We start from the raw sequence: 70,717 nt of genomic DNA, 5'->3' as shown, positions 1-70,717 counted from the left end.
GTTAGAGGTTAAACGGCAGCGTCTTGTAGGTAATGGGGTCCGTGGATATTTGGCCAGACAGAGAACACATCTGTGTGTGGCAGAGATGATGCTGACCAGATACCGAGGACTGTCTTACATCATCCTGTCTCCTGCACAGCTCGATGGGATTCCCTTGATTAGTTTTGGCCAATGGACGCGGAAGAAAAATGTCAGGCCGGGTGGTTCAGAGCCAGCGTGCCTCTTTCAAACTTCCTTCCCCCACTGATCTTAGATGCTACTTATTCAGATGACGTATCACAGGAAGAAGCAGGAGTCTTGGGTCCTGGAGTCATAGCTGGGAGTCGAGCCCTCATGGACCCCGACTGGCCCAGGAGTGAATGAGAAATGATCTTTGTTGGGTAAAGCCACTAAGATCGGAGTCCCTTCTGTCTTCATCAATACACGAGGCAGGGGTGAGCCGCTGTTCAGCTGGAAATGACCATCCTGGCTGGTGTGCCCAAGCGTCCCAGTTTTCCAAGGGAAGCCAGACAGAAATGGAGGTTTCCGCATGACTCCAGCTTGGAAACGCTGGCAGTGAGTTCGGGTTGAAAACATCGTGGCCCCATGGGGTGAAGACGTGTATGCTCCACGTCCTGTGGAGGGCAGCTTGCTCCTAACTCTGTAGGGAGCACTGGAGGGTAAGTCGCACCTCGGAAATGCCCCAACTCAAAGCAAGGGCCGTGCGCTTTCGTTGTCCTTAGCCTGGCAGTCTGGTTGATGGCCAAGATGGGGGTGGGAGGCCGGTGCGGCAGCTCCCGGGCATCTCCTACTCTCCATACCTGCAGGTAGAGTGGTCCAGAAGCCCAAGGACAGCCCTTCACAAGAAGAGCGTGCAGGCACTGGCCCTTGGAAACACGATGACGAGGCAGGTTGCGCCGCAAACGCCCAGAAATGGTAAAATAGGATTTGACTGTATTTCAGCGGGGGCACCGACACGATCCACGTTAGGCACAAAAGAGGTCGAAGGGGAAAACGTTTTGAAAGCGGCGTCACCGATCGGTGGAAAAGAGAGTCATTTTGTTGGCGGCTCGTGTAGAAGTCGTAATTGTTGTTCTTTATAAGCGGACGGTAACCGTGCGCCGTTGGGCATCTCGTTGAATTTCTCCAAGCCTCGGTTAGCTTGGGAGCGTCTGGTTGCCGCAAAGACCACAGGAATAGTACGTTAGGCACTTAGGGCCTGGCGCATCTTGGTGCTCACTAAAGGTCCTTTTGGGACATCCCAGCATCTCCCTAGCATCTTCGGGGGCACCTGGGTGGCTCCGTGGGCTAAGCATCTGACGCTTGCTTGGTTTTGGCTCAGGTCATGATCGCGTGGTCGTGGGATCGAGCCCTGCGTCGGGGCTCGGCACTGAGCGCTGCTTGAGATTCTCTCTCTCCCTCTCCCCCTGCCCCTCTCCCCTACTCATCCTCTCTCTCTCTCAAATAAAAAAATAAATACATGTCCTCAGCATCTGCCTTCTGCACGTTCCCGGTACCCCTTTCCGATGTTGCAAGCCCCTCCCCCAGGAAGAGGCTGCAGGGGACGCTCCCTAATGCCCTCTAGATTTTTTTTCTGGGATTTACTGATGCTCCTGCCGTCCGCAGATTAAGGAAGCGGTGGTTCCATCGAGGAGAATGGTTGCTGGGAGCCGAGGGGGGTCATCTCGCTGGCTGGAGCGCCCTTCCTGCTGGCTCTGCCCTGGCGAATCAGGGCAAGGCTGGCACGCAGACGGGCATCCCGTCAAGACGGTGACTCACGGGCGGTTGCGGAACAAAGGGCTCAGTACAACTGCTTCTTCTGGCCAATGAGGTGCTACACGTCGAGAGTTATTATTTTGTTATTCAGCACCTGGCCCAAGGGAGGGTTCTGCTCTTCACAAAAGTTGTCCTGTTATTTGATTTTCCATAGGCCTTGCCCCGGGGGGGGGGGGGTGGAAGAGATGCCATTCGGCTTAGTGTCCAAAGCAAAGCTTTAATAGTCAGGCTCCCGCCACCGAGGAGAGTTCACGGTCCCGGGCCAGGGGCTCTACGTACGTAAGGGCCGGCCTCAGCTGTCTATGCAGAACTTCTACTCCGAGTGTGGTCCGCCCAGGGGACCTCTGCCAGCTCACGAACTGGTATACGGCTGCTGTGGGATAAGTCCAGAAACTGGGAGTACGAATTTAGAAGCTTTCACGGTAGTTTCACGTTGCACGGCGTCCAAGTCCACCATCAATGGACGCATCCATCTGGTATGTCCAGTGGGGTCAGGCAGCTTACTGAGATAAAGAAAAAACCAAACACGGTGCTTCGCCTCAGTTAGGGTGAGCGGTCCTGCTCGACTCTGCATCTCAGCACACCCCCACAAATCCGCGGGACTCTTTACAGACCCGTAGCCTCTCCACGGAATCACAAGACTCTCAGAAAATGCCGGAGAGTTTCCAGCGGGTCAAGTGATTCCCACAGAGCCCGGGGAATCTGCTCCATCTCACTGACCTTACCACTCTCCTCCCTCAGGGAATCCACTGAGCCAAGAATTAAAGTCAGTTTTCCGGGGCCCCGGAGCGCCAAAGGGGAGTGCAAGTCAATTTGCTACAGCAGGAAATTGACTGCCTCTGCCCCGTGGGCGTAAAGTCCCGCTGCTAAAGAATGTATTTGGCACCTAATCCCAACTCTAGGATCCTTAATGTATCAGCTAGCTCTTTCTGTGTAACAAAGTGCCCCAAATCTTAGCGTCTTGGAACAACAAGTTACTAGGTTTCACATTCCGACCGCTGGCTGGGCTTTGTGTGGCTTGAAGGTCTGGGCCACGCGCAGCTGTTCTCCCTTGGGGTGGCTCACGTTTCCGGGGCCTCAGCTGGCATGGCTGGTCTGTCAATATCCGGCAAGGTTCCCTGGGCTTGTTCGGATGATGGGGCAAGCCCCAATGAGCAAGCACTCTCTAAGCTTCTGCTTCTGCCAAGAAATTTCCACCGGCCCAAACGGCTCACACGGCCAGGTCCAGACTCAAAGAGTGGGAGAAGAGATCATGCCTTTGGATGGAGAAAATAGAAAAGCTATCTAGCACAGAGGCAGGTCTGTAGGGATGGGAATCTTTGTGGATATTGGCTTTGGGTGCCAAGAACACTTAGTCATTTTCTGTTGACTCTCTCATCAGGGAAGAAGCCAGCAAAGTCCGGTGACCTTAGTGAGAGGAACTATATGGCTTTTGTTTCCTTTCTAGAAGCAACCACCAGTGTCGACTGGGAACTGATGCTTCAGTTGTGCAGCTGCTGATGCCACCAGCCGATTTCAACCTTACCAGGCATTCACACGTAGCCATGTGGGTAAGGATCTGCCCTTGAAATTGCTGGATACACAATGGGTCCATCGGTCCCCTGAGCTGGAGACCACCTTAATGGGGTAGGGCTCTCTGGACTGTCAGGAGACTATGTACAGGTCTATGTACTACGTTGTTATTTGTCAGAGCTCCATGGCTGAATAGTTCATGCCTTCAGCCTCATAACAGGTGCTCTCCCTCAGCCCGAGAGCGAGAAGATCTTTCTTAGGGTCTTCCAGTTGGCAGTCTACCCCGGCAATCCACGTCAACAGCTTTCACTCCGGCCTCTCTGGAAATGGGAGCCACGAAGCTGGGTTATCTTAGGAAGCTGGGAACGGCCTGTGCAATGCTACCGCTGGGATTCTTCGGTTTCTCTGGAGGATGTTTTGCCCTTCTCTGTGTGCGTGGATCCTGGGGTCATCGCTGAGTTTCCGTGTGTCTGCTCTAGTATCTTCTGTGACTCACGTCTCTCTCTGTATAGGTGGGGGTTCATGTGAGGGACTTTGGGATGGATCTAGGAAAAAAAAGACAGGGTCAACAGAGGGAGTAACATGTAACACACTTTATTAGGTGGTGCTCGGGTAGGTCCCTCTTAGCATGAGACTGTCCAGAGGCTGTCGTGGGCCCAGAGGCTGCCATCCAAAAGGAAGAGGGAGAAGAAAGTCCTGGAAGACAGGATTCCAAAAGGGGGCGTACGTGTCTCCGCGATGTTGCTCATCAACACAGTGGGGAGTCTCTGGGTCAGAACTCTGAAGGGCCATAGCAGCTTGGGGTCTTAGAACTCTAAGCCTCCATGTCATTGATGGCCTCCAGATGGTCGCATGGGGTATGCAAAGCAGACAGGTTCTAGATGGATAAGAATCTGCTCTTTGGGGTTGTTTTTAAAAATAATCTGATGTGCAAAAGTTTGAATTAGACACAGCAGTCTTTTGGTCAAACAGGTCTCAGTCTGCAGTGAGAAAGCCACCTTTGGGAGGCTCATATAACACCATAACTGGGTTCCGTGGTGTTCTTCCAAAGACCATGATGAGGCCACCGCCCGGAGTTGAAACAACATGGTCTTCTCCAATAGAAGAATAAACAAGTGACAAGGGAGGTCCTGAATGGCCACTGGGAGTGACGTGGCACGGCATGACCTCAGAGGACATCCACCCAATTCCTTACTCGGGATCACACTGATGAATCTCTTGGTCGGCCTCCGTGGATGTTTTCTCTTCCCTGCTGGGGGAAAGTTAGCTGGCCTGGAGTCCTTTGCTGAAGGCTCCTGTCTTCAAATCGGTCTCTTCCTTTCCTGAAATGTCTATAGTCAGTTTGAAGGAATGCCATTTCTTCCATTTTTCCCTCATTGGTAAAGACCAGAAAGAATGTCAGAGCTGGAGAAGTCACATGGCCCAGTGTTCCAAGAAAAGGTTCCAGGGAACCTACCTCTTGGAGAGAATCTGGGCACAAAAATTGTGTGGTCTAGTAAATTTAAAAAATGCTTCGTAATCCGGTCCCTGCCTAAAGGGTCCCAAGACAGAGTTGTGTGTTCAGGGATCCAAGATCATATAGGAGTGAGGCACAAGACTGTGTCAAGTAGGCCCCCCCCCCCCCCGGAAGTCTCTTGCAAATACCTTGCTGGGAAGGACATTTCAAAAGGGTCCTGAGGTCTCCCAAAGGTTGAGGAATTCACGAGGTGGTGAAATTCAGATAGTAATTGTATCTTGATTTCATTATGGTTGCACACCATGATGGATGAATGAGGCATGAAAAGAGAGAGAGAGAGCGAGAGAGGAAGAGAAGACAACTTGGTGGGTGACAGACCATTGACAACCGTGTAAGACTCTCCCCCCCCTTGGTCAAATGGACCATAACTGGTCAGTGCACTTTTACTCATCTGATCTACATCTGACCATGTTTGTGCTGTGAGTTGTACAAATTCTCAGATTCAAAGTCTCATAACTAGACCAATGGACTGTTGGCTCATTCATGGTTCCAGGACACTTCCTTTTTTTTTTTTTTTTTTTTTGTTTTGTTTTGAATTCTTGAGTCTCCTGATGTATTTACATAAGTACCAAAAAAGGTTGCCAAACTCACGGTCCGTATAAATGCTTACATTCCACCGTCGACATTGTAAGATGTACAATCGATTTCACCGTAAGATGCACCACTTAATTCAACACTGACCTGCTACCCCTGTTTCTGGGTGTGTGACTCCATTTGGGGACAGTCAAGAGATGAAGCCAGACTTTGCCCGTGGCTCTGGGCCACGTGACCCCTCCCTGGGGTAGGCCCAGTGCCCACCTCCTCCGTCTAAGCCAGAATGTCACAGATTCGTCTGATGGAGGCACAAGACTGAGACATGTGATAATCAACCACGACTCGCCCGGCGGTACGTTCCATTCCACGCAAATGTGTTTTTCCCATTTTATGTTGAACTTGGAAACGTCGTGTTGCACTCCACTCTCCAAACTCTGCAGTCTTGCAGATATAGCTTTTGTTTTTGTCGCCGTGCAACTGGGGATATGTCTGAAGGTATACATCTGTTGGCCTCTAGAGGTTGAGAAGACAGGGCCTTGTCTTCGGAATGGCCAAGTTGACACATTGGCTCTACCTTTTGCCAGCTGTGTGCCCTTGGCACTACATTAACCTCTCGGTGCCCCAGGGATTGTTGTAGGAATTAAATGACAGGGTTAGCACAGCGCCCCGGGAAGCAAGCTCCCCCCAAAATTATAGGTATAGCACTTTGTAACTTTTCCCTCCACTAAGCATGCATTGTTGACTTTTCCCTCATTTCATTAAATACCCTTCCTCAGCATTATTTTTTTAAATGTTTATTTGTTTATTTTGAGAGAGAGAGAGAGCGAGAGTGCACTAGCAGGGGAGGGGCAGAGGGGCAGAGAGAGACCATCCCAAGCAGGTGCCACGCCCCCAGTGCGGAGCCCGATGCGGGGCTCGATCCCACGAACCGTGCGATCATGACCTGAGCTGAAATCAAGAGTCAGATGCTTAACTGACTGAGCCACCCAGGCGGCCCCTCCCCATTAGTTTTAGTATCTACATAATATTTCGTCTAATGACCGCACCCAAATTTCTCCCCATTGCTTAAGATTCGGGATGTTCACATTTTCCTTCATCGTAAAAAAGAGCTGTCACAGCCACATTTTTGCATACCCGTCCCTGTTGTAAGATACGGTTCTAGGATTTTAATTTCTGGAACAGAATTCTAAGGTAATTGCCGCATGAAACCCAGGCTTACCACTGAAATCCCCTGGATAGATATTCGCTGGCCTTTAACAACCAAGAGCAGACATACTTGAACTGCCTTGAACTTCACAAAGGGATTTGACCTTTGCCCGTGAACTTCTCTGGCTTGAGCTGAGGTTTCACACTTGATATGTGGTTCAGGGACTCCGAGATGAAGAAAACGTCTGTGCCCGAGTTCATTTTTAGTGCAAGTGCCTGCAGCTCAGAGATGCCATACCTCGATGCACCCTGGGACTTGTTCACTCGGGTTGCCTTCCAGGACGGCTTGTGCACACCTCGCTCTTCTTGCGGGAGATTGATGCCCCTCACCCCCCACCCCCCGGCTCGGTGTGGCCTCCTCTACCTGAATCACCCATTGCCTTGGCTTATCACAGACCTTTCTGTCCACCTTCTTCCAAAAGGACAACCTCTGACATGAAGCCCAGGCTGCCGTCGTTGGCATTGTCCTGCCTGGACTGAGGGGCCCAGAAGATCCGTCCATTCCCGCCTGTTCTAGCCATTGCTGGGCGGCTAGATCCATCACCCTCCCCACCTTCCGGGGGCCTCTCTCCCTCCTGGAGCAGGAAAAACATCCCCGAGGAGGGAGAGCCTTGGAAAAGCTTCAGAGTTTTTCATCTCCAGCCCAAATCACTTTCGGACCCTCTCCTGCTTCAGTGGCTCCCGGATCCTTTCTCTGCTGGCTCTCGACGTGTCAGAAAAGCCCACTTCCTCGCCTTCCTTTGGCATCAGTGGAATCTGGCTTTCCTAAGCAACAAGCCTCCGGGGACAAAGAACCCCTTGTACTTTGCATCGTTGCAACGGCACAACACGATCGCTCTGTGCTTTGGCGCTCCCCCAGGTGAAGGTGCTGGAGACGATACATTTGTAACTTTTAAAGAGGTAATTTAGGGAACAGCCCTGTGCCAGCTTGAGTGTGTGTGTGTGTGTGTGTGTGTGTGAGATGTGTGTTCAAGCTGCTTCTACCTGTTCCCGCTGTTCGGAGAGAACGTCTTCTGGGGGCTTGGATTTGCCACAAATTCCGAACATGTCTGTTTACAAAGAAGTCAAACAGGGTCCTTCCATTTCTTTTCTCCGTTCTCCTCCTCCTCCCTCTCTTTCTCCTTTTTCCTCCCTCCCTCCTTCCCTCCTTGCCTTCCTTCCTTCCCCTCTGCCTCCCCCCCATCCCCCCGCCACCGCCGTGTTTGAGCTTTTGACACTGAGCTGCTCAAAAGAGTCAGTTGAGTCTTGATGAGGCAGTAACCTCACTTTGGAGGACCTTTTCCGACCAGATGTGTCCAGGCCTGGCCAAGAACGCCCACACAGGCTGCTGGCTGCACCGAAACAGGAAAGGCTTCATCTGTCATGTAAACACTCCCCAGATATCGACCCAGTCAGTGCCTGGCGAGACAGACACTCTGACGACAGCTTCATCAACAGGACCAGTGACCGATTAAGACTCACCTCTGGTTTTCGCTTGTGGGGGAGGGGCGTCCACATAATGGAAAAATCACAGGTCTGGAAAGCGGAGGAACTCTGTACTCGCCCGTGGCCGGGAGACACGCTGCAAATGCCCCGAGCCCTGACCGCTCTGCGAGGAAGACGGTCCTGGTCCCTCCCTGTTGAACGAGACGCTATATGCAACGGCAGGGCAGCGGCTCTAAATGCAGGAAAAGGAAGGACGGGCTGTGTTCCGCCTCTAGGGGCTGCCGAGATCCCACTCCCCTTGGACAATACCGATGGTCTTAGGAAATCAACCTGTCACACCCGCGAGATCCACCCGGCACAGGGCTGGATGGGTGTGCGACCCGGAGGCCTGGTTGGCACAAGGCAGGACCTTCAAAGGGGAGCTCACAGGACTAGCGGAAACAGTGGAGGCTTTGGGATATTTTCTCGCCTTTTTAAAAAATAAGTTTTTGGGGCGCCTGGGTGGCACAGTCGGTTAAGCACCCGACTTCAGCCAGGTCACGATCTCGCGGTCCGTGAGTTCGAGCCCCGCGTCGGGCTCTGGGCTGACGGCTCAGAGCCTGGAGCCTGTTTCCGATTCTGTGTCTCCCTCTCTCTCTGCGCCTCCCCCGTTCATGCTCTGTCTCTCTCTGTCCCAAAAATAAATAAACGTTGAAAAAAAAAATTTAAAAAAAAAAAAAAATAAAAAATAAAAATAAGTTTTTAATGTTTATTTATTTTTGAGAGAGAGAGAGAGAGTGAGAGAGAGAGAGAAGGAGGCTCCAGGCTCCGAGCTGTCGGCACGGAGCCTGACACGGGGCTCGATCTCACGAACCGCGAGATCATGACCTGAGCTCAAGTCAGACACTCAGCTGACTCAGCCACCCAGGTGCCCCCTTTCTTGCCTTTTTAACGGGAAAAAGAAAGGTGGCTGTAACGATGGGTATATTGTATCAGGATCCACGCCTGGTTCGTACGTGGCCTTTGTCATGTTCTCGTGGGGTATCTGGAGAAAGCCACTCAGTGTCTTGCCGGGCCTCAGTTTCCCCTCCTATGAAAACAGGGTGATGGGGCGCCTATTTCATAAGGTTGTTGTAAAGACTAATAATCACATGGAATGTTCAGAACGGTGCCCGGCAGTTCGAGGGACCCCGGGGGATAGTCTCCATGTCTCTGAGGACACACAGCTCCAAACAGAGAGGCTGGGGTTTCTTTTGGCTGAGGGGGCCCACCAGAGCGAGGAGAGAGGGGGCCCAGGAGGAGGCAGAGGGCCTGGCCCAGGTGGGTAGACACAGGGGTGTGGGGGCCTGATGGATGGGCCGCTGGAACACAGCAGGGACCAGCTCTGGGGGCTGGAAGCTTCGAGGAGCTCATCAAAGAGGGCTCAGCCAAAGCCCGCTGGTTTTCAGGGCTTGGTTGCAGGAGATGGGGGGCGGGGATCGAAGGACACACGGGGCCAAGACAGCAGGTCCTGGGACAAGGAGCTCCTGGAAGGATGGAGGGCTGATCAGATTGGCACTATTCAGCCAGAAGCAAACTCCCTGCTTCCCACCTGCACCCTGCCCCACCCCACCCTTTCTTCCTCTGAATCCGTAGCCCTTGGGCACAAAGGCTCTCAGACGTCTTCAGGCTTAGTCCGGCCTGAGGGCCAGCCGCAGCCTTCAAGCAGGATCTTGGGGACATCAAGGCAGGGGGTTGTCTGGGGAAGCTGAAAACCTTGCTCGCTGGGCCCTCCCTCACCCCCTAAGTCAGGGGAGGATTGAGGGAGCTCCTCTCTCTTTCTCTTCTCTCTGTCTCTCTCTCTCTCACGCACACCAAATATACACCTACGCCCCTCTTTTACCTGGCAAGGCTCTGAAGCATAACCTGTCTGATGCTACAGCCCTCCCTGGGCATAACTTCCATTTTGGGCACCGTGACCGAAGGCAGCGAGGCAGAAACAAGTGACCGTCCGATGCCTTCTGACTGTCTGTTACCCACACCCGAGCCCCAGCCCGGACCACTGAGTCTGCTACTCTCGCACACGGGCCCAGGCCAGGCTGCGTGCAAAGCTGTCCGTAATTTTAATGAGCAGTCGGAGCTAAGGAGACCCGAGGCCAGGCCGGGTTACACTGTTTCACTGCGCCTGGAAAGATCCTGGCTGATAGCAGAACGGGCAGTGGGCCTCTGGGACCCCCCTCCGGACTGTGGAGCCCGACAGAACGTAAGGTGTTTGCGGCCAAGAGAGGCTTCCCCAGACTCTACAGGGCACTACGGATTGGCATCCCTGTCCTAAGAGGTGGGGAAACTGCCAGAATTCCAGGAGACTCCTTCAATAAAACTAAGTGCCCTTGTCTTGGGACTTCCACCCAGGAGACTGGAGGACACATATAGTGCAAAGAGCCTGAAGAAACTGGTGGCCTCCTTGGTCCAACGCTCTGTAACTTTGCAACTGTCCTCCCAGCCTATCCTTCCTATCTACTGACGGTTCGAATGCCTTCAATCGAGTCTTGTTGACTTGGACCGAATGATCTCACGGAGGTCAACGTCATCGCGTGATGCCCGCGCTCTTTCAAATGATGATACTGATTTAAAAAAGAAAAAATGAAACTTATCTGCAATTAACACGTAGGACACCCCACGCTGCGCGTTTCCTCCTCGGAGGAAAGGAGCAGAGCCTCTGGGGATCACTGTAGACCAAGCTGGGCGCTGTCTCTTTAAGCAGAAGAGGCTGAGAAGCTCTCAGGCCACCATGACATATCCCAGCATTGGACCAGCCCCTGAATAAACTGGAAAGACGCCTGGCCTGGCTTCAGTTACACGGAGCACCCCCGGGGGAAACATCTCGGGGAGCCTGGTTGGAAGCAGTGGGGCTTACAACCTGCCAGCTGCTGGTCTCTCGGCTGCCCTGTGGGGAGGGCCCCGCCTTGGCATCCCTCGTGTTTGGAGCAGAGAAATCCGCGTGGAGGAAGGGGTTACACCATTCGGCCCGGTGAGTTTTCTTGGCACACTGTCCCTCTGCAGAGTGGAAGCTTATGCTTCTCCGAGAACTGCCCAGTCCCCCACCCCCTGCAAATCACAAATGGGAAGGGCTGCAGGGAGACAGGGCTTTTGTGTTGCAGATGACCCACCGTCAGAGGGTTTTCAACTTCTCCTTTAGAAGCTGGGTATATACTCTGGCTGGGGAAGGGAGAGGCTCTATCTGAGAGCGTCTGGAAACCCCAGCACGTCCATATCTGAAGGGAGAAAGGGGACCCGATTCTTTTTTTTCCTGATAGGACGGAGTTCTGCACACACGGCTGGCTGGCAGGGGGCCTTGGGTTGGGAAGGAGGTTAGGGAGAAGCTTCCACGGGTAGTCAAGCCCTGGCCTGGCCCTGGGTGTGGCCAAGCCTGGTGGACACTGCCCGGGGCGGTGTTTCGTCTTCCACCCTGGGAGCCTAGCGGGCAGGAGACAGGCGAGAGGCAGTAAGGGAGGAGCAAAAAAGGGTTCAAGCTCATGGGTTCCAAAGCTCACAGCGTGGTGTCACCTGCTTAGGGACTAAAATCTTGGGAAAAGGAAGAGGCAGGCTGTTGCTTACGACGTGTATTCTTTCCTAGATGCATACGCTTCGGTAAAAAGGTTACTTGGGAAAAGAAAAAAAGAAAAGGAAGAGAAAGAAAATCCTGAGTTAAATACGCTAATTATCTGGAAAGTGCTTAGAACAGTACTGGGTACATAGTGTCCACATCAGTGTTGGTGGAATAAATAAAAGTCTGAATGGCATAAAGAGAGGCCATAGTTGCTGGGGCATACCTGACCTATGAAATGACCCAGGAGGAGAGAGCACACTGTCATTCCTGTGGTTGGTTATGCTATTGGCATAAGCTATTTTAGCTCACGGGGTGGGCTGGCGGGGGTGGGGTGGGGTGGGGGCTCAGCCTTGCTTGATGTGAGGGCAAAATGTGATATAACGGTAACCATGGTGACAGTTTACTGGGTCCTGGTCCCTATTACGTTCCAGACACTATGCAAACTGTCTCACACACCTTGTCCCCCCCTACTCGCCACCTCTAAAGTAGGCATTGCCAGTCCTGCTTGTAGATGCAAAAATGGAAGCTCGTGGAACTTCAGGTACTTGCCCCAATTCAGGACTCTGAGCAGTCAGCTTTGTCTGAGCCCAGAGCCAGCGTGCCTAAGCGTTGCCCCACACCGCCTCTCCCAGACCATGTGTGCATCTGTCATATAATGCGCATTGAGCCCAACTTTCATATGTCGTCTTTTTAATTGGCTAATATAAGAGTTTTTAAAAGACCGTGGTTTGAAGAGTATTTCAGATAATGTATTTTTTTTTTAATTTTTTAACGTTTATTTGTTTTTGGGACAGAGAGAGACAGAGCATGAACGGGGGAGGGGCAGAGAGAGAGGGAGACACAGAATCGGAAGCAGGCTCCAGGCTCTGAGCCATCAGCCCAGAGCCTGATGCGGGGCTCGAACTCACGGACCGTGAGATCGTGACCTGAGCTGAAGTCTGACGCTCAACCAACTGAGCCACCCAGGCGCCCCCAGATAATGTATTCTGACTTAAAGACAAGAATATGCAATCAGCTACCATAAGCAGGTACTTTTTTACAATTTATTTTTGTTTATTTTTTGAGAGAGAGAAGCAGAGAGAGACAGAGAGCATGAGCTGGGGAGGCGCAGACAGAGGGAGAGAGAGAATCCGACGTAGGCTCTGTGCTGTCAGCCCCAGGAGAGGCAAACTCGGAACCGAGAGATCGTGACCTCAACCCAAGTCAAGAGTCCGATGCTTAACCCTTCTGAGTCACCCAGGCGCCCCTCAACAGCTGGTTTCAGATAGTAAAGTGGTATGGAGTTGTCTGAATCAGTTGGAATGATGAGGTTTTATGACAGGACACTAGCAGTCGGGGTGTGTGTGAATTGCTGCATTAGTAAGTAAAGACATTTAAAATCCACATTAAGGCTCTGGGCTTGCGTGCCCACTCTCCCATCGAGAGTCGTATTTGGGCCCACCTGCGCCACGCCCAGAAGGGCTAGCCTCTCTGTCCCTGTGACGCTGGACGAACCACTTTCAGGCGACTATGAATCAGCGGATTTCCCTGGCTGATCTTCCCCCACCTCGATGGCCAGCTCCCCACCCAATGGCCTGGGGACGCCAGCGGAGGCTGGGAGCCGGGCCAGGCGAACTTCGCCTGGAGCATACCCGGCTGTGGTCCGGGCTAGCAGGAGCCAGACCCCCTTCCCCCGGTCGCGCTGTGCTGTAGTCGGCGGAACTCTCCCTCCTCCTGCTAATTGTCACCCAAGCGGGGCCCGCAAAGTGGGTCCCTTGAGTCCTAGGGAGCCGGCACGCGGCCTGGGCGCAGACCCGGACAGCGCGGGAGGGCGCGGTGCAGGTGTGGCCAGCACAAATGCCAGGGCAGGCCAGGCGCGCCAGGACCCGAGAGGTGAGGGCCGTCTTCCTGCGCTTAAGTGCCGGCTCCCCCCTCCCCGGAGGAGAGGAATCCGGCCTCGGTCCCCGCGTGGGCGCAGTGCACGTGCGTGCGCCCCGGCGGGGGCGACCTCGGGAGGGCTTTTCCCACGTGGCCGAGGGGGCGTAAGGGCCAGTTTATTGGCCGACCCTTGGTCTCCAGGAGCTCGGGGAGCCAGAGGAAGCGGAGGTGAGAAAGCTCAGCCGCCGGCTAGTAGCGAGTAAAAGTCCCAGCGGTTTTGCAGTGATCGACTTTCTCCCGAGGCGGATTGAAGGCCGAGTAACTGTCTCCCGCCCTCCCTCCCTCCTGCCCTCTCTCCTCCCCCGAGTCCCGCCCCCCTGCACACGCTGACCCAGGGACACACCCTACTGCAGCGACGCAGACAGGGCGTTGTTCCCGTTAAAGGGGAACGCCGGGAGCCTCCCTCTGGCCCCTCGCTTCGCGCGCGCAGCCCCGCAGCGCAGCTGTCTTCGGGGACGCCAGCCGCCGAGCCAGACGCGCCGAGTTTGTGCCGGAGGCCACTTGGAGGAACGGGGACAACTATCCCTTTGGGCCGTAAGTGCTTTGGTAGGGACAAGTGGAGGAGATGGAGGAGAAACGTGGGCATCTTCCGTCGATGGTGCCAGAAAGCGCGGAGCAGGCGCGGGCACTGGGCTGGCCAGGCCCGCGAGCTGCCTTTCCGAGCTCGGACAGGCGGACCACCGTCTGGCTCGTCTGGTTCTTGCGGGGCTTGTAGGGACACCGTGTGGCCTTGCCTTATGGTCCCTAAGTCGTAAGGGGCGCGGGTGGCGGTGTGGGGATATGCGGCAAGGGCTGAGCACTTTGGGTCTCGCTGGAGACGCGCTTACTTGGGGACTCATTGGCAAAGCAGTCCCTGCGGTGGACCCCGGAGATGGGGCTGCTGGCCCCCCGTGGTCCCCCCATTTCTAGCCATAGACCCGATTATCCTTCTCTTGTCCCTCCCGGCTCTAGGAGCCGTTGGATTTAATTTAAACCGTCTGGGAGACAATCCGAAGGCCGTGCTCATTTCTTCCCGTACATTCCAGGGGTTCCTTGGACTGTGCTGCTTAGGGAGAGCAGCGGAGGGGCCTGGTATTGGGTGCTTTTAAAACGGAGCTATTGAAACGTGGTCTCCCCTTGCTCAAGGCCCTGTGCTGAGACGGTGCCCCCAAATGCAGCTGGGCTCCCACAGCCATAGTACCCTCTAACGGGTCACCCCGGTCTCCATTTCCCCCCAAGAGGTGTAAAACGAGGGGCTAGGACCACATAGCTGCGTGGGGGAAGCTGTCCTGCCGGCTCTGGCGGGTTGCGGTTCTCCTGGGACTCAGCCCTCCACCCTCCGCCTCTCCTTCCCACCGGACATCTGCCGCCACCCCCCCTCCCCGCCACCCCCCCTCCGTGCAGGCTCCTGGGCGCGCGTCCCGGCGCGCCGAGGCCGAACCGGGTCGTGTCTCGGCTCCGCGTGCCGGGGGCGCAGCCGGGACCGGGGAGAACCGGCGAGAGGCCAGCCCGGGAGCGCAGGGCCCGGCCCGCAGGGGCTGCGGCGGGAGGGGATTGGGGGGGGGTGGGTGGTGAAGCGCGCGGTGGGCGGGAAGCGCAGGGGTCCGGCCACTCTCTGGGCCTTTCTTTCCTGCCCACACTCCCCCGGCTCTGCGCCTCCTCTCCGGAGCCGCCGGGGTGGACGCCAGGCTGAGCCGGGGCCAGGACGGCTTCCCGGCGCTGGCAGAACCCGGTGGAAACTTGGGAGACTAACGGAACGCGGAGCGCACCGGGCCTGGGAAACCAGCTCCCCGCCGCGCGCTCTCCCTCGCAGCGTGCCGCTGGCGTCCCCGGGCCTCCGGCAGAAGTCGGGGCGCCCACGCGCGGACCCCCGACCGCCACCCCGTAGGGAAAGGGGGCTCTCTCCTCCTCCTGCCTCCTTCCCCACGTGGGGCTGTGCTCCGGAGGCAACCCCGGGTGGGTGGAGGTGTGCCGTGGTCTCCGCTGGTCATTCTGGGAAGAGCTCTCCTCCCGGGGTGACTTAGACGTGCGTACCCCCTCGTTTCGTCCCCGAAGCAAGAGCTGTCGTGTGGCCGGCGGGCCCCCCGCGGGCTGCCGGGCGGGGATGCTGCGGCCGGCTGCTGCCCTCTCTCGGCCGGCCGCCGGGAGGCGTGCGGGCGCCGCGACCCGGGCCGGGCGCGCAGCCAGGCCCCTGCATTCCGCCGGCGCGGGGACCCTCCCTCCGCGCGCTCCTCCTCCCTCCCTCCCTCGCTCGCTCGCTCGCCAGCCCGGGCCAGTTGGTTGGGCCTCACGTCCAGCTTCGGCTCTCTTTCCCGGCAGGCAGGAACTCCGCCGAGCACAACCAGCCGCCAGAATGCTCCTCTTGTTGCTGGGCATCATCGTCCTCCACGTCGCAGTGCTCGTGCTGCTCTTCGTCTCCACGATCGTCAGCGTGAGTGCCCGGCGGGCAGCGGGGAGGTGGGCGCGGGCGGGGCACCCGGACCCCCTCCCCCCCCCCCCCCCCCCCCCCCCCCGCCCAGGGCTCGGGCCTCCCGGGCGGCGATTCCTCCAGGTCAGCGCCGCGTCGTGATTTGCAAACGACGTGAAAGTCTCGGGCGGCCCCCGGGGCGTTTTTGCAGTTTCTGGCAGGCTGCCCCCTTTCAGTTGTTTGGAGAAAACCCGAGCAGATTCAGGGGTAGGAGGGAGGCGATCGCCAGACTAGGTGAGCGGCGCAGGCCTCCATTTAAGCCAAATAATTTCAGTGCAGAGACCTCAGGGTTTCCCGACCTTCATTTGATAAAATTGCAGGGTTGGGTTTTTGGTTTTTTTTTTTTTTTTTTTTTTTTTTTTTTTGCGCCGTAGGTTCCTTGAGGAAGGAAGTGGAGTATTTATGAAGGTTTGTTTTTCTCCACATGTCATGGAACACCCTTTAGGGCTGGAAATGGGAAGGTTAAAATAGGCTCTTCCGGAAAAGAGTTCACAGCCCCCGGTCTGCTTTGTGATGTGGGCATAGCACCTTCCACTCTAAAGCCTCCTCTGTATCAACACAGAGCGTGCGTGGGGAAGGGGCAGAGAGAGAGAGAGAGAGAGAGGGAGACACAGAATCCCAAGCAGGCCCCAGGCTCTGAGCTGTCAGCACAGAACCCGACGCGGGGCTGGAAGTCAGGAACCTTGAGAGCCAAAGTCAGACGCTTAACCGGCTGAGCCACCCAGGCGCCCCTACTGTGGTTTTAACTTCTTAACTGAGGCGTATCCCAGACGTGATATTCTTGTCCGTTTCCAAGGTTGAGAAATATGTCAGAGTGAGAGATTGTGATGTTGGGGATCTGTGGATTGTTTCATCGTTTGTAAGCATTTTTACAACCTCTTAATCTTGTGGGATTGATAGGAATTAGGAGCCAGGAGACAGGCTCAGAGAGGCAGTAGCTTGGGGGAGCGACACCCAGGAGATCCGGGGTGAGGAGAGCCGGCTTGAATGCAGGCGTCCTGGCTTGAGTTCATGGCTCCTTCTGCTATAGGACATACTTCTGCACGTATTAGCTTGTGTGCGTGTGTGTGTGTGTGTGTGTGTGTGTGTGTGAGTGAACTTTTCTGTTCTCAAAGTGCTTTTCATTTGTGAAACGCTGGCCCTCCGCCCAACACCATGTCTGAGCCAGACCCCCACCTCTCTCCTTTCCCCAGTGTGACTGTGGCCTCTGGCCGGGCCACCCTGGGCAGGGCAGGGGCAGGCCAGGTAGACGGGCGGATGAGGCCGCTCTTGCCTTCCCTTCCCCTTTCTCTCCCCTTCCCTTCGCTCCTCACCACCCTGTCTGATCGAAGATGTCTGGTTCTTTCTAGCAATGGATCGTGGGCAATGGACATGCAACCGACCTCTGGCAGAATTGTAGCACCTCTTCTTCTGGAAACGTCCACCACTGCTACTCATCGTCAGCAAATGGTGAGACTGGGTCTTTGCTCCGTATTTCTCAGTCCAGACCTGGAAACCCTTGTTCTTGGAAGACGCAGCTCAAAAGTTGTTGCTGGGGTGGGGCAGAATGCAATAGGGGACCGGGAACCCGACACAGGAGAAGGGCAGAAGTTTCCCTGACTAACCTAAGACCCCGGCTCTCATTGCACATGATCTCTCCCCGGAAAGATGCCCTAGAAAGCACAGTGCTTCTTGTCAGCAAAGAAACGTGGGCACAGATAAGCCATAAATGTGGCACCGTGGCAAGACCTTAGGCAGACCCAGTTGGGTCTTCTGACCCCACTGGTACCCTTGCTTTGGTGGCTGTCTCTATCCAGAAAGGTCCTGCCACTTCCTGTTTCAGTGACGGTCCCAGGGGGTAGTTGGGCCAGCTTTTGGTCCCCCGTTGGCAAGACTGCTTTTCGAGGTCGTGGGCCTCAGTGGTGATGCCATTTGGCATTCCAAGCTTTGGGTGTTTCCTTGCGGCAAGATGGCGACTCGAAGCTATTTGCAAAAGGCTAAACGCAAGCCTAGGGGGACCAACTGTGTTTCTCCTTTGTCCTCGGTATCATTGCTTGTGAGATATTTGAAGCGGGGCTTACTTGGATTCCAGTTAAGGGATAATTGGCAGTGAGGGACCCTCTAGACACCTCCTGTACTCAGAGGAGTGCTCAGACGCAGGGGCCCCCCGCGTCTTTGGATGCGGAGAGGCAGCGGTAAATGGGGTGCCTTCTCTGGGGTGGCTGGGTGCTGTTGAGTGTCACTGTGGACCCTGAAAGGGGCCCTAGTGCTTGGTGTTGAGGACATCGTGGGCTGGGCTTGGCATGGGCCCGTGCTCCAAAGGATACGTCCCCAGCCTGGAGAGGGAAGTCGCTGTAGGATTTGACAAAGCTTTTTTGTTTTAAAAGACCGAGCAAGGACAGCCTCCGTTGTTGCTGAAGCTACTCATGGTCCAGCTCCATAAATCAGGCAGGGAAGGGGCCCTCCGCTCCGGCTTTTGCACGGTGCACAAGCTTTGTGCCCCTGCGGGCTCCGCACCTAGTAACCCCCAAGCTATCACTGAAGCCTTGCAAACCCACATCTCGAACCTCTGTATGAAGAGAAACTTCTAGAACACTTACGGGGCAGTGTCTGTGGGGGAAGGATCGGCGAGGAGTAGAAAACCCTGCTTTATGTTTTCGCTTTCCCCGGGGGTGGGGGGTGGGGCGAAAACAGAAAGGCCTCCGTCCCCATGGACGTGAGCAGCCCCGAATCTTTTCTCGGATGAAAAACATCCTAGACGGGGCGCAGCGCGTTTGCATGGTGAGTTGACAGCCGAGTAACTGAAATGAAATACTCGTGCATGCCTGAGAATGCGGTGATAGCCCTGTTTGCCCCCAAAGCCACAGCATCCGGTGCCCCCCGCCCCCCTCCCCCCCCCAGGATCTGGCTCACGTTCTCTGAAGACTCCAGATGGGTGGCGCCCCCGCTCACTACTGACACCTGGTGGTCACCAGTGGTGACGCGGCCCCAGAGAGTGGTTTTTCCCCAGGCCTCCCCAGGCGTCAAATGCCACTCGGGGTTGGCGTGAAATCCTGGACTGTGAGGTCCGGACGGGGGCAGAGGCTCAGCTGTCTAGACTGCGCTCCAGCCGTGCATGGGAAGGAGGGCAGCCTTCACCTCGAGGCCGGTTACTGACCCCTGGTGCTGCACTTGACCTGGTTGTGAATGGCTGTCATCTCCGGCCAGCAGCCCATCTCGTGTTATTTTCAGCAGGCCCCTTCTCGTCTCTCAATTGGCTCCTGATGTGCCAAGCTCGCCTCTTGGGTCCGTCGACGACAGCTTTGGGGTCTTTCGCGTGGGTTCCAAGTCCACGTGGTCGCTCTCCGAGGGTCACCCGGGAGCCTGCCTTCTCCCCTGCGCCTGCCTTCTCAGATGTTTTGAGGGATTTGGGCTTCTTCGAAGTTAGACGTTTCCATGGAAGCTTCCCCAGTAGTTATCTCCGCTGACGGCTCCCCAGCCGGTCAGCCTGTGTTACAACTTGAGCTCTGACCAGGGGCAGGGGGGATCCTCTGGGCCTCCTGTGCTTTGCCGATCGAGTTTAACAATTTCCGAGGCAAACCACAGACACAAAAATCTGCAGTTGCAAACATTAGACTGCCTTGACGAATGAACTGAGGTGTGCGTTTGTGCTCAGGCTGTTCCAAACATCCTCTGGGATGAGGTCCTCCAAAGTGATTTGTTACCGAGAGCGACAAATCGCGAAGTATGTTACGGGCGCGTTAGGTGAAAACGTGTCGGTTGACCTGACTGGCTGGCTTTTACCGAAGGGACTTGAGTTTGTACGTGCGGGGCCCGGGGCATGACATCTGCCCCTCGTTTTCTGTGTGAACGGTGCCCCCTGCCGCGTGAATCTCACGGAGGTCAACCAGCTGGGTTGTATAGTCTGAGGGAGAAGTCTTAGATCTTTCCCTCAAGCTGCCCCTTGTTATGAGAAGTGGTTTTAGCTGTCTTACCTGCCTTCTCATTTTCTGAATTCGTTTCCATACCTTCTGGGTTCATCCTTAACTTGGCTGCAGGTGGGGGGCGGGAAGAACCTTAGGGGGGGCCTGTTCATCATGACCTTGTATTGACGGCCTCCCCGGGCCCAGGGAATACGAGCGCTTGGAAATGGTGGACCTTGCCCTTGAGGGGCCTGAGCCTCTCTGAGGAGCCAGCAGATAAGTGTGTGTGTGTGTGGGGGGGGAGGGTGAATCACTGGGAAGGCAGCATAAGCCAGATGCCCAAGGAGTGGGGGCAGGCAGACAGCGCCAGAGTTCAAGGGAGGAAGTCTCGTGTGGGAGGTGGAATCTGATCCATCCTCCAGAGGATGGGCAGGATTTAAATAAATACAGGCAAGGAGGAGGATATCCCTACCAAGGCAATGACGTGACCCACAGCAAGGGGACAGCAGTGCAGGGGACGTGTTGGATCCGTCGGCTAGTATTCGGATGAGGATTAAAATTGACTGCAATGTAACAGCACCTCTTCAAGTGGCCGTGGCTTCCGTAAGACAGTTTCCTTTCTCTCGGGAAGTCGGCGGCCTGAGGAGAGAGAGCTACGGCGCTTTCGTGAAGTTGTCAGAGACCCAGGCACTTTCTAGCTCTTTCCTTTGCTCTCTCCTGAATGTGGTCCTCATCCTCATGGTCGCAAGGGCTGCCGATGCTCCAGCCATCTCATCCAGGCTTCAAGCGATAGGGCGGAGAAAGGAGGAGGAGAATGTGCGCCCTTCCCTTTCCATGAAATGTCTCCAGAGAGACCTCACTCACACTGCTGTGTGTGTTCTTTTACAGGAACTTAGTCACACAGCCACACCTAGTTACCAGGGAGGCTGAGGATGTAGTCACTTGGCCTCATGGGAAGCATGGCTTCTCGATTCCTAGAAATTTAACAGCAAGCACTCCCCGTAAGCCTGGCTTGAAACACTTCTCTCCGGGGCTGTGACCTTTCCCCCCTCTGTACCCCGTCATACTCTTTACTATAGCTCCGCTGGGTCCTAGGCAGTTTCTGGGCAGAGCCCCGTTATTTTAGGATTATTCAAATATTTCCTCCTTCCTGTATCCTGGGCTCTAAGAGCCGCACCGGCCGTTCTCAGAGAGATCCATATTGGAAAGCGTGCGACCTTTGGGCTTTCCTCTTGTTCTCCCCACCTCCAGTCCCTAAGTCTCCTCGTTTCATCATGTCTCTCGGATCTGTGTTTCCTTCCAGCCTGGACTCCTCTCCTGACCTTCCAGATCTGCATATGCAGCCTCCTTCTAGACGGTTCCACTGGGATGTCTCAGGGGCATCCCCGAACCAGTCAGTCTCCATTCTCCTCCACCAAATCTACCTCTTGGACAATTCCTAGTATTTTAGGGAATGCTGCTAATGTCTGCAGCCCGTGTGGATGTATTTCCTTCTGGTTCCTCAGCCTGGCCCCGCCCCCCCCCCCCCCCCCCCCCCCCAGGCGCTGGCTGTTTCCTTGCGGGTCACCACGCCTGCAGGACTTATCAGAGCCACTGAGGCTGCCCCCTAACCCGTCACCTTGCTTATTTCTTTATAACTCAGTTTTCACACCCAATCCAGGGTGATATTTTAAAAAAATACCAAGCCGGCCCTGTCACTCTCGATCTCAAGCCTTTCAGAGGGCCCCTCCTTGGCCTTAAACTTCAGATGGAAATCTTTACTAAATCCCATAGGAATCTACCTGAATGGACCCATTCCCTTGAAACCTCATGTCCTGGAATTTTCTGCCTTCTCTTAGTTCCTTGATCATGAACTTCCCACCTCCGGCCCCCCCCCCCCCCCCTTCTCCCTTCCCCTGTTTTTTCGTGTGCAGCTACTCCCTGGCTGCCTGCCACATACCAGATACTGTTGTAGACAGCAAGGATGTAAGAATGAACAAAAGCTTGCATTTTACTGGGCAAAACAGCCAATAAGCGTGAATAAATTTGGGGGCAGGGATGGGAACTACAACGAGAACGAAAACAGGGTAATGTGTAACGAGGGAAGGGAGGCGTCGTGCGGGCGTGACCCCTTGGGGGTGACCGGGAGTCCGCCACAGGAGCATCTGGGGCCGATTCGAGGCAGAGGGGACCATCTCGTGTAGGAAAGGGGCCTGGCAGCATTGAGGGACAGAGGGCAGGCCTATCTGGTCCTTCTAGAGCCTAATAAACAGTTTGGCGCCTATAAGTCCATTTCTAAATTTTTTTTTTTGATGTTTATTATTTTTTCTGAGAGAGAGAGACAGGCAGGGCATGAGCAGGGGAGGGGCAGAGAGAGAGAAAGGGAGACACAGAATCCGAAACAGGCTCCAGGCTCCGAGCTGTCAGCACAGAGCCCGACGCGGGGCTCGAACTCATGAGCCGTGAGACCGTGACCTGAGCCGAAACCGAGAGTCAGACACGTAACCGACTGAGCCACCCGGGTGCCCCGTGTGTGTGCAGTTTGAAAGAAGGGGCCCATGCTCGACACGAAAGCATGAAGGCAAAAAGTCAGGCCCTCCTGCAGTCTGTCCCCCGGAGCCTCCGTCGTCCCCTCCGGTGTATAAGGAAGGATGCCGCACACAGGTGCCCCCGTTTGCCAGTGACCCCGGGCTGGCCTTCTGCACCAGAGTGTGGGCTGGGGCCAGGATCGCAAGCTAAGAAAATGAGCCCTCGATGCTTTTCTTTTCCCTTCCAAGCAACGACGGCCACAATAAATTCGTGGCAGTCAAGCTCGTGGGCGGCATTCGATGGATGCTTTGCGTTGAGTAAGCCTCGCCAGTCTCCGAGGCCCCCCCAGCCTGAGCCTCTCGGGGGCACTCGTTCTCTGGGTCTTTTCGACGATTCCAGACCTATCCATCTGGTGGCATCGTCATTCCGGCGAGGGCATCGGAGCATTTCCTCGTCTGCCGCTCGGTGCTTGGGCAGATTTTAGAGGACACCGGAGGCCCTCTGCCCTTACGGGGTCGTGTTTTGCAATTTAAAATCTTTGTGGCTCCGTGGACCAACCCACAATCTCTGCCCAAGTAATGGCTCTTGCTTTTACAGGCCCGTGTGGGTTGTTGCCAAGGCCCTGGCGGGACAGGGAGGGGTCGGGGCGGGGGGGGAGGTGGGGAGGTGGTGCCGTAATGCTGATGTTTCAGCCCCCGGAGCTCCCCGTCGGCCACCAGCATCCAGGAGTTAATTCCGAATGCGTGTGCAAACCCGCGCCTGAGCCACGTGGCCCTTGACGCTCACAGTCTTCGCTTCTGGAAAAAAAATTTAAGTTGCGTTCCCAGGATTTCCGCAGGGTCGAGAAGGCGTCTCTCTTGCATCTGGGGAGCAGGGCCTGGCCGTACTGTGGCGCGAGGTTGTGGGCGTGGGTTTTCGGTGCCCCAGAGAAGGATGTCTGGCGAGAAGCCTCCGGAGTGTGTCATCCGTCGTGGGCACGCACGGGCACTCCCAGTGTTGGGCAGGACTTGGGAGATCAAGTCCGCCCCTCTCCCGCCGCACCTCACTTCAGGCCCCACTCGCATCCTGCCCGCGATGGGGAACTCACTACCTTTCAAGAGAACCTCTTGCATTTTCCAAGCGCTGACAGCAGCATCCTTTCATTTAGTTTTTGAACGTGCCGAGCACATCCTGTGTATCAGGCTCTGTTCCACAAACCAGCCCCACAGACCGAACCAGAAAGACCACGTCTCTGTTTTAGTGGGGCGCACGGGTCCTTGGGGGAGGCACAGAATAGACAATAAACGAGGGCGGGGAGTGGAAAGGACCCTGTAGGAGACGGGATGGTGGCCTCGAGAGTCACCCACGGTGGGGGAGGCTGGTTACGGAAAGGCCTCTTTCTTGCCCTCTCGTGGACAGACTTCAAGACCGGAGGGGCCTGTCACGTGAAGGACCACAGGGAGAATATTCCAGGAGGTCATGGCCAGGGGGCAAGACCCTGAGGCGGGGAGGAGTCCGGCGTGACTGAGCGTGCTGGTTGGACGAAGGGGAGTGAGGTGATGGGGGGAGAGGGGCTTGGGGGGCCCCAGAGGCCACAGACTGAGAAGGACAAGTGAGACACCATTGAAAGATCTTAAGCAGAAGAGGGGCGGGATTCGATTTGTGTTTCGAGGGCTCAGGCTGGCCATTAGGTTGACAGTAGGGATTGGCGGCCAGGCACTGGGATCCAGAAGTCTGTAGCTCATGGCAGAGGGCCGGGCTGGAAGGTTCTTCAAGTACCGCCTGTAGACGGCAGGCACCCAGCCTCTCCTTGTCCCTCTGGAGCTGGGGCGGTGCGCGGGCTTGCCAGGTGGGCGGGCAGAGAATCGGGGAAGCTCACACCGTGCTCCCTCTTCCCTGTCCGGCTTCCGTGAATTTAAACCTACAGAAAGGCCGTAGGGTCGTTTAAATCGCGCGAGAGAGTTCAAACACGCCATTGACCCTCTCCGCACCCCTCCCCGTGTGTGTCGAAGTTGAAAACCCAGTAGCCTGGGCATCTTGCCTTTTGTCTGCACCGGGCCTGCCTCTGACCAACTGGGAATCTGGGGCAGGCGCCCTGGGTGCCGAATGGAGTGAGCACGGAAAGGCAGCTACCACGTCGTGTCCCAGAGCGTCTTCACGTTCCGGGTATACTTGTGACATGGTGGGGGAGTGTCCAGAGTGGAGGTGACCTTTGAGCTGGGTCTGGGACGTTGGGGAGAATTTCAGTAGGCGTGCAGGGGAGAGAAGGACGTCGTGCTAGGTGACGGAGGGCCATTACCGCGATTGATGGGGTAGGGGCTCTGTTCTAGCTCTTGACCGCCACGATGCTTGGCCTTTTCGAAAAGGCTTTAGGAATCAAAAGGAGAGGGAGCTTCTGGCTATTATTTTGCAGAGAAAGCCTTTCAGACCCAAAGATGCTGCAAACAACCCGGGTATCCCCCTCACCCCTTACACACTCCTGGCTAATAGGAGACTACAGCTCGCGCACAATGCCTTTCTGTCCCCCTGCTGCCATTTTCTCTGGCCAAACCCAACATTTCCAAGTGGTCCGCTGTAAAAAAAAAAAAAAAAATTCTAATAAGTCCATTGGAAAAATCGGAGAAACACTAAAAGCTAAGGGCTGCTTCTTTGATGGCAAGAATTCTCTTAGCCTTTAACGTAGGTTGTAATTAACATCCGAGGGGGGAGATTAACGTACTTGACCGTGGAACCCGTCCCTTGTTTCTGTTTTTTTAGTCAACCGGTGGGTAAGTGGTCCCACAACAATTCTCTTTTTTTTTCCTTTTAATATTTATTTATTTATTTTGAGAGAGGGGGAGAGGCAGAAAGAGAGAGAGGGAGACAGAGCACAATAATTCCTCGAGGGACACAGCCTAGCCTCACCTGATCCCGCAGTTTCCAGACTTTTCCAGCCGGAGCATTTTCCAAAGGAAACCTAAGTTGCCTTAAGTGTTTGCAGGTATCCTCTGTGCCATATTACGTTCCCTTTTGGAGCCCAAGGTCTCGTTAGCAGAATGAAACTGTGGTCTCAGACCCCAGTTTGAGTGGTTCCTCTGTCCACCCCTGAGCCAGTTAATGAGGCTTAAGCAGGAACACCTTGACCCGAAGTTTCTTTCCACCTGCCTGACATGGGCGTGTTCGCTAGTTTGCTCTAATTAACAGGCCCCCACGATTCCGTATTGGGCGGTTCTGTATCCTCTTGTGTGGGTGTAGACCCCCTCCCCCTGCCCGCCAGGGTGTAGACCTACGTGGGGGGCCGTGCAGGTGCTCCAGCGGGTGGGTGAAGCCTTAAGGGCAAAGGCCACGTTGTTCAGGATAGAGGCCCCTCGGCGTCTCAGCTATTCCTGGAGTGGCATTCATAGTGACAAATGAGGAAAATGGCAATTTGTGTGGTGGCCGTGGGCGGGGCGGTCTGAGGGCGCAGAGCCCGGCCTTGTTGGTCACGTGCTGTTGCAAACAGCCCAGCCTTATGCCCAGGTGTGCACGTGCCTGTCGCATCTCTTGCATTTGGGATTTAGCCCCTCTGATGGCTTCTTTCTTGGAGGCTTTGTTTCTTTCACGGCCTCCCCGGGGTGTGCTCTGACTTTCCCTCAGCTGTCTGTCCTCTCCCTTCCAAGAAAACCTGTTCTCTCGATGGAAACAGAAAGCGTTTGTGCCTCGCTCAGAGAGGGACCCCGGGGGGGGGGGGGCAGGGGACGAGAGGGGCAGGGGACTGACTCTGTGCCGGTAATGAAAGCCGCAGAAGGGCCCAGATGATCTGGTGCTTTGAAAAGCGCCTCATCCTTTCTGAGCCCGTAACTCACTGCACTCCAGGCCCCGGCTAAGAATACAGCTGCGGGGGCAGATGTATTTCCTTCATTGCTTAGCTGCCCCGGCGGCAGGAATCTGACCTTGAAGCGAGCTTTGATCGCGGAGTAACTCAAGCTTGCCCTTCTCTGCCGGGGACGCTGGGTCGGCCTGCCTCCGCGGCCCACATCCGCAACCTGTCCAAAAGCTCTTGGACGCGGCACTCTCATTAGAACAAGGTCTCCAAAGAGTTTTTAGGGCTTTGAATCCCTGTGCTCTGCCCCAAACGCTGTCGCCGGAGTTCTGCCAGGATTTACCGGGTATCCACTTGGGGGCCAGCCACCGAGTGAGGAAGACCGTGGGTGCCCAACGTGGGCTCAACTTGCAGTTTGAGAGACAGCGTGTCCCCGCGCTGGGGCCGGGATGGGGGTGCGGATCTGTCACTTGGCCTGTTGGCCTGACGTTAGGCGTGCTCCGTATAAATCAGGCTTTCTGTCTGACATCGATCCGTCATCGATAGCTCTGTGCCTTATACCAGACGTCCCTCCACCCTAAGCATGATTTCCTGTACGTCTGATTGGCTTTGCGATAGCAGCGCTTGGCCACGTAGAGGCTGCGGGCCGGACCTGGCCCACCGCTCCCTGATTTTGTACGTAAGGCCTCGTCGGATGAAACGTACACATTGGCCAAGACCGATTTGGTGCTGAGATGGCTGAGCCCGATGGTTGCTGCCGAGACCGTACGTGTGACCTGCAAAGCCAACAATATCGACCGTCTGACTCTTTACAAATAGTCTGCGGAACTCTGAGCTGAAAGTGAGATATTCTGGAGTGATGTCAACGTCGTTCCAGGATACTTTGGAGTTCTGGTTGGTCCCCTAATAAAATGGCTGGTGTGAGCCCTGTGGTCCCCCCCTTATCGTGACTGGAGTCACCCGGATGGAGGTACCCCCAGAACCCTGGAACAGTCTGTAAATGCTTACTTACCCTGATCTTCAACATCAGCTTTTTTTTTTTTTTAAGTTTATATATTTATTTTGCGAGACAGCATGAGTTGGGTAGGGGCCAGAGAGAGCATGAGTAGGGGAGGGGCCAGAGACAGCATGAGTAGGGTAGGGGCAGAGAGAGCATGAGTAGGGGAGGGGCCAGAGACAGCATGAGTAGGGTAGGGGCAGAGAGAGCATGAGCAGAGTAGGGGGCAGTGACAGCATGAGTAGGGTGGGGACAGAGAGAGCATGAGTAGGGTAGGGGCAGAGAGAGCATGAGTAGGGGAGGGGCCAGAGACAGCATGAGTAGGGTAGGGGCAGAGAGAGCGTGAGCAGAGTAGGGGGCAGAGAGAGCGTGAGTAGGGTAGGGGCAGAAACAGAGGGAGAGAGAATTCTAAGCAGGTTCTGTGCTGCCAGCACAAAGCCCGACATGGGGCTTGAACTCATAAACCATGAGATCATGACCTGAGCCGAGATCAAGAGTCAGACGCTTAACTGACTGAGCCACTCAGGCGCCCCAACATCGGCTTTTTAAATCGGGTTATTTGTATCGTCCTTTGACAGACCTTTTATATCAGCTTGTTTGATCCTTGCGACCGCTCTACGAGATTGTACGTCATGTTAGAGAAGAGAAATTCAGAGCCCCAAACATGGCAAGTGGTAGGGAAGGGGGCGGTCAGCGGAAGTGGGTGACAGAGCCGTCCCCTGGGCCTCTGTAACTGGACTGAATGACCGCTGGGTGGTCAGGCTTCATATATCCTCGTAGAGGATCGGACACCTGCCATGCCAGCAGCATAGATACCTGCTCTCCATTACTGTCGCCGTGGGTCTAGCCCAGTCCAGATGAAGGACTCTGGCTCTGGACCAATGTCCTGTGAACTTCAGAATCCCCTCAGGACATCGTCGGCTTCCTTTGGAACAATACTGACAGGGCTCTCGAACCTTCAGCCGGCCTGTTTGGGGCTGGAACGCAAACTTCTCCCTCCTGGCTCAGCGCTGTTTTTTCCCTTCTGTCAACATGTGGCTTCTGATTTGATGGCATTTGAAGAAAGGTGAAGTCCCTTTACTCTTTGCAGGTGGAAAACCGGTCCTGTCCAGATTCCAGCCATTCTTTGAGTTTCCGAATCCTCACTTATTGGGGCCTGCGAGGTTTTCTTTACCTTCTGATCTTTTAAATTAGTTTCAGTTTATTCAAAGATGACATGAGAGTATTCTCCGTATTCAAAATAAGCCAACTGATAGAGATCATTTAAAAAATAGCTTTCATGGTTATTTATTTTTGAGAGAGCGAGAGAAAGAGACAGAGCACGAGTGGGGGAGGGACAGAGAGAGAAGGGTACAGAAGACATGAAGTGGGCTACCTGCTGACAGATTCTGAGCTAATTCTACAGCTCAGAGCCCGACACGGGGTTCGAACTCATGAACCGTGAGATCGTGACCTGAGCTGAAGTCGGACGTCTAACCTACTGAACCACCCGGGCGCCCCCAAAACGGTACAGACCTTGACAGAAGACCAGACTCTTCTCCATTCCAGCTCTAGTTCCTGGGGGCAATCATTGATATCAATCTGGCACGTCCTTGGCTCTTTTTTCAATGAACACACACACACACACACACATTCACGCATGTGCATGCGCATTTACGCATATATAGTGTTTTGGTGTGTATTTACACAATGACATCACGTCGTGTATATACCTGAGTCTTTTCGTTGTCTTGAGGGCTTTTCAGTGGTTATTCATTTTCTAACTCATGATTTTTTAACTGTTGCAAAACATTCCATTGCAAGGATTTACCTTAATTTATTTCCACTCCGAAGAATGGTACCACAGTGAGCATCCTTATTCATTTCTCTTGGAGCCTATGTTTAAATGTTTATCCGGGGTGTAGTGATTAAACCGTGGGGTCGTGGTATTGGCATTTAAAGTTTTATTTTTTATTATTTTTTTAAATGTTTATTTATTTACTTTGAGAGAGAGAGAGAGAGAGAGAGAGAGAGAGAGAGAGGGCACGCGTCAGGGAGGGGCATACAGAGGGGGAGAGAGAAAATCCCAAGCAGGCTCCGTCCACATTATCAGCACAGAGCCCAATGCAGGGCTCAGTCCCACAAACAGTGAGATCATGACCTGAGCCAAAATCAAGAGTCGGACGCTCAACCGACTGAGCCACCCAGGCACCCTGACATTTAAAAATTCAAATGGATTCTGCCCAATTGCTGGGCACAGAACAATTATTATATTATCATCCCTCTGAACGGTATACAGACGTCTCTCTCATACATGCACTCTGTTGACATTATCAATCGTCTTGATTTCAGCCAGTGTGATAGGTAAACATTGGCATCCCATCCCTTCTGGATTTCACTTGTGTTTTCCTGGTTGCTAATGAAGTTGAGCACCATCAAATATGTTTATTGGCTGTTCGTATTTCTCTTTTGTGAATCGCGTGTCTCCGTGGCTTTATAATTCTACACTGAGCCTTTTGATGCCTCTGGAATTGAATTTTGTGGATGATGTGAGTTAGAGATCTACTTGGGTGTTTTGACAAATGGATGGCCAACACCGCTTGGTATCTGTTCTGTCCTTTCCCTACTGAGTTGTATGTTGTGTTTATTATGTACTAAATTCACAGGTGTACTCTCAAAGTCTTAATTCTGTCCTGTTGTTTTATTTTTCTTTCATGGCTAATACCACATTGTTTGAGCTGCTAAAACTTTATAATATAAGTATAATATAAGCTTGTAGCATAAGCTATATAGTGTAATCTAATATAAATATAGTAACATAAAAATATATATTATATAATTTATGGTTATAATCATACTATGTATACATATGTAAAAATACATGTATATATGTTGTATACACATACATATAATATATGTTTGATATCTGGTAGGTGATGTTCTGCCTCATTGTTTTTTTTGTCTCTTTTTGTTTTTTCCTGTTGTTTTTGTGTTTGGTTCAACATGTTTTGCCTCTTGTTGCTCTGTTGTCCTTTAGATAAGTTGTTAAAGCACGTGTCACGTTCTGGCTGGGATATTATTTAGGATAATATTGAACTTGTAGATTGCTTTGGGGAAAAGCGGCATCTTTATGACTTTGAGTGTTTCTGTCTGAGGACATAATATGTTTCTGTGTCTTTAGCACGTCTTCTGTGTGATTTAGTAAAATTTGTCTGCCTTATTGATTCCAATAGAACATGGATTCCCCATGTTCTTTGGATTCCCCAAAGAACATGATTCTTTAGTCAATTGTATTTTTGTCATTTTTAAATTCTATTAATCTCTGCCCTTCTCAGTAATGTGCCCATTGCTTCTGGATTCATTATTCCTTTTCTAATTTCTTGAGTTGAAAGTTCATTCTTTGTCATTATTTTTTATTGTTTAGTAATTGTTCTAAGGGTGTCCATTAAATGCTAAGTATTGCTTGGGCCACCCGCCTATAGATTTGTCACGTAGTACAGCGGCAATCCTTGCTGAAGAAAGTTTTGGTTTTTGTCTCGATTTCTCTGTCCAAATACCATTGTTTAAATTTCCAACGTTATCTTGGCCAGTTTGTTTTTAATTTCTACTTTGTGTTTGCCTCAAGTTGTGCCGGTATGACTTCTGCTTCCTTTGAAATTTATTGAGATTTTTTTATGCCTGATACGGAGTGTGTAAGACTGTTCCTCGTGCGTTTGAAAATAATTCACGGTCTTTGTTATCTGGATGCAAACTTTCTATATATCTACTAAGTTGAATTTGTTAACCCTGTTATGAATAATCTCTCTGCTTCTGTGTTTTTGTTTTCGTTTTTTGCTAGTTGATTTATCTGTTCTGAGAGAAGTGTGCCAAAGTCTTTCACCGTGATTGTGAGTTTGTCAATATCTTCTCGTATTCCAATTATCTTTTGCTTTATACATTTTCCAGGATGTGTTATCATATGCATAAAGGTTTATGACTGCCATTTCCTTATGGTAAACTGGATCTTTCTTCACTAGGAAGTATCTCTCTTTGGCCCCTTTCATCTTTTTCAACTTACTTATTTATTAAAGTTTATTTGTTTGAGAGAGAGAGAGAACGCGTGTGTGCCTGCGCAAGCGGGGAAGGGACAGAGAGAGTCGGGGAGAAAGAGAATCCCAAGCAGGTTCCGTACTGTCAGTGTGTGGAGCCCGATGTAGGGCTTGAACTCGTGAACCGTGAGATCATGACCTGAGCAGAAATCAAGAGCCGGACGCTTCAACTGAGATACCCAGGCACCCCTCAACTTTTTCAATTTAAATTCTGTTTTTTTTTTTTCTGCTGCTATGATTACTATAATTGCTTTCTTTTTGTTAATATTTGCCTGGAGCCTCTTTTAAAAATCTTTTGATTTTTCTACCATTGTTTGTTTGGGATGTATCTCTTGTCTCAGACTATAGACAGGAATTAATGTAATTCAAGGTGAAATTCTGTGTCAGTGAGGGACTCGAACCCATTCACATGTATTGTGATTGGTGATTGGACTATCTTCATGTATGTCATTTATTTATTGTACTTATGATTGAAAAGCTTCTTCTTCAACTCCGTATCTCCCAGAGCCAACCTGAGAGCTGGGCTCGCAGCAATAGATGTTCAACAAATGCTCATCGAGTAACACCTTCCTTGACCCCTGGATTCTGATCTGATTTGACCACGTACGGCAGAAGCCCCCCATTGTAATGGGGTTGGGACTAACGCTCAAATTATTGGTAAAAGAAGTTCTCAAGAAGGCTTTAAGTTCCCTTTTTAATTCTAAGGGATCTTTCCTCTTCGTGTAGATTTAATGTCAAAGATTTGAGGTCTTCTCGAAGTGTGAGGTCTGTTGTTAGGGGCTGGTGGGGGGTAAAGATTTCAGAACTGGGGGAGGAAATCCAGAGTACTGTTTGCATCAGCCATGCTTCCTGGGAGGGAAACTGAAGAACGTTTCCCAGCAAAACTGAATCACTGTTTTCAGTTCTGGATTTGGGTCTCACGTATCTTTGTGTTTCCAGACTCACCTACCAGAGTCCCGGATAATTGGCTTACTCTCGAAAAGACAGTATTCCGGCAACATTAACTTCATGGCAGGCTCACCTAGAGGGACTGAATATGCTGGAGAAAGATGGCACCCAACCCGGGACATCTTTTTCTTACCTGAGTTGACACAGAGACTGAAAACACAAAAGAAGCCTATGTTCTGTCAAGGTGAAAAGGATGCTAGACTGGAATCAAGGGCCTCTCAGGTTTGATCGTGCCCAGTTGGGCCCATCCAAACATCTCCGGAAATCTCTTTCCGTACGAAGGAGCTGGATTAGTTGATCCGGATCCGACACTTCTTCCAGCCGTGTCTGGAAAAATCTTATGCTGAAACTCTGGTGACAGTTAACCCAGCCAACACCCTTAAGATTCTGCCATGATCTCTTGGTAACTCAAACCGAGTTCATCTTATTCAGTGACTGACTATAAATCATGCAGCTTTCGTAGCGTTGAGTACCGCGTTAAGCACCAGTGTGTGTTTTTCTAAGCCTTTACGAAGTAGCCAGTTACTGAGCGGAGAAGATAAGGCCCTGTGGCTTCTCCAGTTGCTTTGCCTTGTGTAGAGGAGCACCCACCCCGGTGATTTCTTTGGCACTTGGAAGAAGGGACGCGGGTGACAGGCGGGCAATGCCAAATGCGGGTCTTTGAGTAGGACACCGTAGGCTCCCTCCGTAGGCTGAACCCAGGCCATCTCCTCTCCCTTCCTTCCGGAAATGGCACTATTTTACCATAGATGGCGAACTACAGGATTCTCTTTTCCGCCTGAAGTTTAGTCGGAAGCTTGGAGATTTGATCCGAGGCTTGGGGGAGGGGGGGCGGGTCAGGCATTCAACAAAGATGCGGAACTGTCCTCCAGCGTCCCACCTGGTGACCTGTCGGAGCACGGGCTGCTCTGCGCTGAGGTTCATGAGTAGGATCGAGATCGGCCAAGATCCAGCACGGCTGAGCAAATGGGTTTTCGCTGCAGGGTCTTCTCCATCAGCATTTTCTTCCAGTTTCCTGCAGAATTGGCTTTGACTCTGACCAGCACTGTTTGTTCTTCCCAGCCATCCCCACGATCTCCACCTCTCCTTGCGGTGGTGGTGGTGGGGGGGGGGGTTGCTGATATTTTGGACGGTGGTCTTGAACTGTGCTTGGAAGACGGGTTCCAATTGGCAAGCCCCTGAGGGCAAGAAGAGAGCTGACGGTGGGCGGGGCTCAGAGGCAGTGGGCGGGGCTCAGACCCTTGGCGAAAAGACTGGGAAGGCGTTCAGTAGATTTTAACTGGAGTTTAGCTCCTCGTTCCCGGGACGCTCGTATTTTCTTGCAGCCCTTTCTTAAAACGGCCACAAGCAAGCAGGTGTCCCACAAGTGGATCGTCTGAGTTCAGGCTGACTTCTCCTAACCCCAGTGCCTCTCCCCTTCCAGAATGGCTGCAGTCTGTCCAGGCCACCATGATCCTGTCGATCATCTTCAGCGTTCTGTCCCTGTTCCTTTTCTTCTGCCAGCTCTTCACTCTCACCAAAGGGGGCCGGTTTTACATCACCGGAGTCTTCCAGATCCTTGCCGGTGAGTTGGGGATGACAAACTCCACGGGGGAAGCTGTTCCTGGGTCTCCAAGGCTGGGGAGTGACTGATGTTTGTGAGTCTGCACATTGGGTGGTTTTTATAAAGCACAGGGGTGCGTATGCGTGTGTGTGTGTGTGTGTGTGTGTGTGTGTGTGTACCTACGCATGCACCTTAGAATTTGAGAACTCTCTACCTCCCCATGGAACAGGGTAGATGGGAAATAGGACTTGGGGACTCGAGAACGAAGGTCCATAACCCAGCCAGACCTAATATCGGGGACGGAGCCACCTTCTGGACACATCATCGGAGGTGAATGTTAACAAGGATAGGAGTAGAGCAAAGGCCACGCTTGAGGGTTGTATCCCTGCACGTTGCGCGAAGCCCCAAGGAACCATCCTTCCTTCAGCAGGGAAAGTGGCCCCAGTGGGCGGCTGAGGTTGTTTTCAGATACGTGTCTCCCACCTCCAAGCAGTGGTGAAGCCACGGCACATTCTTGCTCTTCTTTACCCCAGCTCCGGGGCTCCACTGGGCTTTGGCTTACTGTTGTCCTTCTTGGGTGTCTTCACTTTGGCACCCCCCCCACACGGCATCATTTCCTAACACGGGGCCGTGACAACACGCGAGAGGTCTCGTTCCTCTCCTCCTTTTTTTAAAAACATTTTTTAATGTTTATTTATTTTTGAGAGGGAGACAGAGCGCGAGTGGGGGAGGAGCAGAGAGAGAGGGAGACACAGAATCGGAAGCAGGATCCAGGCGCTCAGCTGTCAGCACAGAGCCCGACTCGGGGCTCGAACTCACGAACCGTGAGATCACGACCCGAGCTGACGTCGGACGCTTACCGACTGAGCCACCCTATTCCTCTCCTCCTTAAACCACCTTCCAGTTCCCCCACCGGATAGGTTATCCGTATGTACGATGTGCAGAGTCCGAGAAGCTTCTCTTATAGAGGGTGACAGCTTCCAACTTTGTCTCTAGATTCTGGCCAGTGTCCTCCTTCACTGACTCTTCTCTTCCTGTCTATTGACTGCCAGTTGACTGAGTCAGAAGGCACTAGAGAGAAATTAAGAGATGCGGTGGTGGATCCTAAAATCCGTGTTAACAAGTCACACGCTCCCGGTGCACCAGAGAGCATCTATGTACTGTGAGATGTTCTAGATGCCGGCTGGCTGAGTGAGTAGGCGGAGGGCTAGGCTGTCCTTTCTTCTTTTAGTTGGTTGTCAGAATGTCCGTGGTGCTGAATCACCACCCTGGGCTCAGCGGCAGTCGTTGGAGGGTTGATAACAGCCCACACGTCTTTGATGAGTGCAGATGTAACGGCTTACCCACGGCCGTACGGTAAGACACGGGCTGAGGTTAGATGTTGATGATCTTTTCTAGAAGCCAGAGAGTACCCCCCCCCCACCTTCCCTGGAAAAAGGAGGGAAATTGGACAGCTACTTCTCATGAAATACTAAAATACGGCATTCCGGTACGTGCAGTTTTAGGATGTGAAAACCAGATAGGGCTTTGCTGCTTGCATAGGTTTAGTTAGACCAAGCAAGCCAAGCTCCTAGAGTGGTGCTGGTTTTATTAAGTTACTAATTATGCGGTACGGTATCATTCCTAGGTGTGTTAGAAGAAGAGTTATCAATTAGTCATTCCCGTTTCTGAAAGTAATACACAAAACTGGAACATGGTCTGGGGATTTCTTTTTTTGGCTTACCATTTACAGTTCGATATCCAGTCGACTGATGATCATAGCTGTTGCATCAGTGGATCTGTCCTCAAGAGAGAATAATACAGACTTAGGAACCAGAACTTTCATAAAATATATATATATATACACACACATACACACACACACACACACACACATATATATATGCATATATATATGCACACACACATATATGTATATGTATACACACGCATATACACACACATATATATTCATATATATTCGTATATTCATATTCACATATATGAATATATATGTGTGTGTATATGCATATATATATGTGTGTGTATGTGTGTGTGTATATATATATACATATATGTGTGTGTGCATATATATATGCATATATATGTGTGTGTGTGTACATGTGTGTGTATATATATATGAAACCTATACAAGGGTGTTATTTTACTGATAAACTGAGATCAGGAGAGGATAATGAATAGCCAAGGTCACCCAGCTCAAGCAGGAACAACCAGAAGCCCACACTTCCTCCGACACCACGCGGACTCGATATAGTTAGCAACCTCCTTATGGTTAGAGACAACGGAATCCGCCCGATTGCTACAGAATGGAAAATGCAGGGCGGACACTCCACTTTTTCCAAAATATAGTTCCTCATGCACCCTCACTTCTCTGTTTTGAATCGCCTCTGAACTCGATACAAGCCTTTTAGAATGCTGCTATTTAAAAAAAAAAAACAAACGCTTGGGGCGCCTGGGTGGCTTAATCAGTTAAGCATCCAACTTCGGCTCAGGTCATGATCTCATGGTTTGTGAGTTCGAGCCCCGCGTCGGGCTCTGTGCTGACAGCTCAGGGCCTGGAGCCTGCTTCGGATTCTGTGTCTCCCTCTCTCTCTCCCCCTCCCCCGCTGGCACTCTCTCTCTGTCTCTCAAAAATAAATAAATGTAAAAAAGAAATTTAAAAAAAACCCTCTATGTCTAAAAGCACATGATTTGTTCTTCATCTCTCCCCTTCCAATGTAGCTTCTTATCTATCATGGGATCCAACGTTCAGTTATCAGTTCATCAGCCTAGCGGCCCTGGTTTGAATAGAAAGTGGTGTTGGATGAGAAAAGTCAAGCCACAGTAGCGGTTGTAATCTACCAGCCCTAAGGAATGTTCTGTTCTGAACTGTTCACCCCAGTGAGCGGGAGCTGAAAGCAGGTGGTCTGGGAGGCACAGGTTCCCCGCCCCACCCCCCCGAACGTTGCGTTCGAACTTGATCTACAGGGTCCTCCCACTCAGGTTGAAAACTTCAAGGAGAAGAGGCTTCACTTGAAGATTTCCGTGCTTCTGCAAAGCACTGAGGCGTTTTAAGCAGAAGCGTTTTAAGTTTTAAGCGGAAGCCCTTGGAATATTTTCTGAGTCTCCCGATACTTTCTGCGCTTCCCTTGGAAGGATCCAGCTGTGCTCTTCGTAGATCACACGCACGAGGGTGCGGGAAAGGCGGACGAAAGGTGTGGGGGGCTCTCGGGGCTGACTGTGGATGTAGGGAGCCGTCCCTGCCTTTCTCCAGATTACACGTCTGTGTGTGCTTATTGGTCTGCCTGGTCTGCAGCCTGATTTCCTTCTGCGTGTTGTAATTAGCAGGTCTTAACATTTACGAGCTGTCTTCCCTTGATGACATACTTCGCAGGTTGGCTGCTTTTGGGGGATATAGCAACAGGTGTCTTCATCTAGTTCACTGCTTTTTTTTTTATATTAAAAACATGTTTTTTGATGTTTATTTTTGAGAGAGAGAGAGACAGAGCACAAGCAGGGGAGGGGCAGAGGGAGAGGGAGACGCAGAATCCGAAGCAGGCTTCAGGCTCCGAGCTGTCAGCACAAGACCCGACGCGGGGCTCGAACTCGCAAACCGTGAGATCATGACCTGAGCCGAAGTTGGATGCTTAACTGATTAAGCCACCCAGGCGCCCCAGGGTTTTTGTTTTTTTTTTTTAATAACAGAGCCACCTAGGCACCCCATCTTTTTAAATTTTTTTAACGTTTATTTATTTTTGAGAGACAGAGAAAGAGCACAATCGGGGGAGGGGCAGAGAGAGAGAGAGAGAGAGAGAGAGAGAGGGAGATGCAGAATCCGAAGCAGGCTCCAGGCTCCGAGCCGTCAGCCTGGAGCCCAATGCGGGGCTTGAACTCATGAACTGTGTGAGATCATGACCTGAGCTGAAATCAAGAGTCGGGCACATAACCGACTGAGCCGCCCAGGTGCCCAGAATAAAGAAGGTGCTTTTAGAAAATTCCAGTGCTCAGCCTTTGTCCCTGGAGGTTTTGGGAGGGGCTGCTCCCTGGGTGACTCTTGATCAGGGCTTAGGAACCACTGGTGTGGCCATCGAGCTCTTTGTAATCCCTCGGTCTGGTCTTACTGGACTTTCTCTGCTGATGACTCTTCCCACTCAGGAGCCATAGATTGTTCCAAACCCCATTCTTAGGGAAGAGCCATTCTGAATCAGTGTCTGGACTTCGGAGTCCTTTTTGTTTCCAGAACCTGCAGCCGTCTGTTCTCAGACAGCGCTTACCCTGGCCCTAGCTCTGTCGGGCTGGGTTGCCCTCGATGGGAGAACGTCAAGGAATTCGCAGAAGTACAGACCCGAAAGACAGATCCACGTTTTGACTGATTTCGTTACTTGACGCCCCGCACCGAGCTCCGTGCATCGAAGGCTCCGTAGAAGGCCCTGAATAACCCGCTTGTTGGATTACTGGATAATTGTGTTCCCTTGCCGCGAACTCGGGTCACGTGTGTATAGCTTACTATGTATTGTGATTAAGAGGAACAGAAAACCCGGGCAAAGGAGACTCCCGAGGGAGGGTTTCCGTTTGTTCTGTTTGTTTCGTCAAACAGACTGATAGAGATCTAGGGCTTTAGAACGAAAGGATTTTGGGGAAGCGGAAAATCACGATGCCCTCCGTGTTCCGAGGGGCTCAAAGGCAGCTGTGGTCAGACACCACATTTAGAAACCCCCCTTAGGAATGAACTAAACCAGGGGCGCCTGGGTGACTCAGTCGGTGAAGCGGCCAACTCTTGATTTCCGCTCGGGTCATGATCTCACGGTCCGTGGGATCGAGCCCCACGTTGGGCTCTGTGCAGACAGCTCAGAACCTGCTTGGGATTCTTTCTCTCTCCCTGTCCCTCCCCTGCTTGTGCTCTCTCTCTCTCTCTCTCTCCCTCCACCCCCAAAATAAATAAATTTAAAAAAAAAGAGGGATGAACTGTTTTAGGTGCTGCTCCAACCGTGCCCAGGTCAGAAGCCAGTAATGCTGTGGGGGTGATTTTCTAAGCAGCATTTGGGGGCCGAAAGCGGAAACCGGCCGGGCAATGCAGAGAAGGCTCCGTGTGGGTCCGACAGAGAGCCCGACGCTTTCAGAGGAATGGACCTTCTAGCCTCTTCCCGCGACGTTTTGTCACCCTCAGGAGGGGGCGGGGGAGGACGTGACTCACAGGTGTTCACTCATCCAACCATCGCCACAAGGCAACTCCCCCCCCCCCCCCCCCCACTGCTTTCTAGCAACTTCTCTCAGGCTTCCACTCCGGGCCCTCCAATGAACAGCTTCCGCAGAGGTCACTGATGTCCACATGCTCTCTCTCTCTTTTAAGTTAGTTTATTTATTTTGAGAGAGAGAGAGAGAGCACACGAGCAGGGGAGGGGCAGAGAGAGAGAGAGAATCCCGAGCAGGCTCCACGCTGTCCGCACAGAGCCCTCCGCGGGGCTCGAACCCACAAAGCCACGAGATCGTGACCTGAGCCGAAACCCAGAGGCGGACGCTTACTGACTGAGCCACCCAGGCACCCCGTGATGGGGATAAACTCTTGAGTGGCCAGCTCTTCTGTGTTGTCTGGAGAGGGTCAGAGTCCCCCACTCACAGCTGTCTGCCTCCCAGACTCGGGCCCCTCCCAGGGCATCCCTGTCACTGCCGGGGCGCAGGCCGCTCGTCCTTGGAGAAGGCAGGACACTGCCGGTGCGACCGCAACCTCCCTCACCTTCCCCACGCGGTGGGGGGGTGGGGAGGACCTTCATCACCATGCCCCCACCTACAGGTCATTGAGAAAGTGAGTTTATGGGGACCGCCCATTTATGGGAACACCTGTGGGACATTGGGAGGTCTGTCGTATGGCATTAACTCCCCGTGTTCCAGGGCACCGCTACGGCACTACACGCAGACCGCCTTGTCGTCGCGTATACCCTAAAGCATCAGTCTCCCGACGACCGTAATTACGAAGCGCGTATCCGCTCTTTGGCTTTGCGAGCGTCTCGGCCGGTGGCTCGTGGCAGCGAAGCTCAAGGTCATTTAACCCCCGAGATACTCCTCGGCGGATACCCTACAGACGAGGCCATCTAGCGAGTCACCGCACTTGCGTGTCCCGCCTCCCCCTGTCCCGCGTGGTCGCCGACGGAACGTGTGCTCTCTGCCGGTGAAATCTGGGCACAGCTGGTCTGCACAGCCACCGCGGCTTTGTTCCTGCCCGTGCTGGGTAGACGTGGGCCCCATTCGGAAGCCTCGCCAGCTTGACGAGCATGGGCGTGGCCTTTGGCACTCTGTTCCCTGGGTCACACTTGTCTTTCTATAGCCCTGCCCCCAGGAGGTAGCTGGGTATCGACAACTTCAGTATTCTTGAAGTTCAAGTATTTCTCGAAGACAAGAATTTGCACCTTGCGGAGGTCAGCCACGGAGCCGTTGGGGAAGATAATCGGGGATCGCGGACGCCAGGGCAAATAAAGCGCGTTCCCAGCAGAGCCCTCGAATGGCAGTTTGCCGGCCCTTGGTTTTCCCTCTACCCCGGGCATCCTCGCTGTCCCCCTAACTTTCTGTAGGTAGCGGGTCCTGGATCCGATCCCGCGGGAGCTGCGGGACTATTGTGTGGCCTTCTCAACAGGGGCCACTCAAGTGGGAGCTTTCTCCTCTGACTGGGAGAAGGACGGTCTTATCAGGGTGGCGAATGTAGTGTATCCCCACTTACGTGCTTTGTTCAAACAAAGTTTACAGTGTCCAGCGAAATAGCAGGGAGGTTAGATGTAGGTGGTCTGGGACACTGGGAGCTTTGGAACCACAGGAATCCCACATAGCACGCTGGGTTTATAATAGAGTCACTCAGAGCCTCTCAAAGACCCTGTTTTCAGGAGGGAACAGAGGGAACAGAGCGGGCTTTGTGGGGCGCCAGGCTGGGGTGCTGACATCGCGGGACCCCTCCCTGCAGGGGGATGCTGACTGTCACTGTGGGCGCGGACCATCGCTCTTGAACTTGCCTGCTTCAAGAGTCCCACACCAAAGGGCTGCAGAGGTGGGCAGGGGAAGGGCCACCTGATTTATCTCTGGACTCGATAATCTTGCACTCTTGGGGCTTCAGACCCGACCTTGAGGGCACCAGGAACTGTTAGAAGGGACCGAGTGCGATGGAGCTTGATAGATTCCTCTCTCGGCTTCCCACTCATATCCTATCCCCCCTCTTCTTTTTCCTCTCTCTGCATCCTCTGTCTGCCTAACGGTGCCCGTTGGCATTGCTTGCTTGGTCTCCTGAGTAGAAGTCCTGCCAAGGGGCTCTGGGGTCTGCCTGGACCCCAGTGCTCTTGCCCTGGCACAATTCAGATCGTGGCCAAGTGCCCCTTCGCTTTACTGGTTCAGATGACATCACCACCCATTTGAACAGCGCTTTACGGGTTTCCGGGCGCTCCCGTGCCCAACCCTCCCTGGAGAGCGCTAGGTGGGTTTATCTTGTGAGTCGAATTCTTGCTGGCCACATCCTTCTGTCGACGAGGCGTTGGCAGTCCGAGGAAGAGAAATAGGGCAGAAAAGATGACAAGCGACCTTGGAGATGCTGGTCTGGGTCCCCTCCATCAGAAGCAGAGAGCAGATTCTTTCCCCTGTTTCTGTTTCTTCGAGACCCTTCCTCTGCTGCCAGATCCAGAATCAGACGTGCTTTTCTCCTTTTCCTTCTTCTTTTAATTTTTTAAATCTTTATTTTTGAGAGAGACAGAGTGTGCGTTTTGGGAGGGGCGGGGAGAGAGGGAGGTACAGAATCCGAAGCAGGCTCCAGGCTCTGAGCTGTCAGCACAGAGCCCGACACAGTGCTTGAACCCACGAACTGTGAGATCATGACCTGAGCTGGAGTCAGACGTCCAACCGACTGAGCCGCCCAAGTGCCCCTCTTCTTCTTCTTTTTTTTTTTTTTAAGTTTATTTACTTACTTATTTATTTATTTTGAGAAAGATACAGAGAGCGAGAGGGGGGAGGGGCAGAGAAAGAAGGAGACGGAATCCCAAGCAGGCTCCACGCCGTCAACGCAGAGCCTGACTCGGGGCTTGAACCCCTGAACCGCGCGAGATTGTGACCTGAGCCGAAATCAAGAGTCGATCGATTGCTTAACTGGCTGAGCCCCCCAGGCGCCCCTCAGACATGCTCTTTGAGCACAGCGTTATCTGCGGAAGATTGGGTGACGTTCTTCCTGGTGTGTGTGTGTGTGTGTGTGTGTGTGTGTGTGTGTATCAAGAGAGAGGAATGGTGTGGGCAGGTGTCCGGAGTCCTGTGGAATCTGCAGCGGGGTGGTGGACAGGGGTGCCCTTCCCCGCCTCCCTCCCCCTACCTGTCCCTGTCTTTCCCCAGGTCTGTGTGTGATGAGTGCAGCGTCCATCTACACGGTGAGGCACCCAGAGTGGCATCTCAACTCTGACTACTCCTACGGCTTCGCCTACATCCTGGCCTGGGTGGCCTTCCCTCTGGCCCTTCTCAGCGGCGTCATCTACGTGATCTTGCGGAAACGCGAATGAGGTGCCCAGACGGTTTGGTCTGAGGCACTGAGCGTACATCGGGGGAAGGGAGGAAGGAAACCAGAAAAAAAAAAAAAAAAAAAAAAGAAAGAAAGAAAAAAACCCAACCCAAAGCAACCAACCAAACAAAAGAGCTAGCCAAAAAAACCCAAACTCAAACCAAATCAAACAGAAAGCAGTTGAGGGGGGGGGGTTCGTGTTGACTGAAGATGTATATAATATCTATGGTTTATAAAACCTATTTATAACACTTTTTACATATATGTACATAGTATCGTTCGCTTTTTATGTTGACCATCAGCCTTGTGTTGAATCTTAAAGAAGTAGCTAAGGAACTTTTACCTCCTAACCGTATAACCGAGCTCTGTTCTTTTGTTCTGTTTTGTTGTTCTTTTTGTTTGGCCCGGACGTAAAATACTTCCCATCTTGCCCCTTCCCTTTTATCGGAAAGTAGATACCTCCCTTCGCTCCACCTCATTCAGAAAACCAAAGCGTGGGTGGGAGCCCCGACTGGCCAGAAGCCCTTTTACCCGGTGGGCGACCCGGTGCGTCGCACAGAGACAGGTCCCGCCCGCACCTCCATGCGAAGCCATGGACAGAACCCCCAAACTGGAGCCCTCGGCTTTGGAACACTTGCCCTTGGCCGTGAGTGTCTCAGCCGCACGTCTAGATGAGAAATCGGTGACAGCAAACCTATGAAATGGTGCTATGGATTTACCATTCCTTATTATCACTAATCGTCTAAACTACTCACTGGAAATTCAATTAACGGTTTTACGACATAAAGTAGAATGGACACCTGAGTAATTCTGTGTCATATAAATGGTTTATAACTGCTTTTGTACCTAGCGAGGCTGCAGTTATGACAATAATAAATAAATAATAAACACAGCGTTTACTGCTCCCACATTTTTCTTACGGTCGGAGCATCGGGACCAGCCTCTAGACCCCTCGGGACCGTGCATTCCCAGGACTCCTCTGGGTCTAGACTGTTCTCCGCCTCCAAGGACTGTCTGGCAATGACTTGTGTTGGCCACCGACTGTACCTGTATATAAGGTGCCCTTCTGATGCTAAGACTCCAGACCTGTTTTTTTTTTCTTTTTTTCTTTTCTTTTCCTTTTTTTTTTTTTTTTTTTTGGCTTTGCTTTTTCTGATTTTATACCAAGTGTGGACTAAGATGCATTCAAATAAACATCAGAGTAACTCAACGATCTCTCTTGGGATTTTGTGGGGACCTCGGCGCGCGGGGGGGGGGGGGGGCACTTTAGAGCCGTAGCAGAGAGCAAGGCTGAGCTCGTGGTCTGGGCTCCCTAACAGGCCACAGGGAGCACAGTGTGCCTTCCGTAAGCCCGTGCAGATGTCTCCTGACTGAGGAAGAACAGGAATTGCAATGGACCGGAAGGGGCTTGCGTGTTCATTTAGCTCAGCTCCCTCTCTCTGTCTCGCGCTGTCCTCTGGTGACCCGCACGGGGACCAGGGGACGTGTCACGTCTGCGTCAACCTGACGTTCGGGGAATGTTGGCGTGAGCGGCACAGACCGTAACCTGTACAAGGAGGGGAGATGTGTTAATAGTGGAAAGGCGACAAGTTGGTGACTTGAGACTGGGCTTTCAGGTGAGATATTAGCACCAACAGAGCTCTCGCTCTGTGTGTGGTCCTGAGGGAGGGAAAGGGCCGACCGTGCCGTCTAGCTCCAGGTTTCTGGGCTGCGTCTCGCTCATAGCCACGTTTACCCGTTGACGTGTTATTGCGCATTCGCGATACATCAAGCTCCCGGCGCGTTCGATGTTTTCCCAGTTCTCATTGAGCATCTGTGTGAAACTGGGCACCAGGGATCAAGAAAGGATCGCATAGAGGCTGGACAGGTTATTATGACTCTAGGATCCCACATCCTCACCTGAAAGATGATGCCAAGGCCAAGTTTATGGGATGGTAGACAGGAAAAAGATGAAATGTGTAACGTGCTTAGCACAGTGATCGGTAATTCGAAAGCACATCAGTGATTATCACAGATGTGACGATTGGGGTGTACCGAGAGGAGATCTCGATTCTTCTGAGGGATTGTCAATCTCAGGCCCAACGCGAGAATCTCCCACGCGGGGGGCCACCCCAGAGATTTGGATTCCTTCTGTCTGTGTTGGCCCCCACCTGCCTTGATGGATCTGAAATTCAGACTTCATTGTGCCGATGAATCACCTGGGAAGCTTATCAAATGCAGATCCTGGTTCCGGAGGTCTGGGGTGAGGACTTCCGTTCTGCATTTCCAGTTCCTGCCTAAGTGATGCTGACGCCCCGGGACCAGGTCCCCCGGACCATGCTTTAAGTAGCGAGGGCCACAATGAAGCCACCTTTAGGCACGTCATACTCTTTTGTCTCTGAACCCCGGTGATAGGAGGGCTTCCCCCTTCCCAGGTTTTCAGTAGTGACCAGCTAACTCTGCTTGTGACTTGGGTAGAACGGGTCAGGTGGTACAGACGGCCATTCCTATGCCCGGGAGACGTAGGTGGTTGGGAACACTGGGAACCTCACCAACTTGTACTTGGAAAAGTCGGCTTTCGTGTCACAAACTTGTTTTTATAATATTTACCTAAAAGTTGAACATGCCTATATGTGAGATCAAAGAAGAAAACCAAAAGTGGTCCAAATCTTCCCGCCTAGGTAACGTTTTTGGCATTAAAAAAAAAAAAAAAAGTAATATATATCAAGGAGCATAACATCCTAAAGGCATCTGGAGGGAAAATGACATGTGAAAGCCTCTTTTTCACCTCCCCATAGTCTCTTGTCAAAGCTAACGTAAGACATAGCTTATGATGTCTTCCGGGAGAAAAAGGCAATGCCAACATAGACACATCCATCCATTTATTTAAAAAGTGCACATCAAGGGACGCCTGGGTGGCTCAGTCGGTTGAGCATCCGACTTCGGCTCAGGGCATGATCTCGCGGTCTGTGAGTTCGAGCCCCGGGTCGGGCTCTGTGCTGACAGCTCGGGGCCCGGAGCCTGCTTCGGATTCTGTGTCTCCCCCTCCCTCTGCCCCTCCCCCGCTCACGCTCTGTCTCTCTTTCTCAAAAATAAGCAGGAAAAAAACTTAAGAAATCAATAAAACGTGTACCTGAAAGGGATCAGACTACCCGCACTGTTTTGCACCAAGCTGTTCTTTTCATTTAATGATCCAAATTGGAGATCTTTCTACCTCAGCACAGACCTCATTCTTTTCAACGAGCTCCGGATTTCTCGCAAGCTTCTGCGTCGTGTTCGTCAAGCCTCCCTAAGCCCTGGCTCAGCGCTTTTTGCCTGGGTGGAGACTCATCCACAAAACGGGTAGCTGCTACTCTCTTTCCAAGGAGCAGACCTCAGCTGCCCCGGAGAGTGAAGTTCAAGCCTCGGGGTGCGCCCAAGAACGGTGGCAGTGGTCGGAGAGGGCAGCTGGGAGGACGCTGAAGGCCCAGGCTGCATTATAGGCCACTGGTTTGCAGGACAGAACATGTGGATACTACCGGTAGGAGGAAGCCTCCTGGGGTCAGAGCAAATAATCAGACCCTGACTTCAGAAACTGGTCCTTCAAAGGAGTTAAAGTTTGGATGAACTCGTAGACCAGTTGATGACCCAAGGCGTTGCTGAAAACAGCAGAGAAACCGGCAGTAAATGAATGGCATTTAACAACGGGATGTGGTCTGGGAAAGAGAGAAAGAGAGCTCTATGAATCCCCTGTCACGGTGAACATTCCAAAGAGTCCCTGACCACCCCCCCCAACCCCCCCCTCCAAGGAACATCAGAGGCTGAACACTGTGCGGAGGAAAGAGACCTCATTAAAATAATCCAGTCGGTTACTAAATACAAGCATACCTCGTTTCATCGCACTTCGTAGATCTTGCGTCGTTTACAAATTGCAGGTTTGTGGTGCCTGCGTTGAGTGAGTCTCCCCATGCCGCTTTCCCATCAGCATTTGGTCACTCTGTGCCTCTGTGTCACCTTTTGGGAGTTTTTGCGATATGTCAGTCTTCTTCAGTATTACATTTGTTACGGTGATCTGTGACCAGGGATTGTGCCTTGCTAAAATCTCAGACGATAGCATTTTTTTTTTTTTTTGGCAGTAAATTGGTTTTTTTTTTTTAATGTTTTACTTATTTTTGCGACAGAGAGAGACCGTGCATGAGCAGGGGAGGGGCAGAGAGAGAGGGAGACACAGAATCCGAAGCAGGCTCCAGACTCCAGCTGTCAGCACAGAGCCCGAGGCAGGGCTCGAACTCTCAAGCTTCAAGATCATGACCTGAGCCGAAGTCAGATGCTGAACTGACTGAGCCACCCAGGCGCCCCCCGACGCTCTTAAAAAAAAATTTTTTTTATATTTATTTATTTTTGAGAGAGGGAGATAGAGTGTGAGCGGGTGAGGGGCAGCGAGAGAGGGAGACACAGAATCCGAAGCAGGCTCCGGGCTCCCAGCTGTCAGCACAGAACCTGACGCGGGGTTCAAACTCAGGAGCTGTGAGATCATGACCTGAGCCGAAGCTGGACGCTTCACCGACTGAGCCACCTGGGGGCCCTGACATTCTTTTATGATAAAAACAGCCAGCAAACTAGGAATAAAACAGAATATCCACAACCTAATGAAGTCCATCTATAAAAAAAAAAAAAACCCTCACCTAACATCATATGTATTGGTAAAATAGTGAGTGCTTTCCCTCTAAAATCGGGAAGAAGACAAGTGTGTCTGTCTCTATTTAACATTAACTTGGAGGTTCCAGCTAGGACAATTAGGCAAATTAGATGAAACAAACAGAAGTCATCAAGATTAAAATGGAAGACTGAAACTATCTGTATTCACAGGTAAATGATCTTGTATACAGAAAATCCTAAGTAATCCAATTAAAAAAAAAAAAACGTTTAGAACTAATAAATGGATTCAGCAAAGAGGCAGGGCACAATATGAACATACAAAAATCAGTTGTATTTCTATATTTGCAATGAACAATTAAAAAATGAAACTGAGAAAGTAATCCCACTTAGAATAGCATCCAAAAAGGAAAAAAAAAAAAAAAACAAACAAACTTAGGAATAAATGTAACAAAAAAGTGAAAAACTTACCGTGTGAAAATTATAGAACATTGATGAAGACATTAGAGAAAATCTAAGTAATTGGGAAGATAGTCTATGTTCATGGATTGGAAACTTTACCATTGTTAAGAAGGAAAATGCTCCTAAATTGTTCTACAGATTCAAGGCAATTTCCATCGGAATCCCAGCTGCCTTCTTTATTAGAAATTCACAAGCTGTTTCTAAAACTCATATGGGATGGTAAGAGACCCAAAATAGCCAACACGATCTGGCAAAGGAACGAAGTAGAGGACCCTTATTTCTGGATTTCAAACCTTACTACGCAAAGCAATGGTAATCAAGACGGTGTGGTATTGGCCCAACAGACATATAGATGAGTGAAGTAGGGTTGAAAGTATAGAAGTAAACCCATATGTCTATGAACCCACATATATTTGATTGAATTCTATGATCATAAAATACCATCAACTGGGTCTTCACAAAGGTGCGAAGACCATCTAATGGGGAAAAATAGTCCTTTCAACAGATAGGGCTGGAATAGCTAAACATCCACATGCAACAAAAAAAAAAAAATAAATTGGACTTTTATTTAACAGTATATGCAAAAATTAACTCAACATGGATCAAGGACCCAAATTTAACAGCTAAAAGTATAAAACTCTTGAAAGCTTGGGCGTCATCTTTGTGACCTTGGGTTTGGCAAAGCGTCTTAGCTATAACACCAAAAGCATCAGCAACAAAAGAAAAAAAATCAATACATTGGACATCATCAAAATTAAAAGCTATTGTATTTCAAAGAACACCATCCAGAGAGTGAAAAGACAAACCACTGAATAGAAGAAAGTACTTGCCAATCGTATATGTGATGCTGAACCTACATCTAGAATATATTTGTAAAGAATCCTTAGGGGCACCTGAGTGGCTCAGTTGGTTAAGCGTCCGACTCCGGCTCAGGTCATGATCTCACGGTTCATGGGATCGAGCCCCGCATCGGGCTCTGTGCTGACAGCTCAGGGCCTGGAGCTTGCTTCGGATTCCGTGTCTCCCTCTCTCTGCTCCCCCCTCCCACTCACACTCTGTCTCTCTCTGTCTCTCCTTCACAAATAAATAAACATTAAAATAAAATTTAAAAAAAGAACGCTTATATTCAATAATAAAAAAGATGAATGACCCAATTAAAGCAGGGGTGAAGGACTTCAGTAGACATTGGTCCAAGGGATAAATATATATGGCTCCCCCCTCCCTGCCAAAATGCTCAGCATTGGAAGTCATCAAGGAAATGAAAATGAAAACCAGAAGGAGATGTTAGTTCATACCCCACTAGGTTAGCTAGAATCAGAAAGTCGGACAATTGATTACACATGTTGGTGAGGACGTAGACAATTTGTAGCCCCCATACACTGATGGTGGGAATGTAAACAGCACCACTCGTTTGGAAAACATTGTCGGTTCCTCAAAGGATTAAGCATAGAGCTACCGTATGACCTAGCAATTCCTGTCCTGGGAATATACCTGAGAGACACAAACACACAAAACACAGAAGCTGGTACAGGGATGTTTATGGCCGTGTTATTCGTACCAGCCCAAAGGTGGAAACAACCCAAATGTCCATCGACTGAAGAATGCGTAAATAAAACGTCATAGATCCCAATGCCGGGATATGCGGTCAACGTGGGTGAAACTTGGAAACCTTATGCTAAATGAAAGAAGTCAGTTGCAAAAGGCTGCATATCGTATAAGTCAGTTTCCTTGGAAGTCCAGAGTGGGGAACTCTACAGCGACAGAAATTAGATCAGTGACGACTTAAGGCTGGGAAGCGGGGCTGGGAACGCAGTGTTGTGACAGCTCACAGGTACCATGGTTCCTTTGGAGGTGATAAAAATGTTCTAAAATTGACTGTCGTAATGGTTACATATCTTCTCATGGAAATGAATATACTAAAAACCAGTGAATTGTATCCTTTAAATAGGTCAGTTGTGTACTAGGATAATTATATCTCAATCAAGCTGTTAATAAAAAGAAAGAAAAGAGACAGTTGTCTGTTCCCGCTGTTCCTTGTTCTCTCATTAAGTCTGTTCTTTCTGTTTGAAAAGTAATCCACCGGGGCGCCTGGGTGGCTCGGTCGGTGGGGCGTCCAACTTCAGCTCAGGTCACGATCTCGCGGTCCGTGAGTTCGAGCCCCGTGCCGGGCTCTGGGCTGATGGCTCGGAGCCCGGAGCCTGCTTCGGATTCTGTGTCTCCCTCTCTCTCTGCCCCTCCCCCGCTCATGCTCTGTCTCTCTCTGTCTCAAAAATAAATAAACGTTAAAAAAAAAATGAAAAGTAATCTGCCTTTTATTTTCGTGGTTTGGGTTATTTTTTCTCCTAAAGGGACAAGATTCTTTTTTTGTTTTTAATTTTTTAAATTTTTATTTATCTTTGGGGGGGGGAAGGGGCAGAGAGAGAGGGAGACACAGAATCCGAAGCAGGCTCCAGGCTCCGAGCTGTCAGCCCTGATCATGACCTGAGCCGAAGTCAGACGCTCAACCGACTGAGCCACCCAGGCACCCCCCACCCCCATCCAAAAGGGACAAGATTCTTATTTCTTCTAAGCAATAAAAAGCAAGGCAGGATATTGAAGATGAACAGCTTACATATTTCTTCACTAAAAGAATCTTGGGTTTTCGGGGGCGCCTGGGTAGCTCAGTCGGTTGAGCGTCTGTCTGACTTTGGCTCAGGTCATGATCTCACGGTTTGTGGGTTCGAGCCCCGGGTCGGGCTCTGTGCTGACAGCTCGGAGCCTGGAGTTCGTTTCCGATTCTGTGTCTCCCTCTCTCTCTCTGCCCCTCCCCTGCTCATGCTCTGTCTCTCTCTGTCTCAAAAATAAGTAAAACATTAAAAAAAAATTAAGAATCTTGGGTTTTCCCAGGGGACTGTTTTGATGACATTTATTTTCCATCCTGGAGCTCGTCTGAGAAATAGTTCAATCTCAGGAATTTATACAAATGGAGTTTTGATTAGAAACCGCCCTCTTAGCAGCCGCCTTCTGCCGGGCGTTCAGACTCGGGGAGTGTCCTGTTTACAAAATGGCAAATGGATGGAGGAAAGGAGCAGCTCAGAGCGTCAGGCATGCTTTCTTCCATTTTCTTTTCTCTCCAGGATTTTGTACCCTCGTGTCTTAGTAAACCCTAAACTCCAATTTTGTCTGCGAGTCTTCAAGGGCCTGAAAACGGCCTTAGTCTTTCTGCCCTTACCATCTGCTTCTAGACAGCTTTGCAAGCTCTTGGTTTGCTGCTTATTACTCTCAAAAAAAATTTTTTTTTTTCAACTTTATTTATTTTTGAGAGAAAGGGAGACAGAGCACCAGCAGGGGAAGGGCAGAGACAGAAGGAGACACGGGATCGGAAGCAGGCTCCAAGCTCTGAGCCATCAGCACAGAGCCAGAGGCAGGGCTCGAACTCACAAACCAGTGAGATTGTGACCTGAGCCGAAGTTGGATGCTTAACCGACTGAGCCACCCAAGTGCCCCCCTTCGGTCTGCTGCTTTGGGGAAATTCGGAATTGGTGGTGGGCTCATCGCAGTGGGTTTCCTTTTCTCTGATCTACTGGCGCAAATCCTGGTGGTCTTAGTGTCAAAATGATGCTCTCAAACAGATTTGGAGAAGTTTGATCCGATTGTTTTCACGGTTCTCAGCCAGGAGAATTTATCTGCTACAAGCTGCTGTACAAGAAGCCCCTTTTAATTTGAAAACAAAAATTCTTTATTTACTTTGAAAGGGTTTATGTTAACTTCATAGATTTTATTCGGAAAAAAAAAAAAAAAACCCGTATCTTCCCTTGTGGGTTGGAGGGGTCAAGCCCGGCCTGCCCCAAAATGTGCCACTTTGTCACGTTGATTATATTAAATGAAAGTTATTTAAGAGACAGCCCATGCAGGAAGGGCGTTCGGACTCTCTGCTTCCCCCTGAAAGCAGGACATAAGTCTCCCACGTGGAAACATCCTCCCTATATTGCAAAGTAAAAAGAGGGGGCGCCTGGGGGGGCTCAGCTGGTTAAGCATCTGATTCTTGGTTTCAGCTCAGGTCGTGATCTCGCCACTTGTGAGATCGAGCCCTTCACTGGTCTCCGCACTCATGCAGAGCCTGCTTGGGAGTCTCTCTCTCCCTCTCTCTCTGCCCCTTCCCTGCTCGTTCTCTCTCTCTCAAAATAAATACACTTTTTTTTTTTTTAAAGACACCAGAGACAGGGACTTTAAAGCTGAGAAAGCTGTACAAACAAACCTTGTTACTTTTTTTACTAACCTACTAACTCAGCCCAAGTTTTGCTTTAGAATTCCTTAGTCATTAAAACTCCCAAACACCCATTCTCCTTACCCTGTAAAATTCTCACAAATTTAATGTCTCCTTGTCCAGAAGGTGTAAAACCTGCCTGCCTCTGTCATTTCTTTGGGTCTCCATTTTGTTATTGGGCCTCTATGCCTGTGTACTAAAACTTTGGGTTTTTCTTCTGTCGTTAACCTGTCTCGTCTGAATTTTTGTTTCATTTTTTTTTCAGTTTATTTGTTTATTTTAGGAGAGACAGAGATGGCATGAGTAGGGGAGGGGCAGAGAGAGAGAGAGAGAGAGAGAGAGAGCAAGCATGAGTGGGGGAGGGGCAGAGAGAGAGGGAGACACAGAATCTGAAGCAGGCTTCAGGCTCCGAGCTGTCAGCCCAGAAGCCCGACACGGGGCTCGAACCCACGGACTGTGAGATCATGACCCGAGCCAGAATCAAGAGTTGGTCGCTTAACTGACCGAGCCACCCAGGCACCCCAACAAGTATGTATTTCTTGATTCTCGATAGGAATTTTGACCAATAATTAATTAATTAATTAATTAATTTCTGAGAAGTTATATTAAATGTGACCAGGTTTTTCCAGTCTTTATCAAGAACCCGTTTTTTGTTTTTTTTTTTTTTCTATTTTCAATCAGCTCTGACGGGAAATCCTATCCACATTTTTCTTAGTATCGACTTATCCATTTTGCTAGCGAGCTAAAAGCTACCTTTTCATGGGGCCAGTATTCTTTTGACGAATTGTTGGGTTATTTTTAGTAGTTTATTGAGGCTTTTTTGGTGTTTATATTTATAAACTAGATTGATTTTGAAGTTTCTGGTGTGGTTTCTTAATACGTTTTAGTCTTAGGGTTCTATACAGGCTGTCACAGGAGTGGAGACAGCTCTGTTTGTTATGCTTCGTTACGGGACTTCTGTAAATACAAGTGTTATTGGGTCAGCAATGGAAATTCTCTGGCTCTAGCAGAGTGATCCTACGAGCTTTGGAACAGCCCTGGTATCTTCCTCAGTTTTCTGTTTCACAATTTGTTTCCTATGGAAGTGTTTGGACTCTTAATTTACTTTGATGATTTATATATTTTTCTAGGACATCATCCACTTTCTTCAGGTTTTCTAACTTACTTTTTAAAGTTATACAGGTGTTTCTAATTATACTTTTAAACCCTCCGTATCAACTTTCTTGTTCTTAATTTTGCACATCTGTGCTTCCTTTTTCTTGATGAGCCATGGTGGTGGTTTCCCTCTCCTATTTTCTGGAAAAATATTATTTTTGTTAATTTTGCATATTTTTTCTTTTTCTTTTTTTTTTTTGGAAACTTTATTTATTTTCGAGAGAGAGACAGAGCATGAGCAGGGGAGGGGCAGAGAGAGATGGAGACACAGAATTGGAAGCAGGCTCCAGGCTCCGAGCTGTCAGCACAGAGCCCGACCCGGGGCTCGAACTCACGAACCGTGAGAACATGACCTGAGCCAAAGTCAGATGTTTGACTGACTGAGCCACCTAGGCGCCCCAAAGCGTTCTTATTTTCAATGCTGCCTGTAAAAATGTCTTGCTAATAAATAGAAAAAAACAAACATACCAGTGGAAAAATGGTTGAATGTTAAAAGCAGGCAATTTGTGATTATAAAAAATCATAAAAGGTGCTAAACATGAATCAAAAAATAAAGATTAAAGCAAGATCCTTTTTTGTGGTCTGCCGAATTGGAAAACAAAAAAGTTAGTGTAGAATTATGAGTTGGTATAACCTCTATGGAGGGGCAATTTGTTAACATATATCAAAATTATTACATGTGAAAATATCCTTTGCCTTAGCAATTCTACATTTTGGGTTTTACTCTAAGAGAGTAATCAGAGCTGTGTGAAAAGATTTAGCTTCAAAGATATTAATGTCAGACTTGTTTATAATAGAAAACTTGGAAATAATAATAAACTGTTTTAATAAATTATGATACACCCATAAAAGGACTACCAGACAGCCATTAAAAATGAAATGTAGAAGAATATTTATAAAAACGGACATATAATCAGAATGCATTGTAAAAAGGAGAAAGCTGGTTATAAAACACCATTTTAATGTAATTCTGCTCATTTCAATTTTATACATTTTTATTGATTATCTACTATATATTTTTTAAATGCTTTATGTATTTTTGAGAGAGAGGGAGAGCACAAGGCAGGGAGGGGCAGAGAGAGAGGGAGACACAGAATCCGAAGCAGGCTCTAAGCTCTGATGTGTCAGAAGACAGCCTGCCTCGGGGCTCGAACCCATGAACCCGGAGATCATGACCTGAGCTGGTCAGATGCTTAACCGACTGGGCCACCCAGGCATCCCGATTATCTACTACATTATAATAGATTTACGGGAATAAGGCTATATTCTTTGTGAGGGAGAACACTTCTCTGCCACAAAACTGGTTCATAACAAAAATCTCAAAGTGTTCATAGAGTCATGGATCTCCAGGTCAACGTGAAAATGAAGAAACTCCTTAACTTGCACTCAGCAATGTTATTTACTTGTGGACACATCTCACCCTCTGTCCTTTTCATTGCCTTTTAAACATTGCTCCTGCTAACAAATTTCTCATGGAATTGACAGAAAGTTCTCAGTGAATGTTGTTGAATTGAATTGTGGCCCTTTGCTTTCAACTGGTTAGATTACATGAGTATTATTAGCGTGTGTGTGCGTGTGTGTGTGTGTGTGTGTGAGTTGAGGATGGAAATGTGGTATGAACTCAGTCTGTGTAGAGAGAATGTCAGTTTGTTTTGTTGGCCACACAAATGGGAAGACTGGCTTTCTACACTTCTGTGCACCTGACTGCTGGGAATTGTAAGACAATTCACGGTTGATCGACCTGACCTATTGGTTTGACATAATTGATAATGTCTTTTAGACGCGATCATTCACATTCTAATCTGTGGATTCCAAAATGTCACTCTACCTGTTTAGCATTTCAAGCGGACATTGTTTGGAGTTTATATCAGTCTTTCTTTCTTTTTTTTTTTTTTAAATTACAAATGGAGCCCAGAGGAAGGCAATGTAAGATTTTAAAACGCCCAACCTTTATCACTACGTCATAGATTTAGAATACAAAATCTTCAGCGTGCTAATCCAGGTTGGGCAGGCATGTAGGTTTAAGAGTTGGAGAGGTAGGGTGACCACCTTGGGATGCCTACACATTTAGTCAAGGTCTAAATCCCTGAGAAAAAGTCAGTGAGCCCACATCTCAGATGGATGGCAGCCGAGCCATCAGGGTGTCGAGTGAAAACTCATGCCCTTTACTCTTTTTAACTACTTTGAGTTCCATAAAGTATTTCCCGGGATAGTTTTATAGCTCTGCCAAATTAAGGATAGCGACAACAAAAAGGCATTCTTCGGGAGCATTTTCCCCAAGACTTAGAGCGTCTTCCTATAGTCATTATGTTCATCCTCAATCAGATGAATGTTCTTTACTTTACTAAATCAGGGCCTTGGCTTCAAAAGTATTTTGAAAAGCTATCATTACCCAGGTAGACAGGTGACGTCAGTCTCAAAAGTTTAAATTATGGGTGCCTTTTCTACCGCGAAATAGGCATTTCAAGGAGTCAATTACAATTCACGGGTTTCAAAATCGATTTCCAGTAGAGGGAGCCCTTGCTCGGGTAATACAATGGGGGGACCATTTCTATCCTTGTCCCTGTCACCTTCATCAAAATTCACACAGTAAAGACTTAGGGTAGAATTCATTTTCGTATTTTTCCACCCCTCGGGTCTATTTGTACGTTAACCGCAAGATTTGTTTTTTCTTCGAAAGGAACCAAATTACTGATTCTTTGTCTAGATCCCAGGGCAGGAATCCCCCAACCTGGGATTGGACCAATTCCGGACCCTGGCTTTGGTGCCTGGCGATAGACCACAAAGCATCGAATATTTGAGCGCCGTCCATCTGTCCCGGGGGCTTACTGTACTCATTTTGCAGTTGAAAGATACATACTTATTATTAACCCGTTAAGAGGCTTTGAATGGGTGGTTGGCATGTACCTTGGAATCACATTCATCCAAACCTTCTTAATTACCATGCAGTTTTCAGATAAAGCCTCAGAGGAGTAAAGTCAAGGGCAGGATGGATCCCAGGTGTGGACCAGCAAGAAGGTGCGAGCCTGGGGCTCATCCGTTGTCTCCGGGGTGGGAGCATTCCATGAGCGCTCTCTGGGGAATAAAATCAAAGTGGTTTCTTGGTGATTTCTCCGAGTTAGAAAAAAAAAGCCGGACTCGTCATCGACTGAATCCCGTGGTTGTGTCCGTCATGCCCAACAACGGTGTTGGCTTGTTCTTTTCATTCTTGAAGTGGCCAGCTTTAGGAACCGATCCAACTTGCCGTTAAAAGCCACGCAGACTCAGAGGCGGCCCAAATGAGGGGGAGGGTGGTCATTGTGTGTACAACGATGTAATCTTCTCAGGACCCACGTGATACAAACGAGAGAAATTAGCCTAAGTCTCAACATCAAGGTTCAGCTTTTAATTCATGCGCTCTGGGCCTCCTGGATTATTTTACACGGTCTCTATTTACCGGATTTCTCCAGAGAGTCCCTCCCGCTCCTGATTCCACAAAAGAAGAGTTTGCTGTTGCAAAACCTCAGTTTTAAAAGCTGACTTTGCTCTCTGTCTCCCATTACCTTTTATAGAATCTGCCCTTTGGGTGGAAGGAAAGTCCAGACATCTGGAGTGAAGAGACTGGAGTTCCGAGACAGGTTTTGCGCATACTTTCGCACCCCCTCTTAGAATGAGAGGTGGGAAGGCGGGGAGGTGGGGGTGGGGAACCTCGGAAGCCTCAGTCATTTGCTGTAGGTGGGTTGCCTGTACTTGAAGGATGGAGTTGAGCTTTGGTTTTTGCTTAAATACCGAGCAATGAGAAACTTCTGAGTATTCGAGAGCGGCCTATGTCTGCACTCTCCTTATAGTAGCCACAGGTGGCGATTGAGCACTTGACATGTGACGAGGGAGTGAATTTTTAACTTTATTTAGTTATTTAGTTATCATTAATTTACATCTCTCTCTCTCTCTCTGAAAATAAATAAATAAACTTAAAAAAAAGGGGGAGGGTGGCGGTGCCGGGGTGGCTCAGGCGATTGAGCGTCCGACTTCAGCTCGGGACATGATCTCATGGTTCGTGAGTTCGAGCCCCACGTCAGGCTCTGTGCTGACAGCTCAGAGCTTGGAGTCTGCTTCGGATTCTGTCTCTCCCTCTCCCTCTCTCTGCCCCTTCCCTGCTAGCGCTCTGTCTCTCTCTGTCTCTCAAAAATGAATACACATTAAAAAATTTTAAATAAAGACAACAAAATTTAATTTACATTGACTTTAACCACAGTATTTATATATACTTATTCTATGTTGGAATGCAAATATTTTAGATATACTGGTTTAAAGAGAATATATTTTTGAAATGGATTTCATCTGTCTTATTGTACACTTTGGAAAGTACTGTAAAATGTATTTGTTGAGTGTACAAATAGCCCATTCCTTTTCACTGTGGGCAAACGTTCCATTGTATGACTAACACACCTTCTTTATCCATTCACTTGTTAGTGGACATTAAGGTTGTTTCCGTGTGGGGACAATTACAAATAAGGTTGTTATGGACCCGCGTGCACAAGTCTTTCAATGACCATATGTTTCCTTTCCTCCTGGGCAAACAACCTAGGACTGAAATGACTGAATCCTTTGCTCGGTGTGAGTTTAACTTTTTAGGACGCTTCCACCCTGTGTTGCAAAGTGACTGCATCATGTTCAGTCTCCACCAACGAAGGTATGAGAACGCTGGTCCTTCCACATTTTTGCCATCGTGTGGTCCGTCGGCAATGTTAGCCGTTCTGTGAGGCCATTGAAAATATAGATGCGTCGCTGCCCCCCCCGTTCCTGCCACACGGCTCCTAAAACCTTTGTAATTTCCTAAGTGATGAGAACACTTGGTACTGATTTCCTGTCTGTGAAATGGTGTCCTATCCCCTTAGACCACAGGAGACACGCAGAGAGCAGCCGTGACTTTAGATTTCCGGGACAGTTAGCGCCTGCCGCACCAGCATATGAGACAAGATCGTACCTTGAAAACTCAGAGAGTTAAGGTGTTTTTATATCTTCTTTCTTTTGTTTTTCGTTTTAATTCAAGGTTCATTAACGTACGGTGTTATAGTAGCCCCAGGGGTCCAATACAAACGTTCAACAATTCTATGCACTTCTCAGGGGAAATCAGATCAGAGAAGGTAAGTGACTTAAATGTGGAGTTGCCAGATTGGGCAAAACAGATTACAGAGAGCCCGGTTGCATGTAAATGTCAGATAAACAACAAATAAATTTTGGTACGTGTAGGTGCTGTGCAACAGTTGGATATATTTAGCACCAAGAAAAAGTTTGTTTCTTTATCTGAAAATACAAATTTAACTGGGTGCCCTGCGTTTCCTTTCCTGGCAATCCTACTTCATAGCTAGTCGGTGTCACTTCTAAACCCAACATGTCCTAACTGCAAAGTTTTTTTACTCTACTGCACTGACTCGTCATGCAAGAATTAAATCTGGGTGAGATTATTTTATTATTATATCATTTATTGTGTTTTCTCATTTTATAGCATATATTCTTAAGCTCTTTTTTTTTAATTAAATTCTTATTTTATTTTACTGTAGAGAGAGAGAGGGAGAGAGAATCCCAAGCAATCTCTGTACTGTCCTTGGGGAGTCCGAGGCGGGGCTTGAACTCACGAACTGTGATGTGACCTGAGCTGAAACCGAGTTGGATGCTTAGCCGACTGAGCCACCCAGGTGCCCCTATTATTAAGCTCTTTTAAAATAAAACGCTTGCGTATTAAGAACAGAATTTTTATTTCTTATTGGTCTTGGACCTCTGTGCCTGGCACAGAGCTCCTGAAACCTTTGCCATTTCCTGGGTGTTTGGAGGGTCTTGTTTCTCATGGGCTCCCAGACGGCTCTTGGATGAAGCTGGTCACTGGGAAGATCGAGCCACGTTAGAAGCTTGGAGTTTCTGCCCCAGCCCCCATTTTCTTGAGAAGAGAGGAGGTCTGGAGATGAAGTGAATGATTGATCATGCCTATGTGAGGAAGCCTCCATAAAATTCCCAAAGCATGAGGTTTGGAGAGCGAGCTTCGGGTCTGGTGAACCCCGGGAGGTCTGGGAGAGTCGCATGCCCAGAGAGGGCATGGCAGCTCCACAGCCCTTCCCACACACTTTGTCCGATGCGTCTCTTGCCTGTTGCTGTTCATCTGTCTCCTCTGTTGTGCCCTTTTATAATAAACAAGTAAACATAAATAACCTGTTTTCCTGACCTCTGTGAGATGCTCTTGCAAGTTAAGCGAACCAGAAGAGGGGGTAGTTGGAACTGTCTACAGACAGCAGGTCAGAAGCACAGGTGACTGACATTGGCCTGTGTGTGTGTGTGTGTGTGTGTGTGTGTGTGTTGAGGGGGACAGTCTTGTGGGACCGAGCCCTTAACTTGTGTGATCTGATGCTACCTCCAGGTAGGTAGTCTGAGCATTGAGTGAATGGTAGCACACCTAGTCAGTGTTGCAGAGAATTGTTTATGTGGCGTAAACCTCACATTTGGTGACCAGAAATGTCAGAAATGCAGTGTTCCTGTGTCAGCAGTTAAGGAGACTCGCAGGAGAAATACACAGTAGGGAACACCTAGGTTCTCTCCCCGCTCCGCACGGGACGGGGAAGCTGAGTGGGGTTTTTCTTTAGACACATTCTAATAATTATGCTGTCGTATTTCCTTTTTAATTCGCTTTTAATTCACACCCTCATCTGAAGGTTGTCCAGCATTTTTTGATGTGCTTGCTTTCAACCAGTCTCTCTCTCTTTTTTTTTTTTTGGTAGTTTCAAGTTTTTGTTCAAATTCCAATTGGTTAACGTACGGTGTAGTATTCGTTTCAGGAGTAGAAATCAGTTTATTCTTCACTTACATATAACACCCGGTGCTCATCACAAGTGCCCTCTTGAGTACCCATCACCCATTTAACCCATCCCCCAACCACCTCCCCTCCAGCGGCCCTCTGTTCGTTCTCTGTAGTTAAGAGTCTGCTTTATGGTTTGCCTCTCTCTTTTATTTTTTTCCCCTATGTTCATCTGTTTTGTTTCTTAAATTCCACATATGAGTGGAATCATGTGGTATTTGTCTTTCTCTGACTTCTTTCGCTTACCATTATACCCTCTAGATCTATCCGTGTTGTTGCAAATGGCAAGATTTCATTCTTTTTTATGGCTGAGTAATATTCCACTGTATATGTGTATCACAACTTCTTTATCCAATCATCGGTCAATGGACATTTGTGCTCTCTCCATCATTTGGCTATTGTTGAAAGTGCTATCAACATTGGGGTACAAGTGCCCCTATGCATCAGCACTCCTGTATCCCTTGAGCGAATTCCTAGCAGTGCTATTGCTGGGTCATAGGGTAGATCTATTTTTAATTTTCTGAGGAAACTCCACACTGTTTTCCAGAGCGGCTGGACCAGTTTGCATTCCCACCAACAGTGCAAGAGGGTTCCTGTTTCTCCACATCCTCTCCAGTATCTATAGTCTCCTGATTTGCTCATTTTAGCTACTCTCACTGGTGTGAGGTGATATCTGAGTGTGGTTTTGATTTGACACACACACACACACACACACACACATACATATATATGTGTGTATATATTATATATACATTGTGTATGTACATTGTACCTATCTATCTATCTACCTATATAATGTTTATTTATTTTTGAGAGAGAGTGTGCAAACAGGGGAGGGGTGGAGAGAGAGGGGCAGAGGATCCGAAGCAGGCTCTAAGTTGACAGCCCTGAGCCCCAATTTCTTAAAATAGGTATAGGGTTATTAAGATTTCTATTATTTCTTGAATGAGTGTGGTAGGGTGGGTCTTTCAAGGAATTTGCTCATTTCATTGAAATTACATAACCCATAAAATTTATAAATTTGTTTACAAATTTCCTAATTTCCCTTTTATGGTCTGCGTGATATAATCTAGGCTGGCATGTTTCTCAGTCTTGATGTTGGTTACTTGTGTTCTGTCTCTTCCAGGTCAGTCTATCTAGCCTGGGATTGGCAAACGACAGCCTGTGAGCCAGTCATGTGTTTTAGGAATACATTTTTATTGGAACACAACTTAATTTATTTGTTTATGCATTGTAGATGGCTGCTTTCTTACTACAATGTCAAAGGTGAGTAACTGATTCAGAAACTATATGTCTATGAGCCTAAAATATTCACCACCTGGTCATTTAGGAGAAAGTTTGATTTGGGGGGGATTAATAGAATATTTTTTAATGATTCCATTAGTATCACTCAGGGTTCAACCAGAGAAGCAGAATCGGTTGGAGATACGTATGCCTATGAATAGGTGAGAGAGAGAGAGAGAGAGAGAGAGGGAGAGATGATAGATGGATGGATGATAGATACTTATTACAAGAAACTAGCTTAGATAATTATGGGGGCTGGCTAAGCAAGTCTGAAATCCATGAGACAGGCAGTCTAGAAGAGATCATAAGTAGCCTCGAACGCCATAGACATGGGCCAAAGCTGTTGTTTACAGGCAGCCAGGAAGGGAAAATCCAGCCAAAGGAGGGCAATTGTAGAGTCAACTGTTGTTTAGTAACTGGCTCAGGGACCGCCTAAGCCTTCTTTTAAGACGCTTCCACTGATTAAGCCAGGCCCACCAGGATAATCTCTTTACTTACAGCCAATGGATTAGAGACGGTAATTCTATTCCTTCACTGCAAATCCCCATCAGCATTTGATTGAACACTGGGAGAGGTATGTGTGTGCCACAAAATGTTACTCTTCCTCCTGTTCTGGGAGTTTACTTCAGCCAAGCTGACTCACCAAAAACCATCACAGGATTTTATTTCCTTTGTGGACTTATCTGCTATAGCTCTTTGTTTTGTATTTCAGTGCTTCAGGGTCTTAAGATACATCTTCGGGGTGCCTGGGTGGCTCAGTCAGTTGAGCGTCCGACTTTGGCTCAGGTCATGATCTCTCTGTGAGTTCAAGCTCTGCGTCGGGCTCCATGCTGACAGCTCGGAGCCTGGAGCCTGCTTCCGATTCTGTGTCTTGCTCTCTCTTTGCCCCTTCCCCTGCTCGTGCTCTGTCTCCTCTCCCTCTCTCTCAAAAATGAGTAAACACTGAAAAACTTAAAAAAAAAAAAACAATTAAAAAAAGAAATTAGATAGTACAAAACTTGTCATTTTCTCCGTAAATACTCATGTTTTGTAAAGAGCACGTGTTTGTGTCTACCTTTCAGTAGACATTTTTGCCAAAACGATTAGCTCTTCCGCATTAGCTGAACATTAAATCACCTCCCCTAAGCGTGGTTAGGAAGGCAATTTGGTGTCTGTCCAGGAGTGAGAGTTTTAACTCAGGACAAAAGTGTTGTTACCTGCTCACACTTCGCTGATTGCCGTGCAAGTTGGTGCAGGTTGTGGTCAATTTGGCAACTGAGTATTTATTAAACTGAAAAATGCTATACGCTTGATCCTGCAATTCCCAGCTAGGTAAATTATTTGACACACACACACACACACACACACACACACACATATACATATACACATACATATATATACATACACATACACACATATATGTATATATATACACATATATGTATATATGCAAATATATATACATATATATATATATATATTTGAGAGAGAGTGTGCAAGCAGGGAAGGAGTAGAGAGAGAGGGAGACAGAGAACCTGAAGCAGGCTCCAGGCTCTATGCTGTCAGTGCACAGCCCGACGCGGGGCTCAGACTCACAAACCATGAGATCCTGACCTGACGTGAAGTCGGACGCTTCACCAACTCAGCCACCCAAGCGCCGTAATTACTGGGAACGTGCTAGATGCAGTTGCCCACATGAGAAATGATGTGAAATTAAATATGGCAGCAAGATTTGTCAACAGTCAAGTTGAGAAAGCAATATACATGCCCGTCAATAGAGGACCGGTTAAGGAAGGTGTGATGCCTCCGCCTGATGGGACGTTATTCATCTCTGACAAAGAATGACAAAGTTCTTTGGGTACCGACGTGAAACAAGCGTTAAGATACATTCCTATGGAAAACACAATGTGTGAAACATTACATGTTTTGAAAAACCACAAGGTGGAAATCAGTTGAGTAGTCTATCATCGATACGTCAATCTATCGTGTGTAGATGCACAGAATACTTCTGGAAAAAATACGTAGGGACGGGACCCAGATAACTGTGGAGAATGCAGGGATGATTACTTTTCACTTTAGCCTGTTCATACGTACCCTTTGAATATTGCACGGCGGCTGAATTGCCCATCCACACAAACAAACGAGCCCCGAAGGATAAGCTATGGGACACCCATGATTCGCAAAGCAGGTAAGAGCAGGCAATGCTATTCTTTCAAATCCTTCCCTCAAGGGGGAAAAAGGCGCCGAGTTTTTGACAGTCTCTGCCTGTAGGCTAAAGACGGTGAATCCCTTCCTTTGAGTGAGTGTGAGAACACGGGGTTTGAAGTCAGAAGCCCAGATGTAAGAGAACTTGATTAGTTCTCAGTAGCCAAGGTTTCCAATGCAGGCTCTGAACATGGTAGCTGGGTGTCGTTGGGAATGTAGAACCGTCCCTTCAGAGCCCGAATATTTTCCTCTGTGGAGGAGACTGCGTGGAACGGTGCATGTGTAAATGTCTGGCACCTGGCATATAGGTTGTGTTCTATCCATCCCCGAAAAAATGCTGCATTGAAACCCGGAGAGATCTTAATTTTACGCCCTAGACATCCCGCCTCCCCATTCTGAGCACAGTCTTTGCTCATTTGTGGAGTGGAATGAATGATTTTCTGTTCCGGATTCCCCACCGGGTTCCCTTGAGAAAGGCAGGTGGAAGGGGAGAAGAGCTATCCTCCAGGGAATATTGAAGGAGGGAGGGTTGGGGTGTGGAACTTCTGGGTCCCTTTAGCCATTGCAGTCATTACACAGCCAGCAGGTGCGTGCGGGCAGAGTCCCTTCCGGGGGCAGGAGTGATGCCTTTTGGTAGGGAGGCAGTGCAGGGTGTTTCGGTGCAGAGCTGAGCCCGCAGATTCAGGGTGTCTGTGAGATTTGGGGGAAGGAAACAGCGAGAACCAGGAAGGGAAAGCCTGCAATAAAGCAGGGGTGGAGTGTGAGACGATGGGGAGAAGGGAGGGGGTTTAAGCAGTCTTTCAGGATACATGTAATCTCCCTCACAATTCTCCGAGTCAGTAGGTGACATTTTAATTACTATCAGTCGCTAGACATTCCCTTGAGCCTAGATCACATAAAATACCAGAATTTATTCAGGCTACAGCCGTGAAATGAGGGAGCTGGGTTGTTAGGGTCCCCCCTGACACTTGGGCGGCTTTAGATGCCTCGGTGGCTTTTTAGAGGCTCGTAAATGCTGTTGGGGTTTCATAGTCATCCAGCTTTAGTCTTTTCCTCCAGAGAAGGAGCCGAACAGAATATCATGAAGTCTTCTCTTACAGGTCTTGGGACACGATACACACAAGGTTTGACATGATCTGGCCCCTCCGTAAGCTCTTAACCCTCACTTCCTCCCATCGTCTCCTTTACCCCTTCCGTCCCATCCATTAGGTCTCATTTTCCTGTTCCCCAAAGATGCCAAGCACACTTGGACCCCAGGGCCATTCTGCTGGCTGCACCTTCTACACGACACCCCCATGGCATGCGTCAGTGTTCTTCGTGACTCCACGACCAAGCCTACTTAAAACAGCTTCTCCGCCTCCGTCTTCTGCTTCATTCTACTTAGGTGGCGTTTCTTACTGGTATTTCACTGAGCACTCTACTTACGTATTTATTTGGCTGTCCGCTTGACCGAAGCTTTACAAAGGCCTCACCGTGTCTTGCTTATGGCTACGTTCCCGGTGCACAAAGAGATGGCGAACAAGTGTTTGTTGAGCGAATGAGCGATGCACAAACGACGGGTCCTCTTTCTTAATCACTTTGGCAACAGCCACTCCCGAAGTACAGAACTCAGTACAAGACAGCTAGAGGAGAAACAAAATAAAGGCGATGTGCCTAGCTCTTCAAGAGACCACAGACTGACGGGGTGGGGGTCGACAGGGGCCTGCTTGGAATCTCTGGCGTGCTTACAATGTGACCTGAGTTCAAGACGATGTGGGCGGATCGCAAAGTGAGACATCGTAGAGCCATCCGCCATTTGTCTATTCAGTGCTTTACTGGGTATGTATTGGAGTGTTTCCACACAGTATCCCCGGGATAGCAGATGTGACATTGATATGAGAATCTGAAATTAATCTGAAAATCTGGACTCACAACACAGATCAATTACAGGGCGTCTATTCGCGTTGCAAAAGAATTCTTCGTGGGGCAAAAGGATTCATGCAGGGTTCCCTTAAATAACATCCCCCCCGCCTAGAGTCTCCAAGTGTGTGACCAGGATGGTGTAGGGCAGAGCAGCAGAAAAACAAACCAGTCAGGAGGCTCTAGCAGGGCAAGATCAGTTAAATCTGGAGGCCAATATCTTTGGAATGACACACGAAGTCAATGGGGAAAGAGGATTCCTTTGCCTGGATTTGTGGTATCTCAGTAGGGAGCACAGACACTGGGTGAATGGCACACCTATGTGTTCTCATTCGTGCCACACTGGAGGCAGATGCATTTTGCCCTCGGTATGGCGAATGTCTGCTGTGTCCAGGGTCACAGCTAGGCGTGGCCCCCTTGTGGTTGGGCTTTAATTAAGAGGTAAAATTATTAACGTGGCAGATGTTGCTAGCCCGAGGACCTGGGCCCAGTTACATCAAGCAGATGGTCCCGAGCAAGAGACCATCCTTTAAGGAAGAAGCATTTGCAATTCATGGGCACTGGTGATGTGCGTTTCTCTCGCTCTCCAATGTTCTGCTTGTCAAGGGTCCCATTGTGTGGCCAGGGAGCATGATGAATTAGGCAAACCCCTTCTGGTTGGGGACGTAGTCTTGCACTGATGAAAATTAAAAGCACCGTCTCCCAGAAGATCAAGAGGTTCAGCTCTCCAGAGCGGAGACTTCTCCTGCCCTCCCTTTTTTTCTGCCTGGTGATCCGGCTGAACGTCATCATTTCTGTCCAGGACACGACTTGGCCTCAAGGACCCAGAGCTCTGAAAGAGCTGACTTGCTCCTGCACGAGACTCCTGACGTTTTCACCTTGGGACGGGTCCTGATCAGACCTGGGGCTCGCTTGGATCCTTTGCCAGGAGGACCAGCAGGCGGAGGCTCAGGAAAGACTACCGTTGGCAGGCCAAATATTCTGGCCGGATGCCAGAAAACATGGGTTCTGCCTTTCACGCCTGGTGCGATCTGGGGCCGAGCCCACACACGCCCGCACGTGCACGCACATACTACCCCTGAACTGCAGTTTCTTCATTTTTTCGCTCTGCAGTAAATAGTTATGGAGGGCCTACTCTGGGCAAGTCAGCTGAAAAAGGAAAGTCATCAAATTGGCCCTCTTATCTCGCAATGGAACAGGGGAGATCAGATGAGATCTGGGTGGGGTGTCAGCTGCTAGGCTCCCCTCCCGGCACGAGGGTCAGTCTTCCCTCAGTGGTGAAGTTCCTGGGGGAGCAGATTTATGAAGACTGAGTCCCTTTGGAGGATGTCTCCCTGGACAGATCAGGGAAGTTCAGAGAAAGCCTCTCCCTGCCTTTTCTGTTTTTCAAGTGCCTCTCAAGGGAGAGATAGAGTGCAAATGGTGGAGGGGCAGAGAGAGAGAGGGAGACGCAGAACCGGAAGCAAGCTCCAGGCTCTGAGCCATCAGCACAGAGCCCGACGCGGGGCTCGAACCCACGAACCGTGAGATCATGACCTGAGCTGAAGTCGGGTGCTTAACCAACTGAGCCACCCAGGCGCCCCAATATGCCCTTGATTCAATCAAAACATCTCCAGAAAAAGCAAAGAAATCTGTTGCGGAAACGCGTGACCCGTCGTAGACGTGTCCCGATTCTTAAAGTTTTAAAATGCGACACTTGTTAACATGTCTATTTAAAATAAATGAAAGACGCTATGAAAAATCTGGGACTTTTGTGAAGCCTAAAGGTGGCAGCGTAATATTCTATGCCCTGTTGTGTTGATCTGACTTCACCGCATTTTCATTTCCGTGACATAATTAAGTGATGGGGGTGGGAGGGGAAGACGTGTGCTGGTGGCAGAAGGACTTTAGAATTCAGTGTAGAGACCCTGGGGGTCTTTGTCTGTGAAGCAGATATCAACAGCCTGAAGAGGGATTGTAAGAATGAAATGTAGTGACAGAGGAGAATTGCAAAAATGAAACCAAGTGACTGATATAAAGGACCCAGCACGAGTCCTGACAGAAAGTACGTGCCTGGTGAATATTTTATTCAGACTTCCACGTCTCATGATTTTGTTATCTACTCACAGTGAATGACTGACAGAATAGGAGATACGGAGGAGGCCGGACAGTTCATGTAAACCAGGTGGAATATGAAAAGGCTGTTTTCCTAAAATATTGAGTGATGATAAAGAGAAGTAGGTAGGGCCGATTCTATAATTGTCAGAACCGCTTTGGATGCAAGTGACAGAAATCTAGCTTAGCTTCCTCAAAGTAGCTCAGATGAGATGCGGGATTTATTAGCATTTGTAACTGGGAAATCCGAGAAGGCAAACCTGGCCTCAGACACTGTGAGATAATAGAACATACGAATTGGTCTCTGTTTCTGGTTCCTGGCAAAGAGCTTCTAAACCCTCGTAATTTCCCCGGGCGGCGGGAGCGTCGTCCGTTTTAATGTGGTGACTCTGGGCCGGCCCCTGAATGGCTCCTGGGTGAGGGCTGGTCAGGAGGAAAACCAAGGATGATTGGAAGCTTAGAATTTTCAGCCCCATCCCTGCGTCTTCAGAGAGGGGAGAGGGGCTGGAAATGGGATTAATAACCGATCGCGGCTATCTGAGGAAGCCTTCATAACGATCCAAAGAGGCTGGGTTTTGCAGAGCTTCCGGATTAGCGAACACATCCCCACATGGGGAGGGTGGCGCACCCCAACTCCACGGGGATGGAAGCTCCCACACTGGGTACCATCCGAGACTCTTCCCGTGTACCTCTCCATCTGGCTCTTCCTTTGCATCCTTTATCATGTCCTTTAATGAACTGGTAAGCATAATTAAGTGTTTCCCCGTGTTCTGTGAGCCACGCTGGTGAATCAATCCCACCCAAGATGGCGTCCCGGAACCTCTGGTTTGTAGCCAAGTTGGACAGAAGTTGCAGGTAGCCTGGAGACCTACTAGTTGTGATTAGCATCTGAAGCAGTGGGATTGAGCCCATTGGAGCCTGACGCTGTCTTCGGGGAGATAGTGTCATATGCAGTGAGATTGTAGGATACCCCGCTGGTATCTCAGGGAATTGCTTGGTGGAGGACAAGCCCCACACATCTGGGGTCAGAAGGGTTGTGAGTGTGGTGCTTGTGTGAGAGTGGAGAAAACCAGACTGAAGTTTTTCCAGCCCAGGCGCACAGGCTAACAGAGGTTTAAGAACACCATTGGGGTTCTGTCTCTTCCCTTCTCCTGAAAATTGTTGCCTTGGCTTGGAAACGTTCTGATAGGTGCCCTGCACACGGCTGCAAAAGGGCCTCAGCAGCCATCGGCCCTCAGAGCCCCGACTTCAGAGAGAGGGGCGCATCTCTTCCAGTAGCTTCCACAAAGCCAAGTTTTCAAGGACTCTGGCCAACCCTGGGTCATGTATCCACCTCTGTAGTAGTGGGGATGGGGTTAACCCCCTAAACTAGACGAACAGAAATTGAAGGAGTCATTTCCTTAAACAAAGGGTGCTGTGAGACAAAACCGTATGTGCACTGCGGATTATAATTGAGTAAAGATAGTGACTTGGGCACACGTATTTCATTTCTTTTCAAAAAATTTTTAATGTTTATTGATTCTTGAGAGAGAGAGAGACAGAGAGCAGGGGAGGGGCAGAGAGAGGGGTGTGGACAGAGGGTCCAAAGTGGACTTGTGCAGACAGCAGAGAAGCCAACGTGGGGCTTGAACTCCCGAACCGTGAGATCATGAACTGAACCGAAGTCAGATGCTTAACCAACTGGGCCACCCAGGTGCCCCTGCGCGTATTTAACTCTTTATGAGCCTCCTTGGGTTTCATTTTTTTAATTATCAAATTTACCTAAAAATAAAGAAAGATTTGCATCCATATAGCAAGCAACCACGTTCTAGAAACCGTGAAGCACATTTGCTTAATATCCGATGGATTTCAAAGAATGTTCAACTAATATGTGTTTTACACATGGAAAGCAATGACTCAGGGCATGGGGTGGCTCCGTCGGTTAAGCGTCCGACTTCGGCTCAGGTCATGATCTCACGGTTCGTGAGTTCGAGCCCCGCGGCGGGCTCTGTGCTGACAGCTCGGAGCCTGGAGCCTGCTTCGGATTCTGTGTCTCTCTCCCTCTCTGCCCCTCCCCTGCTTGCGCTCTGTCTCTCTCTCTCTCAAAAATGAACATTAAGGGGCGCCTGGGTGGCGCAGTCGGTTAAGCTTCCGACTTCAGCCAAGTCACGATCTCACGGTCCGTGAGTTCGAGCCCGCGTCGGCTCTGGGCTGATGGCTCGGAGCCTGGAGCCTGTTTCCGATTCTGTGTCTCCCTCTCTCTCTGCCCCTCCCCCGTTCATGCTCTGTCTCTCTCTGTCTCAAAAAAAAAAAAAAGTTAAAAAAAAAGATTATGTGAAACTAGATTAAAATAAAAAGGAAGTATCAACACACATGATAATATAAACTATGGATCTCAGATTCAAAGACGTGTATCGAGAAAACAATTGCTGATGATGCAGTACTGTTAAATATCATTTTGTTTTGTTCTGTTTTGAAACATGCTATTGAAAAAAAATGTTTATTGGGGTGCGTTGGTGGCTGAGTCCGTGGGGCGTTGGACTTTGGCTCAGGTCATCATCTCGCGGTGCATGGGTTCGAGCCCCGCGTCGGGCTCTGTGCTGACAGCTCAGAGCCTGGAGTCTGGAGCCTGCTTCCAATTCTGGGTCTCCCTCTGTCTCCGCCCCTCCCCCACTCATATTCTGTCTCTTTCCATCTCTCAAAAGTAAATGAGCGTTAAAAAATTTTTAAAAAATAACGTTTATTTATTTTGAGAGAGAGAGAGGCAGAGCGAGAGCACGAGTGGGGGAGGGGCAGAGAGAGGGAGAGAGAATCCCAAGCAGGCTCTGAGCTGTCAGTGCACAGCTGGGCACAGGCCTCAATCTTATGAATCACGAGATCATAACCTGAGCCAAAATCAAGAGTCGGGTGCTCAACGAACTGAGCCACCCAGGCACCCCAGCATTTTGCGTGGTAGTTTTATCGCATCAGTATTCTTCACATATATCCTCCTCTTCTCCATTCCTCCCCCCTTTCAGATATGTCAAGGTAAGATTGCCAACTATACCTTTTTGGGGAAGGACGGGCACATATTATGAAATTATATGCTTTTTACTTGTAAGTTTCTCTTTTCAAATGAAATGACAGTTCGCCTTTAGAGAAAGTTCTGTCTTGGCAAAATAGGGCAATTATTGCCAATGAATTCATCTTTGCTGCTCACCCTCTCACGATGTGTCTGGCAGACTCTGAAGGGTCATGGGCCAAGGTGTTCTCTCCTAGGTTCTGGGTAACAGTCTAGACTGAAAGAGAACATTTGCCTCCTGGAGGCTGCTGCTTGCTTTCTTATTTTAATTGTTTTTTAACATTTATTCACTTTTGAGAGACAGAGAGACAGAGGATGAGCAGGGGAGGGGCAGAGAGAGAGAGAGCGGGGAACACAGATTCCAAAGCAGGCTCCGGGCTCTGGGCTGTCAGCACAGAGCACGACGTGGGGCTTGAACTCACCAACGGCGAGATCATGACCTGAACCAAAGTCGGACACTTAACCGACAGAGCCACCCAGGCGCCCCAGCACTCTCTTGTTTTAGATTCCTATGGATGTCTCTGTATTTTATCTATGTATTTATATAATTATTTCAAACATTAATTTTTTTTAGGTCCAGAATTTCCATTGAGATATTTCATTGCCATTGTTTCTCTATGAAAAATTACTATCTCTTCATGCATTGTGAGCTTATTTTCATTTACTTCTTAGAGCATAGTCATAATAACGGTTTAAAATCCTAACTCGAACACCTGGGTCATCTTGGAGGAGTCCCTATTGATTGTTCGATCGCTCGAGAATAGGTGACGTTTGTTTTCGTAGGTAATGTTATTTTGAAATGTATCCTGGACACTATAACTGTTATATCACAG

The 70,717-nt window shown here is 49.8% G+C and overlaps 1 protein-coding gene across 2 annotated transcripts; it reads left to right on the top strand.

The window, feature by feature from the left end:
* Positions 1-10,758: 10,758 nt before the first annotated feature.
* PMP22 (peripheral myelin protein 22) lies at positions 10,759-43,287 on the top strand. 2 transcript variants are annotated; one of them, XM_030296493.1, is made up of 5 exons: positions 10,759-10,937; positions 15,732-15,843; positions 17,229-17,328; positions 33,464-33,604; positions 41,915-43,287. In XM_030296493.1, the coding sequence occupies exons 2-5, from the start codon at positions 15,766-15,768 to the stop codon at positions 42,076-42,078; spliced, it is 483 nt and encodes a 160-aa protein (XP_030152353.1). In that variant the 5' UTR covers positions 10,759-10,937; positions 15,732-15,765; the 3' UTR covers positions 42,079-43,287. The 2 variants fall into 2 exon arrangements, with proteins under 2 accessions (XP_030152353.1, XP_030152352.1); XM_030296492.2 differs by lacking the exon at positions 10,759-10,937 and adding an exon at positions 13,846-13,967.
* Positions 43,288-70,717: the final 27,430 nt, after the last annotated feature.

The sequence above is a fragment of the Lynx canadensis genome, chromosome E1, assembly GCF_007474595.2.
Source record: "Lynx canadensis isolate LIC74 chromosome E1, mLynCan4.pri.v2, whole genome shotgun sequence".
NCBI classification, from domain to species: domain Eukaryota; kingdom Metazoa; phylum Chordata; class Mammalia; order Carnivora; family Felidae; genus Lynx; species Lynx canadensis.
This window is presented reverse-complemented; position numbering and strand designations above follow the sequence as displayed.

What these genes read in the sequence shown, in the direction of transcription:
- PMP22 (XM_030296493.1), top strand. Translation starts at nt 15,766, where the DNA reads ATGCTCCTCTTGTTGCTGGGCATCATCGTCCTCCACGTCGCAGTGCTC. An exon ending in CTACTCATCGTCAGCAAATG is followed by an intron (nt 17,329 to 33,463) that starts GTGAGACTGGGT and finishes CTCCCCTTCCAG; the next exon opens with AATGGCTGCAGTCTGTCCAG. An exon ending in AGTCTTCCAGATCCTTGCCG is followed by an intron (nt 33,605 to 41,914) that starts GTGAGTTGGGGA and finishes GTCTTTCCCCAG; the next exon opens with GTCTGTGTGTGATGAGTGCA.